The 72,089-nt window shown below is 38.1% G+C and overlaps 3 protein-coding genes across 3 annotated transcripts; 1 reads left to right on the top strand and 2 right to left on the bottom strand.

Moving 5' to 3' along the window:
* Window positions 1–2,458: 2,458 nt before the first annotated feature.
* Window positions 2,459–19,979, bottom strand: LOC143856435 (uncharacterized). Its single transcript, XM_077366649.1, has 2 exons — window positions 19,632–19,979; window positions 2,459–2,928 (listed from the first exon to the last, which is right to left on the bottom strand). Exons 1-2 carry the CDS (start codon window positions 19,809–19,811, stop codon window positions 2,755–2,757), a joined length of 354 nt encoding a protein of 117 aa, XP_077222764.1. The 5' UTR covers window positions 19,812–19,979; the 3' UTR covers window positions 2,459–2,754.
* Window positions 19,980–23,483: 3,504 nt separating this feature from the next.
* Window positions 23,484–24,569, top strand: LOC143855890 (uncharacterized). Its single transcript, XM_077365944.1, has 3 exons — window positions 23,484–23,656; window positions 23,780–23,855; window positions 23,946–24,569. The coding sequence occupies exons 1-3, from the start codon at window positions 23,484–23,486 to the stop codon at window positions 24,567–24,569; spliced, it is 873 nt and encodes a 290-aa protein (XP_077222059.1).
* Window positions 24,570–30,180: 5,611 nt separating this feature from the next.
* On the bottom strand, window positions 30,181–71,422 carry LOC143856219 (26S proteasome regulatory subunit RPN13-like). The gene is made up of 15 exons (XM_077366365.1): window positions 71,413–71,422; window positions 55,391–55,451; window positions 54,786–54,852; window positions 44,804–44,896; window positions 44,620–44,679; window positions 44,174–44,212; window positions 44,009–44,083; window positions 43,857–43,923; window positions 43,684–43,771; window positions 41,099–41,217; window positions 40,957–40,980; window positions 40,783–40,877; window positions 40,273–40,350; window positions 40,133–40,187; window positions 30,181–30,569 (listed from the first exon to the last, which is right to left on the bottom strand). Exons 3-15 carry the CDS (start codon window positions 54,828–54,830, stop codon window positions 30,418–30,420), a joined length of 990 nt encoding a protein of 329 aa, XP_077222480.1. The 5' UTR covers window positions 54,831–54,852; window positions 55,391–55,451; window positions 71,413–71,422; the 3' UTR covers window positions 30,181–30,417.
* Between the last annotated feature and the right edge of the window lie 667 nt (window positions 71,423–72,089).

The following is a 72,089-nucleotide window of genomic DNA, read 5'->3' as shown; positions in this document are numbered from 1 at the left end:
CTAATCTAATCTTTTGAGCTATTACTTGTATCGTACAACTACCAGATCAATATATCCGATAATCCCCCACATGCGTTATCTACAATCAAGATATGAACCTTGCTTTTGTTTTTTATTCTCTCCATTTTGTTAACTAAAAGAAGATGTAGAAAGCGTGAAAATAATTTCAGTAGGCTCAAGCCTAACCATAATCCATCTCATAAGCGGGCCCACTCAAGCCTTTATAAAACCTTACTCCAAGACTGTTTAAATAGCCCATCAACAAGCCCAGTTTTCCCTCTTTCACCCCTCCCCCCGCCCACCCCCACGCGCGAAATAAAAAAAAAAAAAAAAAAAATCTTCCCCTATCCTCCTCTCATTCCTCTTGTGGGCTAACATCAAATCTAGTGAGAGAAACTTTCTGAATGAGTTTCTGACGATTGTGAGAGTGCTCACCTATGAGTGCCTCTGGAAATTCGCACACCTCCAATGCGATTAATCCTCGGAAAATTTCAATGATGTTATGTAGTTAAAATCTCATATTAGCCAAAAAATAATAGCTCTTCAAGTTAATGTTCTTTTCGTTTATGTATCGCATTTATGTTCACAGCACATCAGGGACAAAAGGCGGTGAATTATCATCTCATAATCCCCAATTTTCTAATGCTTTACTGCTAATTTTAATAAAATGTTCGTCGTTGTCGATATTTCATCTCTAAGATAAAACAGGGGTGAATCTGTTGCCAAATTGTTGTCCATCACTCATGAGGGAAAAAATTAGAAAATTGAATATCAGCAGATAGAGATTCACTGATCTTTGTCTTCGATGTAGTGCAAACATGTGATAGATAAACGGAAAAAGAAAAAAAAAAACAATTGACTAGCAATATGAGAGTTTGACTACAAAGTCATTGAAATTTTCAACAAATTAATCACATCTGGAGAGTGAGAAGCACTCAACGGAGAGTCCCTTTGTGGTAATCGAAAAATTGATGAAAAAGCTTCTCTCGCCGGATTTGGTGGTAGCCCTTAGTAAGAAGGAAGAGGCGAGAGGAAAGGGGGAAAGGAAGAAATTTTGGTTTCTTTCTTTTTCTCTTGGGATAATAAAAGAGACTTGCCTGACATGAGAGGTGATGGTACGGGTGCAACTCGGGTTGGGTTGGATCGGGTTGAGGCCAACCCTAATCCACCCGTGATAGCATTTCCTCAACCCTAACCCAAAACAACCCGAGCCTCGGGTTGAGGATGGTCAACCCTAACCCAACCTGCCTCTAAATCTCTCAACCCTAACCCAACCCATCTAACCCGAAATCGGGTCGGGTTGAGTCGGGTTAGGTTCGGGTTCGGGTTCACCTTGGGCCAAACAGAAAAAAACAATAATCCAAAGAAAATTAAGATAAAATTAGAGGACGGATGTCAGATCAGGTTGCCAGGCCTCAACCCTAACCCAACACGAAATTAAACGGGTTGGCTTTTCCCAACCCAACCCGAGTAAATTCCAACCCAACCCGACCCAAAATCGGGTTGAGCCCAACCCAAGTTGCACCCCTAGGTGATGGTGTCTTTTTAAAGGCTCGAGGATAAGATGGTGGCAGGTTGTCACATCACAAGTGTAACAAGTAGGAGAGAGAGAGAGAGTGTGTGGGCTTGTAGACAGACTACTTAAACGAATTTGGAATGATCTTTTATATGAGGTGAGAACAGTAGAGAGCAGACTTGTTTAAGAGATGAGTCGTGATGAAGTGCAGACCCACTGAAATTACTTTTGCCCTTCGTACATAAATCCCTCTCCAAACTACATACTCCAAAAGATGCAGTCAAACACAAAGTACTAGGCAATAAAAACGAAGTAATATGGAAGAAAGGTAAGTGGTATGAAGGAAATGAAATCATTAAAAAAAAGTATGAAGGAAATGAAATAAGGTGGACGCATACCAAGCACAACAATGGAAACAGAACAGTAGAAAATCAAGGGAAATGGGAGAAAGGGGACGGTCGGGTGCAGTATCAAAATGGGAGGGGGTACTTGGAAGAAAATTAAGGGGTGCTGTTTCCAGCCCCTGTCTCTTTGATCTGAGACCACAAATTCGGTGGGTTAGGGAAATGGGCATTATAGAAATATATCAAGAGAGGGGTGTGAGGATCAATTTAGGAAGTATAAGATGGGCATTATTGGCATTATAGAAATATATCAAGAGAGGGGTGTGAGGATCAATTTAGGAAGTATAAGATGGGCATTATTGAAAGAAAGATATGGTTGCTTTCTGTTTCTTTTTTTCTTACTCTGGGTGGATAGAAAAGCTTGAAATGTACCTTCCCCAAAAAAAAAAAACAAAGGCTTGAAATGTGTGAGGTGTGAGAGAGTAAGATAGCATAGACTCAAATTGAGATTGGGCTGTGATTAAATGTGGGCCCACTGAAAAAGAACAAAGCAAAGTTGCTGAGTTCCCACAGATAGATCACATGAATGCCGCCTGGCTTTCAAATAAAAACCAATTAATTTAAGCAAAAAACATTCAAATACCACATTTATGCAAACCCTTCTGATCTGCACCATAAACCGATTTTGATCATGTAATATACATTAACATTTTTTAGGACAAGGAAAGAAGAAGAAAATGCAGCAAACAATTAACTGGGCAGATGAGAATTACCCGATCAATGAGCTTACTAACTTGTACATGCATTTTTCTTTGAACACGACTCGATTGATCCCTTGTCCCCCTAACAAGCAGTGTTTTGGAGCTGATATTCTCTTTCTTTGCTCAGCAGAACTCATTTTTTTGCCTTGGAAAATCTGAGGCATCGGTACTTCTCGCCACTGACAGTAATCTCGAGAGCACCATCTTGGTTGTCTTGATTTGATGCGGTGCCCATCAGAACACTTTTCTCCTTTTCAAGGTTTTCCTTCTCGATCTTCAGCCTCGCCTCTTGACGAGAGATCTCAGCCTGTGAAAAAAAAAAGTTTCTTGTTCATTCAAACATTTGGTTTCCATTAAAACAACATGAACATGGCTCAAACGATAATTTCTTTTTCTTTTTCTTTTTTCTTTTTTTGATACACTGACAAGTAAGCAAATTCCAATCTAATCCTATGGGATAAATATATGGATTCCTTTTTCATCAAAATGTTCACTGGTAATCTCAAAAGAAGATTCACAAAGGGCTCTGACTTCAAAATGTAATCCTCCATGGCAGCTTGACATTGAAATCACCAAAAATAAAACCACACATCTACATGGAAGTAAGAAATATTTAAAAAAGAAAAGAAACATTTTAGTTTAGGCAGCTGATGTCTTCACTCCCTTGTTTCGATATTGGCACCCCTATCTTTTTTTTAAACATTTATGATAAGGCTGTTGATCGAGAGAAGTACCAAATATCAAATCAAACGAGTGCGGATATCAGCTCCCTGTCAAATCAAAGGAATGCAGATATCAGCTCCCCTGTATTTTAAACCCCGTAACTATTTTTTCGAACAAGTAATATACTAAATAGAGAAATACAACAAAACGAGGCTAATGAAAGCACCCAACAATGAAGAAACAAAAACACGGAAAAAAAAGGATTAGAGATTGTGATACAACCAAATTTAAGCAAGAGTCCAAAATTGGCAAATAATATTCCTACTTCCTAGGTGTTTTCCTTCAGAATGAATGTGTGAGAATCAATACTCAATCTAGGATAAAATATCCCTCATTTTCCTTAAAATATATCCTAAACCACCAAAGGAGAGAGGAATCTCCCTTAAGCCAATGGATGGTGTTAAGGGAATTGCCTTCGATCCATATATTAGGCAGGTTGAATTTAGAAATGAGTTTACTGTCATTCCACACACTCATAACTTCTGCCACAGTTGGATCTACATCACCGCAAGAACCTACGTAAGATAAAAAAAGATTTCGCCTCCAGGGTCGGTGAGAACCCCTCAAAACACAACCGTCTGAACAGTAGCGTTGTTAATCGGATGAGAAACACTACTGCTACCGTGAAATTGTGTTTGATTCAGGTGGGCCAAATATAAGGACTGGTTTGGGAAGAATACTTGGCACTGATAGATATCTAATCTGTTACTACTTAAGCCTATCAGTGATTCATAATCTTACCATTATTTAACTGAGAAATTATATGATGAAGGGTCGTATAAACATGCACCTATCATCCCATCCTGATATTTGAACCAACAGCTCCTCACTTTTTGAGGAGCTGCTGTTGGGATAATTTCTCTAATCTGTTACTGCTTAAGGTGGTACTTCTGCTGTACCACCTTTACATGTTTACACGGCCTTTCATCATATAATTTCTCTTATTTAACCTATCAGTTTTTGCATCACTTAGGTGTTAGGACATAGAATGTGGAATACTTTTTTCCTAATAGCTAGAATGTGGTACTTAACCACTTTTTTCCTATACAGAAACCACTCCACAGATTCACTGTGCTTTTTTATTTTCCAGAGACTTGGGAAAATCTACATAATATACTTGTTAAAAATGCCTCTCTCTCTCTCTCTCTCTCTCTCTCTCTCTCTCTCTCTCTCTCTCTCTCTCTCTCTCAAGCAACATGGTATCAGAGCCTCAGGGTTCTTGATCCCTATTGCTGTCTTTTGCTTTTCACCTTTTCTCTCCTCTTCCTGTTTTTTTCTTGAGATCTACAATACACAAACACGAAAGAGAGGGAGATGCTCTTCTCTACATGGAAGTCAACCCTCCAACTATCGTCGTCCACCCGGGTCTCACTTGGGCTGATCTGCGGCATCTTTGGGTGCACTTCGGCACTATTGTGGTATTTCCATCAATGGTTTGAGGACTTGACCCGTATTGAATGGATCGTCCTCTGTTTTGGGTTTTTTTTTATAAGATTTGATTCCTCATCTTTTGTGCATATGGTGCAACTTGATTGTGTCTATGTAGAGATTATAACTATTGTGGTATAGCACATCTTCTTCTTTGTGATTGGTGATACATAAAGCTAGCTATTATGGGATCGACAACCATGTTTTGATTGGTTTTTTTTTTTTTTTTTTGAATGGTACCCATGTTTTGATTGTATTCAGAGTTGCTGTGGGGTGCTTGTTTTTTCTTTCTCTTTTGTGATATATACAAAAGATGATAGGATGATATATGGCTGAATCTAATGAGAACAAAGTGACCCAAACTGTGACAGTTACTAACGATGGAATTAATCTACAGGGAACTTCAATTAAACTAAATGAAAAAAATTACTTGTTGTGGAAACAAGCTATAAAAGTGTTCCTTGGTGCAAAAGGGAAGTTGATATATTTTTTGGCAGATCCTCCTCTTGAAACGAATCCGGACTAGATTGGTTGGGTACAAGAAAATCATGTAGTTATGTTGTGGTTGTGGAAGAGCGTGGAATCAAATGTTATAGGTAATTGCATGTTTATCTATGACTTAGCCGACACTTTGAATTTATTGCAGACACACATGTAGTGTCGTGTCCGATACGACATCCATGTCCACACGTGTCAACATTCCTTTAAACACTTTTAAGTGTACTGCTAAAAGTGTCAATAACTTTTAAAGTTTATATGTATGTACGTGCATCAGTGTGCCACTATTTTTAGATTTTTAGGGGTTTCCATGTCAGATACCCCGTATCTATGTCAAAACTCGACACATGTATCTGTGTCCACAAATCATGACTAAATGTACTTTCTATTTTAGCCGTGTCCCCGTTTCTAAATTTTGGAAGTCTGTCGTGTCCGACACTCCATGTCCGTGTCGACACGCGACACGTGACACTTGTGTCCGTGCCCACAAATCATAGATGTTTATGGAATCTACGTAGGGTGTTTGTGAAAGACTATAGAATTGGTACTCTAATGATTGACAGGAATATCTCCAGGATGTATGAATTGTATGAACTGGTCAGCCTTTTTTTTAAATGATAAGATGGTCGGCCCATAAGTGAGAAAGGTTTTAAATTTCGGTTTCAGTGTCGGTTTCGGCCACCACCGAAACCGAAACGTTTCGGTTTTGGGCCGAAATTTCGGCCAAAATCATGTAAAAATATGATTATGATTTCATTTATTTTTTTATTTTGACTGAAATGTCTAAAATTTCAATGTCAACTTCGGCTATTTTGGTGGAAATTTCATAAATTTCGGTGAAAATTATAACATTTCGGTGTACATTTTCAAAATTTCGGTGGAAATTTTGAAAAAAAGTCCAAAAATGAAATTTCAACCAACATTTTGGCGAAATTTTGGAATTTCAGTGAAATCTTGTAAAGAAACGACTTCATGTGAATTTCGTTTCGGTTTGTGCCGAAACCGAAATATTTCGGCCAAAATTAAAGGTTTCGGCCGAAATTTAAAACCATGTAAGTGAGTATTTTGCCTCCCTTACTACTACGTGGGAGGAATTGAATTTGTACTACCCGATTTCAACTGATGTCAAAGTATAGAAAAACATTGGGTAAAATTTCAGACAACTAAATTTCTTTCGAGTTTAGATCCCAACCTCCAAACTACTCGGAGTCAAACTTTGGCAAGAGATGGTGGTGTTCCTGATGTACACACAGTCTATTCAGGAGTTCAACACAAGCTTCTACTTTGCCCCTTGTTCCGTTCACTTCTGTGGTGACAGATAACTCGACCTTGCTGGATCTTGATAGGGGTCGTGATAGCCTCTCTCGTGGTCGTGGTGACCCCACTGGTACCTGAGGTAATTCGGTTGGGGGTAGGGTGTTACTCCGAGTGAGCATGGAAGAGCCAGAAGTCACAATCGAGATGGTTATGAAGGGAGGTGTATCCATTGTGGTCTTACTGGTCAAATTGCTGAGCATGGTTTTAAATTTCGGCCGAAACGTTTCGTTTCAGCCAAAATATTTCGGTTTCGGTGGAAAACGAAATAAAATTCACAGTGAGTCGGAAAAGTACCAAACTTCACCGAAACGTTTCGTTTCGGTAAAATTTCGGTGAAACGTATCGGAAATTTCGGTGAAACATTTTGATGAAGCACAAAATTTCACCCTAAATTTTGGAAATTTCGGTGAAACGTTTCGGAAATTTCCGAAATTTCACCGAAATTTTTACAAGATTTCGTCCGAAATTTCATACCGAAACCGAAACCGAAACCGAGATTTAAAACCTTGTTGCTGACTATTGTTATGATTTACATGGGAGACCACACACCTGAGGCACTCAAGCCAATTATAATGTGGATGAATCCATACGACATGTCATATTGTCTCATGCAGGGTCATGAGCTCCTTATAGGGGCAACTTTTGTACAGCTATCACTTGAGGAATATAATACTCTTCTTCAGAATTAGAGGACCCAACCATCCACAGCTCCTCCACTCTTCCAATGTATCTCCACAAGCTTTTTAGCATAACACTTTGGGAAAACCCCATTTTCAAAAGTAAAATATTTTATTTATTTTGAAAATATTTCCAACAAAAAGTCTTCTAGGGGATTGACAGAGGTACCAAGTTCCAGCATTTCCCCACAGAAGGTACTCCATCTGGTTGATTTCTCTTCTATTTTTTTTAATGGGATATCAGATTTTAGATCTCTCATGGGAATTAGCAAGGGAGTTTTCCCAAATGCTAGATTGTGTGACCAGTTTTTTTTTCCATTTTTTAATTCATGGATTTATTGTTCTTTTATTTCAGTTGAATTTTCATTTTCAAACACTGAAGGTGCTTATTCCTGCAGATTTCTTCCATTTAGGGACTTCCAATCTGATCTTCGATTTTGATGTATTTCCTCTTTTTTGTGGCTTTTTTTTATGATCTCTGCTGTTGAAAGAAGAAAAAGAAGGAATTCCTTTGTTTAGGATGGTTCCAGAAATATAGCGTGTAAGTAAGATCTTCCATTTGTTCTCCTTACGCATTTGCCTTTTCTTCACAGGTTTTCTTTTTCCTTCTCTTCTTTCTATTGTTCAGCTGACCATTTATTGTTGTGATTGCAGATGATTTTGCATTAGTAAAGCTTTGAGATGGTGGGAGAAATAATTGAAGAAACACTAAAATTCCAGGTTATCAGACAAGTTAGTTGTGTAACATGTGATTCGTTTATTTTATTTCATTCTAATTTCAATATCTTTTGCTCAATCACTGCCTGATTGCGATTCGTTTTTGCAGTATATATGTTTTTTATTATTTTCTGCACTGCCAAGTTCTAATTACCATTCTTCAGCTCAAAATTAAAATTTAAACAACATCCTGATTCTGACGTATGCATGTCCTCTCTTTGAGCAGAGTAATTGAAATTACAATATTATCTGAATCTCAGATGATCTGTGACACGTTTTTTGTTCCATTTTTCTTGAAGAAAGAAAGCTACATTCCATTTATGTTCTACAGAGGAAAAAAGTCATTGTATTCTAATACTTTTGCAGATTTATGTTCATTGTTTTTTAGGCTCTGATTTCTTTTCATTTCTTTCAAGACATAAATGAATAAGTAGAAAAGTGTATCAGCAAATCCAAAAGAAAGAAAAAAATAAAAGCAGAAGAATCTTTTTTTAGTGTTTCTACCAAAATCTGGCAGAAAATGTCAAGGATTCAATAAACTTTACCAACAAGATTTGTTTATGTATCAAGAAAATATTCACAAAAAACGAAATCATAATCATATTTGTACATGATTTCGGCCGAAATTTCGGCCCGAAACTGAAACGTTTCGGTTTCGGTGGTGACCGAAACCGACACCGAAACCAAAATTTAGAACCTTGTTGTGAAGTTGTGTTACTGTTTGGTGGATTGTATAGGCTGTTAATGTTTGTTTAGTATTGTATAGGCTGTTAATGTTTGTTTATATGAAAATAGATGTTTAGAAGTGGTGGACTTTCTAATATACTAAAGATATATTTTTCGTTCGCTTCATTTGATTCTTTCGTTTTCTTTGTTTTTCATTCCTAAGCAACGCACATCCCCGTGCAACGCACGGGTCTGCAACTAGCATAGAAGATTCTGGAATCTGAAGAATGAAATGCCATGGAGATTTCTGTCTTAACTAACTGCTGAGAATGTACCTTGGGTTGCCGAAATTAACGTTATGAGGCAGTACTGCCTGCACTGATCTACATGCGCATTCACCATGTAAAATCTCCTATTTTCAAGAGGCCAAAAAGGTTTTTCGGGTTATGAGCCATTAGGGGTAAAATCAGGGCAGGGTTGGGCAGCCTGAACCCAACCCGAAGAGCATTGCTTCAACCATAACCCTAGCCCCCGAGGAGGACTAACACAAACCCTAACCCAAAACCCAAAACCATCCCAACCCGGCACGAGCCCACCAGAGATGTCTAAACCTTGCACATGATGTCATACAAGATCAACACTCATGGTCACAAAATGTTTAGGCTGCTTATTTTGGCACTGCCATTTTTGCTAATTGCACTAACACAACTTGTCTTTTATTATTTAAACGCATATCAAAGGTTATTATAATTCTCAGAAAAGCTTTCTAAAGCCAAATAAAAAAAGCAAAGACAAGCTGAGTTTTTGCAATTATTTAAACATGGTAGTGCTGAGATTAGTAGCATTGCCATGCTTTGATAATTGCACTAACACATCTTGTCTTTTATTATTTAAAGTTTTAAACAGTTGTGAAGGTTATTACAGTTCCCAAAAAATAAGACAAGCTGACCATGTGCAATTATTAAAACATTGTAGTGCCAATATCAATAGCTAATGTTTATAATGAAAAGGGTACTGATATTGACACTGCTATGTTTTTATAATTGCACTGACTCCTCTCGTTTTTTTATTTTAAAAGCCGTCCAAGTTTATTACAGTTTCCAAAAAGTTCTCAGAAGCCAATTAAAATAGAAATGACAACCTCAGTTTGTCCAATTATTAAAACCTAGCAGTGCCAATATCACTAGCCAAAGAAAATCAAATGCACATTTATAATGATAAAACGAAAGAGTAACATCACTTGTCGGAGTCGCGGTAGCAGTAGCTCAACAGAGAAAAAGGCTATCCTTATCAACAATCATACCATAATTAGTTAGGTGGGCCCGCTTGTTTCTTTTGACTATTTGTACAATATGGCAGCACAACACTCGCCCCTAGGGCCCACTTCTAATGAGTACGATGTTATGCGTGACCTCGTGGTCGAATCCAAGATATAATGACCCAACGGTCTAGCCACATGAGCTTGGGACCCATTACCCCCAGCCAGGTGGCTCCAAAAACCTAAAGACCCTCCCCTCGCCTCACCTCGCCTCGCCTCCCCCCCCCCCCCTCCCCCCCCTCCCACAAACAGGGGATAACTACCCCTATGATGGGCCCTTTAAATAAAATTTCAGATCTCATTTTTCCAAACCCTCTCTTCATCTTCTCCTCTTCCCTCGAGCACCGGCGTCGGCCAACCGTCCACCGTCGTCCGCCGCCGGCTAAGGTAAGCTCTCGTTTACCTATCTCTCTCTCTCCTCTCTCTCTCTCTCTCCCTCTATCTCTTTCTCCGTTGATTAATCTTTTCTTTGTAGGGAGGGTTTCTTGTTTTCAGAAAAAAGGCAGAATCATTGACATGTGAGATCTCGTTTATCCTTTTCTTATGGATCTTGTATTCTTTTATCATTCTTTTGGATTGTCTTCCTCTCATTTTTTTTGATGAGTATGGATTGTGTTCTTCTCTTTATGAAAAAGTTTTACCCTTCTCTTATGGATCTTTTATTCTTTTATCATTTTTTTGGATTCTGTTCTTCTCATTTTTTGATGGGTATGGATTGTGCTCCTCTTTAAAAAAAGGTTTATCCTTATCTTGTGGATCTTGTATTTTTTTGTCATTTTTTTGGATTGTGTTCTTCTCATTTTGTTGATTTGTATGGATTGTGTTATTCTATTTATGAAAAGAGACATTAGGGTTGCAACCAAGGTGTTAAATTTCGACCGAAATCCGAAATTTTGAGTTTCGCTCGAGACCGAAACCGAAATCCGTAATACTCGAAAGGGTATTTTTCGGCCGAAATTTCGAAATTTTGTTTATCCCGAAATTTCATCCTAAAATTAAAGGATTTTGCCAAAAAAATTGAGATTTTTCATAACTATTTAATATTATCGCCAATTTCAGCCGAAATTACAGAAATTTCGGTGGAAATTCCATATGAGAAAAAGTAGCCGTAAATTTGATTTCGTGGGTTTCGCCCGAAATTTCAAAATCTCGGCTAAAATTTCGGTTTCGGTGAGGACTGAAACGCATTCTGAAACCAAAATTTAAAACCTTTGTTGCAACTCGGTAGGTTTTCTAAAACCCTACCCTACCTAAGAAACTGTTCGGGGTCGGATCGGGTTGGATTTGTTTTAGGAAAACCCCGGCCGAACCCGAGATGGTTTCTCGAGTCGGGTTTCTTCGTATTGTCGCACTAAGCTTTCATGTTTTCATGCAAACAAATGACAAGTTTATTTTAATGATTTCGTAGATTAGCTAATCAAATGGTAATTTTGGAGATGAGGTAATCAAATGGAAATTCTTCTATTTGCCAATGATCAGAGGGTTTTGTTTTTGTTTCACAGTTACAGTTCACACTGTTTTGTCATAGGTCTTGACTTGCAACCCTAATGTCCATGTTCATAAAGAGAAGAACACAATCCATACCCATCAACAACATGAGAAGAACACAATCCAAAAAATGACAAAAGAATACAGGATCTACAAGATAAGGATAAATCTTTTTCATAAAGAGAACACAATTCATACCCACCAAAAAATGAGAACATAATCCAAAAAAATAATAAAAGAATACAAGATCCACAAGAGAAGGATAAACCTTTTTCATAAAGAGAATAACACAATCCATACCCGTCAAAAAAAATGAGAAGAACGCAATCCAAAAAAATGACAAAAGAATACAAGATCCACAAGAGAAGGATAAACGAGATCTCATAGGTCGGTGATTCTGCCTTTTCCTGAAAAAAAGAAACCCTACCTACAAAGAAAATATTAATCAGCAGAGAAAGAGATGGAGGGAGAGAGGAAGTGGAGAGAGGAAGAGGAGAGAGATAAAGGTAAACGAGAGCTTACCTCAGCCGGCGGTGGACGGTTGGCCGACGCCAGTGCTCGAGAGAAGAGAAGATGAAGAGAGAGTTTTAATTTTGCGCTCAAGGTGTTTTGGGAAAATGAGATCTGAAATTTTATTTAAAGGGCCCATCATAGGGGTAGTTATCCCCTGTTTGTGTGAGAGGGAGGGGAGGGGAGAGTCTCTAGGTTTCTGGAGCCACCTGGCTGGGGGTAGTGGGTCCCAAGCTCATGTGGCTAGACCATTGGATCATTATATCTTGGATTCGACCACGAGGTCACGCGTAACATCCCCGGGGGTGAGTGCTGCCATAATGTACAAATGGTCAAAAGAAACAAGAGGGCACACCCAACTAATTATGGTATGATTGTTGATAAGGATAGCCTTTTTCTCTGTTGAGCTACTGCTACCGCGACTCCGGCAAGTGATGTCACTCTTTCGTTTTATCATTATAAACGTACGTTTGATTTTCTTTGGCTACTGATATTGGCAGTCTTGAGTATGGAGAGATGTGCTTGTTCCTTGGTCATGATTGTCAAGCTAGTCTTGTACTTGTGGTATTAACCTTTATCATTTTCCTATGGTTCAATAGAATAAAAAAGAACCTTGATAGTATCTTCATCATGCAATTCTTCTTTCTAATGCCCTGCAGTTTTGGTATGATGATCTGTAGATTTTGCAGGAGTATATATTTACCTATACTTCTATGTTTTATCTCTAGTTGATTACTCTTTCAAGAAGCACATTGATGAATCTTGTCAAGTTTCTAAGGATATCACTTTAATGTTTCTAGATATATAAAAAAACAGAAGAACGAAAGCACTAAATGGCTAAAAGTACCAAAACCGAAATGGAGTAACCTAAAGTCACCAAATGTCTCTGAGAAGGATAAAAGAACACAACTGACAAAAGAGATTTAAAATCAAAATTACAGAAATCATCTTGAATTCACATCCATCCCAGAAGCCAAGAATGCAAGAATCGGATCCAATCCAAACACTCTGTGATGCTACACACTAGACAGTAATAAAATTTCAAACTCAAAATGTTTAATTTCCAAACAGAGAGAAGAAGACATACAAGATATCTTCTTCAAGAGGGGAAAAATCAACATACCCCTTTGATGCACCAAGTAGGGAAGAGTTCCGATCGTCCGTCATGGTGTTCTGATCAAACCCGTGAAGATTGCAGTGACCGGCATGGGTTCAAAAATGAGAACCGGAGATTGAGGGGGGGGAGAGGTGGGAAACTGAAAAAGGCAAGGAGAGAGAGAGAGAGAGAGGTGGGAAAACTGAAAAACGGCAAGGAGAGAGAGAGAGGTGCGAAAACTGTAAAAGGCAAGAAAGGGGAAATCCGTAGGTTTTTATTTTACTAAAAAATTTGGGACCAAAAGTTATCCTTTCGGGAGAAATTATAAAAGGAGATAAACGGATCAAATTTCTCATCTTTTTTGGTATATGACAAAACTGAAGTGTGGTTTTTTCTTTTTTCTCTCCGCGCGCACAAGAGAGGTGCCCTCTTTCTTCTTAGTCTTCTTCTTATTTTTTGTAAGTGTTTCAATTTTGCATTCCTTGTAATAGAATATGTTTGTTGGATTTAAAATTGCATTTTTCTTTGGCAAGCAGCCGCACAAATGAGGTTGATCAATCTAATCTAAACCCTTGCGAATGGGTCATGCTTCGAAAAAAATCTTCCATACCTCCTAAGTGAGATAATCCTAATAATCTAATTTGGAGTTTTTATGTACGAGACGTCTACAAGAATTTATTATCTAAATCATTCATTCTTTGGGCCCCGCTGGTAGATAGCCCATGCCCAAAAAAATATGTAGGCCATAGGATGAGCCTAAACCCTTCGATTAATTGGAGGTTTTGTCACCTTGCAGCCCAAAAATGGAGGTCAAAAAATTAATAGTTAGGATCGTCTTTGATGCAAACGTAACTCAAGTCGGCTTTAGCAAGAATTTGTCCAAAAGGGCCCTAATGAGTGGTGAGTTTTTTAGAAAAGAAAAAGTGTTAGAGCCGGCCCGCGCTTTTTCAAAGAATCCTGCACCCACGGGCATACGGCCTGGCAGGCCTTCCCTCTTTGATGCTAACGTAACTCAAGACGGCTTTAGCTAGAAATTGTCCAAAAGGGCCCGATGAGTGGTGAGTTTTTTAGAAAAGAAAGCGTGTATGTCCAACTAAATAAGAAGTTTATTACATGTGCCCATGAAAAAAAAGGTTTATTACATGTGTGTGTGTGAGAGAGAGAGAGAGTTATTGGGTAACCGGATACCAGGCGAAAAACTAATTCTTTAGTTGGATAAGCGTCAAAGGGGGTGAATGCAGATTTCAAAGGGACGAATTAAGAAATAAGAATCGGTGTCTTATTCTGATTCCGTGTATTCCGGCGTTTGGTTCAACTTTTCCAACTGGAATGAAGCAGGCCAGCAAAAAAAATAGCGGAATATAGCGCGGTGTTGGTTACCCGCCTATCAGATCTCTCGACAATCCCTCTTTTCCATTTGTTTTTTATTTCTCCAAGGAAAACACTTTGAACACGGGATTTCGTTTGGAAAATAAAAATGGGGATAAAATTACCATTGACGTTTCGGCCGAAATATTTCGGTTTCGGCCGAAATATTTCGGTTTCGGCACAAACCGAAATGAAATTCACATGAAGTCGTTTCTTTACAAGATTTCGCTGAAATTTTACCGAAATTTCACCGACATTCCGAAATTTCGCCAAAATGTTGTCGAAATTTCAGCTAATTTTTGGACTTTTTACAAAATTTCCACCAAAATAGCCAAAATTTCAACCGGAATCGCCGAAATTGACATCGAAATTTTAGACATTTCGATCGAAATTTAAAAAATAAACGAAATCATAATCATATTTTTACATGATTTCGGCTGAAACTACAGCCCGAAACCGAAACCGAAACGGAAATTTAAAACCTTGCATAAAAGCATTAAATACACATTGAAAAGGGTCGAATCCAAGGTTTTAAATTTCAGTTTCGGTGTCGGTTTCAGCCACCACTGAAACCGAAATGTTTTGGTTTCGGGCCGAAATTTCGTCCGGACTCATGTAAAAATATTATTATGATTTCGTTTATTTTTTAAATTTCGACCGAAATGTCTAAAATTTCAGTGTCAATTTCGGCGATTTCGGTTGAAATTTCGGCTATTTCGGTGGAAATTTCATAAATTTCGGTAGATATTATAACATTTCGGTGTACATTTTTAAAATTTCAGTGGAAATTTTGTAAAAAAAGTCCAAAAATGAAATTTCAGCTGAAATTTCGGTAAAATTTCGGCGAAATCTTGTAAAGAAACGAGTTCATGTGAATTTCGTTTCAGTTTGTGCCGAAACCGAAATAATTTGGCTGAATTTTCGTTTCAGACGAAACTTAAAACCATGCTTTTATAAGGATTTGAGCTCCTCCATTTGTCTTTTAATGGACGTGGCTCTAATGATTGATGCCTGTTTTTTTCCCAAAACGGAATCCCGTTTTCCTAGCAGTGCCTCTTTCTCCAATGTTCTTCAACACACAAAATGCTCTATTGAAAACAAAGATTCAGCAGCTTTCATCTTTCTCTACAGCTCCTCAGCATCTTTTTGAGCATCTGCCAAATTTCATTCCATCGAAGTTTTTTTCCTCCATATAAAAGACATCTTTATGAACCTTTTCAAGAACTCTCATCTTTCTATGCATGTCTTAGGGTTTTCCTCCCATTGAATCTGCTTTAAAGATCTAGGGTTTCTTCTAACAGAGGAAGGACATGACCATGAACCATGAAGCTTTTCAAGAAGAAAACGTCCTGGGGTTTGCTTGCAGATGAATCTGCCTTTAAGGGTCTAGGGTTTCTTCTAATAGACGAAGGATAAGACCATGAACCATGGATATTTTCCAGAAGAAAACATCCTGGGGTTTGCTTGTCATTGAATTTGCCTTCCAAATTTGGGGTTTCTTCAACAAAGGAATGACAAGATCCTGAACCATGATCCTTTTCAAGAAGAAAACTTCCTAGGGCTTGCTTGATGTTGAATCTTCCTTCCAAGATCGGGAATTTCTTCTGATAGAGGAAGAAATTTGTTAATATTGTATGCTCAATAAGGTTCTATGCCTTTTTTGCTTCTTTGTAAATAGGAAGAAATTTGTTAATATTGTATGCTCAATAAGGTTCTATGCCTTTTTTGCTTCTTTGTAAATTTCTCAGGTTTCTGTCTTTTGGTTTATTTCGACACATGCAGCTTAAGATTCAAGTTGTGAAAGAAAAAAAAAAGGAAAATTCCTTTTGATAGTAGCAGCTGTATTTTGTCTAATTTGATTTTGGCTTCCATAACTCGATCCATTATTTTATTTTTCCTTTTATTTGTATGAGGCCGGGCATTGCTGATAACTTTAGTTTGTTGGCGGTATTAGGACTTACGGACTAGGGGAAGAGGGAGTTGAGAAGGTCTAGAAACTATGTTACCAAATCCTTCAAAACAAGCATGGTACCCATAATTAACACATTAATTGGAAGAGAGAAAGGTTCAAGAACAATGGTTCTAAGTAGTTTGGTGACTCCAACGGCTGAATGACAAGAACAAAACAAACATTACAGTAATACGTGGGCTAGATGATTCCGGTGCATGCCCTTCCCTAAATCATCTGATCCAAGCACTATTGCCCCTTAAGTTGACCAATAATTAGGGGTGCAACTTGGGTCAGGTCAGGTTGAGCTTTTGCTAAAATATGAATTGGAATCAACCCGAACCCAGCCCAATTTTATGGTAAAAGCTCAACCCAAATTTCCAAAAATACCCCTATCAATAATCAGTTCCTTTCAAATGTCCAATAGAAATCCACTAATCAAATAGTTAGAATCATCGAACCAATGTAATTCCTTATCAATGACTGATCTGTGGACAGACCCACTAGATGAAAAGCACAGTCATGTTAGTTGTTGACATTATCAATGATTCCAATCAATGGTTTGTCTTATTTTAGCTTTCCACTAAACTTTCTCAAATTATCATTCAACATTAATATCTAAAAGCAAAGTATCAAAATTCCCCTCTATGCCAAGAAAGGAAACAAGTATTCTTCCTTTCTCAGCTTCTTTAAATCAGAATTAGGAACAAAATAGTTAAAATAAATTATCTCAAGGAAAATTCCTATGATTTGTGGACACGGACACGGAGTGTGGGACACGGCAAACCCCCAAAATTTAGAAGAAAGCACTCATAATCATAATTTGTGGATGTGGATTCGTGTGTCTAGTTTTGACACAGATACGAGTTCTATGACGTGGCAACATCTAAAAATCTAGAAATGGTGACACGTATATACATATAAAATTACTAATTACTATCATAATTTGTAACAATATAAATATGGTATTCATTTAACAAACTAATAAATCTTAGAATTAATCAACTATAATCTAAAACAAACATGAGATAATCAAATAACAACGCATTCATCAATTTAATCCAATTCCCTTCCGTCTCCAATATACAGTGAGAAAGGGAGACCAATATGATATAATGAATATAGTATTGGAACAAAAATTTGTTTAGGGTTTTAGGTTTAGGGGAGGGGATATAACAACAAATATTAGTTAAAGAAGAGTTGATAATAAAATAAGAGTTAATTATAAAAGAGGTAAACGCAATATTCTTAAAATAAGATGTCACTACCGTGTCTACACGGACACATTAAGTCTAACAATTTTGTAGTACAATTAAAAAAGGGAAATGTTATCAGCACTACTATATTTTGATGATCACACTCCTCACTTTATTAGAAGTGCGGTATGGCCCGCACCATAGGATGATCCAAACCCTCCGTTAGATGGCCCACAGCCTAAACTCTACAGATCGGAGGGTTAGGATCAACCTATGGAAATGATTTTTGGGGCACAACCTATTTAGGTTGTGGGCCATCTAATGGACGGTTTGGGTCATCCTATGGTGCCATAACGCACTTTTAATAAAGTGAGGAGTGCGATCATCAAAATACAGTAGTGCTAATAACATTTCCCTTAAAAAATTAAAAGTGTCCAAAGGAGTGTCGACATGTGTGTACCATAGTTATCAAAACTCCGTTTTAAACGGCGTTTTTTTTTTTGAAATAAATGCATTTTATTGGTGTGCTGTTTAAAACTCCGTTTAAAACTTTTACAACGAATAAAACTATGTTTATTCGGGCAAACGTTTTCAACACGTTTTCTTGGCCAACTTTCAAATTTTACCCCCACCATATTTTGTAAATGACAAAATTCTAAACTCATTTTCTTGTGTTACCGTTTTTTAATACGTTTTTTTGAACCAATACCGTATTATAAACTCGAATTTTTGCCGTCCCCTTTTTTTTTGCCGAATCACATTTTGCTAACTATGGTGTGGACACGCGTTCAACAATAAATTCGAAGTGTCTGCTAACTCATAGGAAAATTCACAGCATAAGCAAATCACTTCTAGTTCTAACATAAAAACAAATAAATTCAATGTATAATCGAAGCAACATCTATACTTCGACTCCATAATTCTCCCTCCCTTCACCACAAATTGGAGACAAATATCAATGATGTTGGAGTATGAGAGATCTTACCCTTGGATCATCTTGGTAGTGGATTAGGAAAGTAGGTTAGATGAGGCAAGCTAAATCAATTAGGATGTTTGATTTGATTTGATTTGGTGGTAAATTGAGGTAGGTATAATTCTTAGGTAACTAGATTAGATTGAGATTATTTCTTTCCTTTCGGATCTTAAATCCTTTCTATGTTTATCCTCCGAGTGTTCTTCTATTTAAACACTCTTTAGGTCATTGTAAATCATCTACGATTAAAAGAAATTTCCGTTATTTATCAAATGATTTTAACAAATCTTGAAACTCAATAAGCAGGAATTGAGTAGAACATCTGTGATTATATTAAATTCAAATTCAATGTTGAGAAAATCCACCGGGGGAAAATCTAATCTCATCGTGCACAAATTAATAGAAAAGTAAAATAAACACAAACCACAAGATGAACACCGAGATTTATGTCGTTAGGCCAAGATGCCTACGTCCACAGGCGAGAATAACACAATCTTCCACTATGAGAAAAACAATATACAATGATTACAATGGATTAACTCAAACCCACAGACCCGCAACCCTTTCCTTGCCCTCTCAACCAAGACCATACTCGAGAGTTACCCAAGAGAATACCCAAGAGGACACAATCTTCCACTATGAGAAAAACAATATACAATGATTACAATGGATTAACTCAAACCCACAGACCAGCAACCCTTTCCTTGCCCTCTCAACCAAGACCATACTCGAGAGTTACCCAAGAGAATAACACAATCTCCCTCTCTCTCTCTCTCTCTCTCTCTCTCTCTCTCTCTCTCTCTCTCTCTCTCTCTCTCTCTCTCTCTCTCTCTCTCTCTCCAACATGAGAAAAAAATCCCTTTTAATAACTAGGTTTTCCAAAAACCCTAAAGAGGCTTCTTTCTAGTAGGAAAGAAACAAGGCAACTTTCCCAACAAAATTCCTAATAAAATAGCTATCAGGCAATGAGATAAGAAATTTTGGGCAAATAACCAAACGAATAAGAATAAAAACACAGAAGGGAATTCAAAAAAAAAACAAGGATGGAGCAAATCTAATTAGAATCTCAGTGTCTGAAATTTTTTACCTCGCGACGAGAAAGCTCCGCCTTCCAAGCAGCCTCTCTTTCGGCGACCTCTCTCTCCCTCTCTTCTATGTAACTCTGCATCTCTCTCTCCTTCATTATTCGATCTTGAATATCTGCATCTAGAGCTTCTTTTAACTCATTCACGAACTTATCCACCACGGATTTGATTCTCAGAGACATATTCTAAGCAGAATTTTAAGTTTTAATCACCGGATTTCACGATACAATGCTTAGATTCCGGCCATTTTCTGATCATCCGGTGAGATCTTTGATTTCTTTAAAGCTAGGGTTTTTTCTGCAAGTGAGAGTCGGGTGTAGAGAGAAAGAGAATGCGTGTCCATAGAGAGAGGAATCAGGATTTTGTTTTGGGCAGTGATAAATTCACCCCCTTCTATTACAATATTCACCCCAAGTTTTCAAAATGGACTGTACAGCCCCACCATAGGATGATCCAAACCGTCCATTTGATGGGCCACAATGTAAAAAGGTTGTGTCACAAAACTCAATTCTATAGGATGATCCTAGCCCTCCGATCTATAGAGGTTTGATTATACGGAGTTTCTCTATAGATCGGAGGGCTAGGATCATCCGATGGAAATGATTTTTGGGGCACAACCTATTTACATTGTGGCCCATCAAATGGACGGTTCGGATCATCCTATGGTGTAGGATGTAGAGTCCGTTTTGAAAATTTGGGGGGGTGAATATTGTAATAGAATGGGGTGAATTTATCACGGCCCTTTTGTTTTTATTTGGAAAAGAGGAAAAGGAGGGAATGAAGTATAAGAATGCCTTTTCATCATATAATTTCTCGCCCTTTGTGTTTCTGTAAATTACTGCAGACCCACTGATCCTCTGTTTGGATTGTGAGAAAAAATATTTCTGATGGAAAAATTTTCGTAGAAATTATTTTTCTATTCATGATTTAGAGAGAAATAAAATGATTGTGATTAATTTAGAAGGACATTATCATAAATTGAAATGGGTCGTTCAAGTTAGCTTTGTTTTTTGGGATAATTACATTTACACCCCCTCTAGTTTCTGACACATCCACTTCCACCCCTATAGTTTAAAACGTGACAAATGCACTCGTTTAGTTTCAATTTGTTTAAGGTTTGCCCCCTCAGCTGAAGGTTCGTCCATAGATTGAAGGGTTAGGATGATCCGATGGAGCTGATCTTTTGGGCACACCCTATCTATGTCAGGACCCATCAAATGAACACTTTGGATCATCCAAACAATTTGGGCCCACATTATTTGGATGATTTTTTGTTTGGATTCGGGTATGGGCCCACATTATTTGGATGATCCAAAGCGTCCATTTGATGGGTCCTGACATAGATAGGGTGTGCCCAAAAAATCAGCTCCATTGGATCATCCTAACCCTTCAATCTATGGGCGAACCTTCAGCTGAGGGGGCAAACCTTAAACAAATTGAAACTACAGGGGTGTATTTGTCAAGTTTTAAACTATAGGGGTGGAAGTGGATGTGTCAGAAACTAGAGGGGGTGTAAATGTAATTATCCCTTGTTTTTTTTTTGTGTGTCAAACAAGTAAGAAATTTTTAAAGAGGGAAATGTTATCAGCACAACCATTTTTTGATATTTTGGCTAACCAATTAAAGTAGAAAAGATAGATTGGTTTGTGCAAATATCAAAATATGGCTGTGCTGCGAAAATTTCCCTTTTAAAAATATTTTTCCTTTCTAAACTTTTCCACAAAATTCTTGAAATCCAAATAGGGCCTTGCGCCCTTTTTACTTGGGACAGCCCCCTCTAGTGTAAAAGAGTACTCATAAATACACTGGAGGGGGCTGTCCAGAGTAAGAAAACAGGCGGATATATATCACTTCCCGCCAGTTTAGATTTCAGGAATTTTTTAGAAAAGCTTGTAGAGGAAAACTATTTCCAAAATTACCAACTCATGAAAAAGGATAATTAGAACCAATCCTATTCAATTTTTAGCCAGGAAGCTTCAATTTATGAAAAACTTTCCCTAACCTGGAAAACTCATCTTTCAATAAAAAAAAGTTATCCAGGATAAATTTTCAATGGTGCAACACATTGCCCTTAGTTATCTCAAGAAATTACAGGTTTTTTCCTTTTTTCAAAGCTTCCTAATAAGGCCTCCTTGTAATGCCTTACCCAAGAAGCCATTAATGATCATTTCTTATTACAAAAAAAACCTCTTGAAAAACATGTTGGCTTGGTTTTCGGTCAGAAACGCAGGTGTGAATGTGAATGTAAGTGGGCGTGCCAGCCTCTCTCGAGACAAGAAATCGGAATCTCAATTCGAGGAAGGTCGAAAACCGAAACCTTTCCATCCCTTGTGATTGGATTTCAGGCGATTGAGAAGAAGAGGGGAACGGCACTACTTGCTTGGGCTCCTCTGCCTTCGCACAAATGGAAGGACTTTTTAGATGCAGAGCGCAACGCCAAACATAAGGGGTGTCGACACGCGCGCGGAGCGTGAGCGACATTCAGGGTTGATAGACCGTCCGACTCAAGCTACACGACAAAACAACACAAACCAGACGCCAATGCAGAAGATAGACGAATTAAATAGATAGACTCACCTAAGAAAATGAATTCTTTGCTTCATTAATCCGGGTACAACTACAAAAATGGAAATTAAAGGGTACAAGTGCTGGTAAAAGTAAAGATAAAATGCTATTACATGTTTGGATTTTGTTCTAGGACCTTTTCCTTGGAGACAGACGCCTCGTTATATAGCCTTATTCGAGTAACCATTCCTCATTACCCCACATTCTTTTTTGGAGAGAAACATTTTGGTAACTACCCACAAAAGGCTTCCTTATTCTCGCATCTTCCATAGTCTAGGTGGTTATCATCCACCTTCCCACGATTGGCAACATTTGTGCGACATCCTTGAATCATTCCAAACAGTTAGTATCTTGATAATCTGGCCCCATTCGACCGATTGTCTCTATTTTTTAAAATTAACGTGCTCTAGTAAGATCTTCAATAACTGTCCATTCCTTTAGGTTCTACTGTATGCATGTTCTCTTGCACGTCCATTAGGTGCCAGCATAGCGTATAACTTAGTTGACTTATTCCAAGCGGTAATTGGGTCATCTACACCGATTAAACCCCAAAATGGATGTAAGCATGCCCTTATTTTATATACCGTTTGGACCTTGACACAAGTGTTTCTCCATATGATATTTTTCTTTTTTTGGTTTTATTAAGGTCTGCTAATTTGTGAGAGTTCTTAAGGAGTTTTTTGGATCTAAGGCAAAATGATAAAAAAGGTGTAGGCCATGTTTTGCAACCATTAAAAATTATTCCATAAAATAATGTGGGGCCCAATAGTGAAAAAAAGGTTGAGAGGGAGAGAAATCCCTTAAAAAAGTGAAAAAATACCCTATGACCATGTTTGGCAGTCCATAAATATTTTCATGATAAATCAATGTCTCCAAGTGGTGAGAGGGGTACGACAGTTAGAGGAGAGAGATTTGAGAGGGCACGATTGAGATGACCCCGTTTGGGAGTGTTTGGGTGCGCAACCACCGTTTGAAATGCCGTTTGAAACACCGTTTTGAGGATCCCTAAAAACTGCGTTTGCAAATGGAGGGGGGGGTCCAAAACAAACAGGGTCTTATTTGCATGAAATAAAGATTGTTCAACGAAGTGTTAATTTTCTCAGTAAACAAACAGGGTCTTATTTGGGGGTCATTTTGTGAGGAATCCACGATTGAGTTTCTCTTTGCAAATTTCTGATGTTACCATTGCATGATTAACCATTGCATGAGTTTCTCTTTAGTTCTAATTTTGTGAGGACCCCTTGTAGAGTTTTCTAGAGAATTTCTTGCTTACGCTTTGAATTTTTTAGATGGAAAGTGATCAAGCAAAAAAATCTTCCCAGACTACAAAAGAGAAGGCAAATGAAAAAGAGATTATTAAGAAAACTCAATGGGACCCTGATAGCTATTATGCTTGGATTGACATATGTAAGGACTTAGTTAGGAGGGGATTTAGACCTGGTTCACACTTGAGTAAGGAAGGGTGGGCGCTAGCAACTGATGGTTTTAATGAGAAGACGAGCAAGGGATTCACAAAGGAACAAATGAAAAATCATTGAGACTCGACTAAAAAGGAGTGGCAGTTGTGGCGTTCTTTGTTTACCAGTGCAACTGGTTTGGGTTTTAATCATGCGAAGCATTGCATAGATGCATCAGACGATTGGTGGGATACTCAAATTAAGGTAATCAATAAACTTAAACTTAATTTATTTTTATTATAAGTTTTTTTCATTTCAGTAAAATGATAATGTTTCTTTTTTTGTTTTGTGTAGAGAAATAAAAAGTATGCGTGCTTTAGGAGTCGAGCCTTGGAAAGGTGCTGGGATCTTGATGAGCTGTTCTTAAATGTTTCTACAACTGGAAGACTTGCATTTTCTCCTTCTACAAGTCAAGTTGAGATACAACATAGCAAACCATCTACCCCATTTGATATAGAAGAAGAAGGAGACGAAGATGTAGGCACACCAGTATCTTCAAATGAGCCTGTTTATGGTGAAGATGAGACGGAACCAATTGTAGTAGCAAGGAAGAGAGAGCCTAATGTAAAAGAAAGGGTTGCAAAAAGAAGATCGGTTACAAATCATATTTCCAAAAACTTAGAGCGTCTCGCGACTGCAGTGAAAAGCAGGAGCATGACTGTATCTGTCCGTATGGAGAAGTTTGATGCTAACGTGACTGAAATCGTGAGGCAAGTAGCCTTATTGCCAGGTTATGAGAGGGGGTCACTAAATTTTTATGCCGCTTGCAAATTGTGCAAGGTGAAAGAGAATCGTGTTTTGTGGGTGGCTATGGGAGATGACAAAACAAAGATTGGCTGGCTACATTATGAGTTGGGAGTCCCATTGCAACCGTCATTCGATGATGATGATGTTTACTATCCCCAGCCCATTGATTAGTTTCTATCTGTTGGTTGTGAACTTATGTTACTTGGATGTAGCCAAGTGAAGTTATTTTTTTATCTTGTGATCGATGGTTGTGAACTTCTGATAGTGTTTTTGCTATTACGACTTGTTGGTTGTTACTTTTATTTTGAACTGGTTGGTTTTTATATGTTAGTTGAACAAGCTCAAGACAATGTATAACTTTTTCATTCGTAGACAACTTATTTTGAACTGTTTTTACACTATATAACGTCATTCGCCATAAAAAGTGGCACAATGATATTTAAATTACTCATTGTGCCACTTTTTAAATTTATTTTTTGTGAACAATAATATAACTATTTATGGCGATGACGTTTAATTTTAATTGTGTTTGAATGAGATCCTAATGACTTTTTAACATTGGGCCTAATGAGATAGTAGTTGAGTTACAGTGAGGCCAACCAAACAATGCCCTTTTTGGTCATTTTGCCACTAAAACTCCGTTTTGGGGCATTTGCAACCAAACACACAATACCTCCGTTTGCTGTTTAAAATGCTATTTTGATCTGGCTAACCAAACATGAAAATTCTGTTTGGCAAAACACCGTTTTGCAAAACGGCGTTTCAAACGCTATTTCTAACGGTACTCCAAACACGAGTTGAGTTGAGTTGAGAAGACACTTGATAAACAGATTAGCACGAAGAAGAAAGTGAATCAGAATTCTTTATCTTTAACATATATAAATCAGAGGATTAGAGAGAAATTATCCTTCCGTGTAAAAATGGAGAATAAATTTTGTCTACTGATATTGCCACTACCATGTTTTGATATTTGCACAAACTCAGTTTGCCTTTTCTATTTTAATTTCCTTTCGAGTACTTTTTGGGAACTGTAATAACCTTCTGTTTAAACAAGAAAGGACAAGCTGAGTTTGTGCAATTATTAAAATATGATAGTGCTTTACCTTTGACAGCTATTTAAACAAGAAAAGACAAGATGAGTTTGTGCAATTATTAAAGTATGGTAGTGCTACATCAGGAGCCTAAATTTTTTTGTATTTTCAATATCAGAAAAGATTTAGGGAAAATTACATATACACCCCCCCTGTGGTTTGGCCATTTTCCGCTTTAAACCCTGTGGTTTGGAAGTTACCAACGACACCCCCTCAACTTTCTAACATTTTTAAGTAGACCCCCTCCGTAGACGGTCGTTTAGTTTAACCTGATGAAATGACTAAAACTAACCATGATTAATATTTTGAGGACAAAATACCCTTTATCACTGGTTTTAAGCCATTTGCAAAGGGATTAGGGTTACGCCATTTTCTTACCGCCGCCACCGCCACGTCCAGCCACTGCCGCCGTCGCCATCTCCGGCCATCGCCACCGTCGCCACCCCCGACCGTCCCCTCCACCACAGATAGGGGTGTAAACGGATCGAATTCGGAGCGGATATGGCTATATCCGAATTCGATTATAGTATACACTATCCGAATTCGGATTCGGATTCGACGGATATTTAATATCTATTACCGAATTCGTATTCGTCGGATATTGTTCGAATTCGGATATTATCCGTATCTGTTTATCCGGTAAATTCGAACATTTTATTGCAGCACTTTATCTTTTTTCTCCTACTTACTCGAATGAATTTTCCAAACCCTAAAACTAGACCTCTACATTCTCTTCACAAAATTAACTATCAAACCCTAAAATATATGAGATCATCTTCTTTCTTTTAAAACAAAGGCAGAGAGAGAGAGAGAGAGAGAGAGGGAGGCGATGGGGATGGATGATAGTGTTGGTAGTGGTCTTTGGGTTTTTCCTTTTTTTTTTTGTATATGATGGAATGGGTTTGGGTTATTTTGATGGAATGAGTTTGGGCTATTTTTGTTTTTATTTTATTTTTTCTAAAAAGAATATTCACTTTTCTTATAGAAACAAAAGATAGTTTGTCATTACTAAAAATAAATATTAATAATATTATTAATAATAAATAAAACGGATTTATTTCTCGGATTCGGATGTTAAACGGATCGGATATACCATTTACCAGATTCGCATCCGCTAAGAGCCGGTTATCTCATAAACGGATTCGGATAATATCCGCTTGAAACGGATTTAGATAATATTCGCTTTAAACAGATTCGGATGCGGACGGTAATCGAATTTCCGAATATCCATTTACACCCCTAACCCCAGACGATGAAACCCCACCCCATGGCTACATCAAACCCACATTTCAAGAAGAAAAAACATTGATAAAAACAAACAAAAATCCCTAAAATATTAGGATTTATGTGCAAATCATGATAATGATGTGAATGAAGACAAATAAAACTCCTAAATCGAGGGTTTATGTTGATAAATAAACAAGAGCTACAAGGCACAATGAGAATAGAAACAACTGTAAGAAATGTAAATATGCAAAGGAAAAGAATTGCATGTCTCATAACAGCGTGGTGTCAAGCGACTAGGAAGAGCAATGGCAAGTGAACAAGGGTATTCTTTAAGATAATTTGGAGGGTTATGGTAACAAATAGGTCCACTAGGAGCAATAGTGAAGTGGCGCGATTGGCAGTGATGGCAACGGTGAAATGGAGACATCAAAAATGGCAATAGGATTACTAGTATCATTCACCAACAGAGTGGGAGAAATTGGAGTAAACAGGTAGTGATGTTTAATCTTCGACAAGTAACGGGATAACATGTTGATCTGGCGTTCCTAAGGATGATAAGTAAATAGATGGTCATGAAAGACGACATCCTGACTAGTTAAAACAGTCTTGGATTCAATATCATAGATGTGATAGCCTTTGGGGCAAATTGGTACTAGATCGTTGATCATATTTTGTGTGAATGTTGATCGTTTTATAGGCATAACATAAATAGCCACCTATCAAAAACATAACATTAATAGCTGAAGACACACGTTGCTGTAGGGAGGACGTTCGACAAGCAAAGCCTCACAAGGTAAATTTTCAAATAAAGTAGGAGTAAGTGTTTTATTAATGAGATAGATGGCCGAAAGAACACACACTCTAAAACAAAGAGGGAGATGTATAAAGTACAACAAACTTCGAGGAGGTGTTGGTCTGTGAGATATATAAAGTACAAGCAACTTCGAGGAGGTGTTGGTCTGTGCATTCAACCACACCATTTTGTTGGGGTGTGCCAACACAAGTACGTTGGTGAATAACATCTTAGTCAGAAAAGAAATTTTGTAAGCTCTTTTCGAAAAATTCTTTTCCATTGTCGGAATGAATTTGTTGCATCAGACAATGGTATCGAGTCTAGATTGTGGTATAGAACCTTTTAAGGGGAACTTAGCTTCAGATTTAAAATTCAGTAAGTAAAGCCAACTAGCCAAGAGCAATGAGAGTGAAATCATCCACAATGTGCACCCGACAATAAAGTAGTATTATATCCACCCCAAATGCCACAATGAATTAAAGCAAAGGGCACAATAGTAGAAATAATACTAAAAGGAAAAGGTAAACAAGATTGCTTCATCAAAGGACAAAGATGACAATAAAATTTACTAGAGGATTAAATAATAGAATCAGACTTTGTCAAGGCATCAAACCGTGAGCTAGAAGGGTGACCAAGGTGCCATCGCCATATGTAAAAAATAGCATTGAAAGATGGTGCACAAAGAGCGCTTTCTAAGTGTAGATGTGGTGAGAATGAAGTGGAGTCGGTGTAAGTAATGGGTTTGAATCACTATTGGATAATTGGATAAGTGGAAGATCAGATGTTGAAAGAATATGACGTGGAAGAATGTGAGTTAAGATTGAAGAAGAGAATATCATACGGTTGGTGGCTCCTATGTCAATGATCCAAGAGTTAGATGGTGAAAGTTGGGTTGAGTAGCATAGAGGATTACCTGCCAAGTGATCTATAGGTTGTGAACTACCTTTAATAAGCAAGAATAAGATGTGACATACTGATCTTGTGTAATTGGAGAGGTGCCAGTTGCATGAGTGGAAAATGAACATCGTCGGATGAGGATTGATAGAAGAACTGTGCAACATGTTGAGACATGGCAGAAATGGCGGCCCCTTTGAGTGGGTAGCCATCAAGTTTGTAACACTTGTAGATGGTATGTCCCTCTCTTTACTGAAATGATGGCATTTAGGGTACCATTTGGATCAACAAGGATCATATGTAAGCAATTATTATTAATATGCTTGTTGGAAGAAAGAAGAGCAGAGACATGACGCATTGGTGGCGGCCGATGTAGGCGTGATATGAATTTTACACTGATTTTCTTCCTCAAGTATGAGAGATTCAGCATTGTTGACTGTAAAGAACGGGGTCATGAGGAGAATTTGGCTCCAGATAGTATTGTAGGACTCATTCAAGCCAACCATTTCCCTTTGTTGAAACTCATTGACGGATTTGAATGACGTGAACATGAAGGAAATGATGTATATGACAACTCCTCCCAAAAAACTTTCAGTTTGGTGAAATAAGCGGCAACTAGAGTGTTCTCTTGCAGATAAATGCAATGGATCGTTTAAGCTGGTATACGAGGGTGCATTGTGTTGAGATAATCATTCATGAAGATCAAGCTAACCATCATGGGATGTCTCCACACAGATGACATTTTGGCAAGCTCCAGAGAAATATAGTTAAGGGTCCATGATAGGACTAAGTGATTGCAATGATCCTGTTGAGAGACAAAAGCGAAAGACGGTTCCGGCTTGGGAAGGAGGCCACCAACAATTACAAACTATTTTTTTGGCACTGGGAGCCATCTGCATCATCCGAGACCAAGTGGCATAGTTGTCACCTGTGAGCACTTGAGAGACCAGTGTTGTTCCCAGATTATCCAAGTGATGGAGAAAGAAAAGGATTGACAATGTTGTCCATTTTGGGGGGATCAATTCGAGAGTCCAGTCGTGTAGTGGCTGAAGAAACATTGTTGTTAGCCACGGAGAATAACTCGGGTGAAAGAAAGGTGATGTTGTTGATGTCCAGGCAGAAGTGAAGGTGCTGCTATTGACAACTGGGCGAAGAAAAGGTGTTGCTGTTGAAGACCAGGTAGAAGAGAAAAAGAGGCTATGTTCCATGTGAACAAGACGGAGCAGAAGAGAGGACTTTGTTACGATACACACAATGATCAAGAACCAATATTCTTCAGACGACGAGGCAAAAAAAAAAAAACAGCAACAAAACCTTAATCTGTAGCTCTGATACCATGAGAAAATGGAGAATAAATTTTTCTGTATCTTCTTTATCAGAAAAGAGGCACATATAGCCAATTACGACAAGTCGACAACCCAACCCTGCAACTGAAGATTATTATACAAGCAATATTATAAATACAGCCCAATAGTTATATACAGTTAATTGGGCATGGGAGGGGATTTGGTCAAATCTGAGAATCAACCCCCCTCCCCGCCCACACACATGACGCGCCCCCCCCCCCCCCCCCCCCCCCCCCCCCAACACCACCACCACAAACCAAAACCAAAAAAAAGAAAAAAAATTGCAAAATAAGTGAGTAATCAAGCAATCCAACAAATAAATTGTTTGAATCATGTATATGATTAAATTAAAACAGACATATTTAAAAATAAGGGCCAATTTTGGTGGCATCCAAAGAGGTCATTAAACTACACTAGGAAGATTTTGGGCAAACTCAGTAAGTTGAGGGCATATATATTTAAAAGGAAAAAAATACATAATACGGTAAAATTTATTGATCAATGTGCACCAAATATTTATGATAAAAAATAAACTTCACATTCTTCTTTCTTTTCTTTTCTTTTTTTTATAAAGATATCAAAAAACAGATGAGATGAGTATGAACTCTACCTCCCCAACTTTGTTTTCCCCTTAAAGGGGGAAATGATAAAGGTTCAAGACCATGGTACTATTGGCCTTCATCCATCGCATCATTCCCTCTACATCTTCCAGATTGGATGTCCTTGCTCTCATCTTGCCTTGATTCCACATCGCTAGATGCTGATGATTTTGCGACGGAGTCTTCTAGTGCCTCGAGGAATGAGAGAACAGTGAAGTTGTCTGCATATAGATAGGAAAAGAACTCTCTCAACTCACTTTTCAGACATAAGTTTAAACAAGACATCAAGTCAAACTTGGCCAAGGAGCAATTCAGCTAAATTGTTGGCAAACATTAACTTGAAAAACAAAATCAAGAACTCATGACAGCTGAAAATCTGGGAAAAATAACTTTCTTGCAAGTGCCCAAAATCACAAAACTCTGAATTGATTCATCTTGTGACCGAACCCTATACAAGTTCAGTTTCTAAAACTTCAATTCAGAAACTCCTAGTGTGTCAAGATTCACTCAGAAGCTTGCTCTAAATCTCAATACTCTCAAACAAGTTGAAAGATTCCAGCCGGATACTGTAGAAATTGTAAATTCCCAGGGAGAATTTTTCCAGGCAACTTTTTTGACACAGACCGAAAATACACTGTCGAGGCAACCAGAAGCTGATGCGCTCTACTTGTCAAACTAAGCCGTTTGAACTCACCATGACAATTAACCAAACGCTCATAAAAGGCAAAGAACTGTCAAATATCCAAAACCCAAAAAAAAGCAATACGCCCAGTTCTTCTTTTTTTTATTTTAATGGTTGCAATTTCATTAAAAGAAAGGAACAAGACCGAGAAAGTTAACCCCAAAGATACAAAGAAAAAGACAAATTACAAATCACGGGGGAAAGGAGTCAAACATTTCTATCCCCGGCCTACCTACACCATCTCTAGCTAAGCTATCCGCCACATCGTTCGCCGATCATCTGACGTGATTGAAAAAGATTGAGGATTGTCTTGCTCGATATTGGATCTCATAAAAAAAGTAGGCAAACCTCCAAGGTGGTACTTCCGACCCTGTAAGCTATCTAATGACATTCTTGGAATCTCCTTCCACAATCGTCGCATCCATTAGATCTCTATCCAAGCATTTTAAACCATGACGAACGGGTCTAACTTCCCCTTCATTAGCATCCGCCATCCCAATAGGGCCTGAAAAAGCCCAAATAACCTCTCCCATGGAGTCCCTCAAAACTCCTCCGATTCCCGATGGGCCCGGGTTCCCCAAGCTAGAGCCATCAAAATTCATCTTGAAAAGCCCAGAAGGGGGGCTTCCCAATTTTGAACAATTGAAGCCCTCCTCGCATTGCTTGAGCACACCACCAACCATCCTTCCCACGAATCCGGAACATTGGGAGAATTCTCACCCAGGCAATGACTAAAGCAAACACTTTAATGAAGATGAAATATGGGGATGTTGAAATGCCGCCAAAAACTCTAGCATTCCTCTCCTTCCATAACAACCATATGACTACTAATAAGCAAGTGTCCCATAACACTGCCTTTTTTTCTCCACGGAGCCGCTTCCCATTCTTGTATTAGCTCAGCTAACATGGATGGGAAAACCTAGGCGATGTAAAACCTAGATAGTATGCCAGACCAAACCTTTCTCGCCACCTTGCAGTGAATGAACAAGTGATCTATTGATTCCCGCCCTCAATGCACAAAGGACAATTGTCCATCAAACACATTGCCCTCCGTCGCAAGAAATCTATCATCTGAATCCGACCTCTTACCGCCGCCCATCCAAAGAAGCATACCCTAGGGGGAGCCTAGATTTTCCACACTTTTGCTTCAATGGAGGGAACGGAGAGAGGCAATAGATGATTATAAAAAGATTTGACTGATAAAGTCCCAATAGAGTCCCAGATCCATATCCTTTTGTCCACCCTTTTCTGTTTTATGTAGCACCTTTCCAGTATTACCAAAAGCTTAGCAACTGAAGCCAACTCCCTTTCAAAGAAATTTCTTCTGAAATTCGGTATCCAACTGACACTATCCCCATTCCTTTCAAAACATTCACTTACTAGAGCGTTCTTTTGGCCTGCCACTTCAAACAACGAAGGGAACGTATCATTTTTTAACGGGACATGAGAACACCAAACATCACCCCAAAAGCTAATGTGATTCCCTGAATATACTCTGAATCTTGTGCCCTAATTGAACCGGCGTTGAATTTTTAAAATGTCACGCCAAACTGTAACCACCTGTTTACCAAAGATGTTATCTGATTCCCAATGGACAGGCTTTGCACCATATTTTCCTTTTATGACTTTGGCCCACAACTGAGAGGGTTCCACTCCAAACCTCCACAACCATTTACCCATAAGAGCGAGATTGGTTTGTTTGATTCTTCTAATTCCCAAGCCACCATTTTTAATGGGTCTGCATACATCCTCCCACTTAACCAGGGGATGCCCCTTTTATCTTCTGCCCCCCCCCCCCCCCCCCCCAACCCATAGAAATCGTCGTTGAATCTGCTCAATGCGATTGACAATGCTTGTAGGGAATTTAAACAGAGATAATTGATATACGGGTATGTTTGCCAAGATTGCCTCAACAAGAGTTAGTCTACCTCCCTTCGAAACTAATCTTCTTTTCCATGTGTCTAGCCTTTTAGCAATTCTTTCAACTACAGGATCCCAAGCTGGTTTTCATAGTCTTCCCTTCCCCAGAGGCAGACCATGATAAGTGGTTGGAAATTGGTCAACCTGACATCCCATGATCCCAGCCAAACCCGCTACCTCCTGTTGATCTATGTTAATTGCGAAAAATCTTGATTTGAAAAAGTTGGATCTTTGGCCCATGATCACCTCATAGCACCTAAGGATAGTCTTCAAATTTAGAACCTGTGACGGTTGGGGGGGACAAAACAAAATGGTCATCGGCAAACTAGAGATGAGATACATCCGTGTCAGAGGGGCCAATCTTGAATCCTTATATCAAACTTGCACTTCTCCCTTTTTCCATAAGACGGCTCAAAGTTTCCGCTACAATCACAAATAAAAAGGGAGACCGGGGATCTGCTTGCCAAAGACCTCTTGATGATTTGAAAAAACCCCTTTGGGGAGCCATTTATGAGAATGGAAAACCATGTTGATGGCAGGCATCTTTTGATCCACCCCCTCCACAAATCCGATTCTTTTATCGGAACGGGCGATAGGAAAGCAAGAATGCGAAAGAAGAAAATCGAAACCCATTCTCGCCATTAACTAATCAAGACAATCCCATTCCACCCTGTCATACGCTTTTTCCATGTTTAACTTACACATAATTCCACTCCTTCCCGTTTGTATGCGAGGTCCACAATTTCATTTGCAATAAGAGAGCAATCCAAGATCTGTCTTCGACTTACAAAGGCGCTTTGGTTTTCAGATATGATTTGAGGAAGAACCCGTTTGAGGCGATCCGCTAAAACCTGAGCAAGGACTTTGTACATGCAGCCGACGAGACTGATAGGGCAGAAATCCGATACTTTTGAAGCACTTTTAATCTTGGGAATCAGCGAGATAAAGGAAGCACCAGTTCCTCGGTCCAAATCCATTCCTTTATGGAATCTTCCAAAAAATTCGGAATGTCAGCTTTGACATAAGGCCAGCAGCTTTGGAAGAAAGTAAGGCAAAAACCATCCCGGCCTGGGCCTTATCCCGAGCCATAGAGAACACCCCTCTCAATCTCCTCATTAAATGGTTTTTCCATGTCCTCTCTGTTTCTGACTTCCATAACACTAAATTCCACCTCTGCAAGCTCAGGGCAAAGGCACCACTCTGAAGAGTAAAGAGACGAGAAGAAGCCTACAATCTCTAGAATGATTTGTTCTTTATATGAGGAAGTGGTCCCATTAATCTCCAAAAAATCAATTCGGTTTCTTCTTCTACGAGAACTGGCAAGAGCGTGAAAATAAGCAGTGTTCTTATCCCCTTCTCTTAACCACCTAGCCCTTGTTTTCTGCTTCCAAGAAATTTCCTCCTGAAATAAAATACTTGTGTGCTCTTCTTTCACTCTTACCTAGTTCCTCCCTTTCCTCCAAGATTGCTCTGTCATTTTCTTCAGCCCAGGTGATCTCCATTATACACGAGGACAAAAGACAAGTGATGACTGAAACTTGAATTATGATATAAATTAACAAATGGACTTATCGTAGTGTGAAAATTCTCGATTTATACGGATTACATGTATTTTACTGATTAAGTAATTTATTATGATCTTTCTTTAGAAGTTTCACTAACTCATCGTGTCTTTTTATTTGAAAGGCCATCAAACGGATACAATGATTCCCAACAGCTACTTACTTGTTCATGGTCAAGGAAAAGATTAGATGGCCTTTCATTATAAAAGAAAAGACAACCAAATTTCTTTGTGCAAATATCAAAACAAGAAAAGACAAATTGATTTTGTGCATTTATCAAAACGGGAAAAGACAAACTAATTTTGTGTGCAGTTATCAAAATCTTGAAGTAAAATTTTTTAACAGCTTTTAATGTTGTATTTTAGTGGTTAATATATCTGCGCCCCATTTATTACTAGGCCGCCCCCCTTTAGTGTGAAAGAAGAGTCCTAATTACACTAAAGGGGATGGCCCAGGGTAAGAAATAGGGTGAATATATATATATATATATATATATATATAGAGAGAGAGAGAGAGAGAAAACGGTTCCTACACATATGTGTAGATAAGTTATCTACACACTAGCTTAAAATACAGTGGGGGCCACATTATTTGGGTGATCCAAACCATTCATTTTTAAGGCCCTCACATAGATAGGGTGTCCATAAAAAATCAGATCCATAGGATCATCCTAACCATTCGAACTGTGGAGGCAAAAAATGGACTAATTTGTGAAGGTTTAAAGACATCCATTTTACATCCACAAATCGTAGGGTTGGGATGATCCTATGGATCTGATTTTTTGTAGACACCCTATCTATGTGAGGGCCTTTAAAATGGATGGCTTGGATCACCCAAACAATGTGGGCCCCCACTGTATTTTAAGCTAGTGTGTAGAGAACTCTCTACACATGTGTAGGAACCGTTTTCTCATATATATATATATATATATATATATATATAACTTCACTATTTATATAAACTTAAGCCCTCTTCTTCTGTCTTTACTAATATATATATATATATATATATATATATATATATATATATATATATGAGAATAGTGTTCCTGCCCAGCTGCTCAGATAGCTTATCTGAGCAGCTGCTTCAAAAACTCATGTGGACCACATTTTTGGGGTGATCCAAAGCATTCATTTGAAAGGCCCTTCCATGGTTAGGGTGTGTACCAAAAATCAGCCCTATAGGATTATCCTAACCTAATCAAAGGTGGAGGGTAAAATGGACCGACATTGTTTATGACCATTTTTTCCATCCACAAATGGCAGGGTTAGGATGATCCTAAAGGGCTTATTTTTTGGTACACACCCTATCCATGGAAGGGCCTTCCAAATAAATGCTTTGGATCATCCCAAAAATGTGGGGCCACATGAGTTTTTGAAGCAGCTGCTCAGATAAGCTATCTGAGCAGCATGCGCAGGAACACTTATATATATATATATATATGAGGAAAGTGTTGGTGAGCTTAAGCTCACCAAACGTATGGTGAGCTTAAGCGCCACAATCACATGGGTCCCACATTTTCTGTGGTGATCCAAACCATTCATTTGCAAGGCCCTATCATAGATAGGGTGTGTACCAAAAATCAGCTCCATAGGATCATCCTAACCCCTCCATTTGTGGAGGACAAAATGGGCAGATTTATGGACAAATAATGTCTGTCCATTTTGACCTCCACAAATGGATGGGTTAGGATGATCCTATGAAGCTGATTTTTGGTACACACCCCATCCATGTAAGGGCCTTTGAAATGAATGCTTTGGATCATCCTAACAAAGTAGGCCCCAATGTGATTGGGCGCTTAAGCTCACCATAAGTTTGGTGAGCTTAAGCGCCCAATCACATTGGGGCCAACTTTGTTAGGATGATCCAAAGCATTCATTTCAAAGGCCCTATCATAGATAGGGTGTGTACCAAAAATCAGCTCCATAGGATCATCCTAACCCATCCATTTGTGGAGGTCAAAATGGACAGACATTATTTGTCCACAAATCTGCCCATTTTTTCCTCCACAAATGGAGGGGTTAGGATATCCTATGGAGCTGATTTTTGGTACACACCCTATCTATGATAGGGCCTTGCAAATGAATGGTTTGGATCACCACAGAAAATGTGGGACCCATGTGATTGGGGCGCTTAAGCTCACCATAAGTTTGGTGAGCTTAAGCTGACCAACACTTTCCTCCCCCTCTCTCTCTCTCTCTCTCTCTCTCTCTCTCTCTCTCTCTCTCTATATATATATATATATATATATATTTCTTGTTTTTTTAGCAAAAACCCTAATTTTCCCTTTGATTTGATGGGCAAAGTGACAATAGCATACATGCCCCAAGTTTAAACCCTGTTTATAGCCCAATTTAAAACCATGTTCAAGACAAAAACCTCAAACTTACACAGATCTTTTCTAAATTTTATCCCAACAGCAGCCATACAATAATATGAAACCCACCTTAAATAACTTTTCAAATAAACCCTGTTTACATCTGTTTCTTGGAAGTCAATCAAATCCCTAGACCATAGCTTGAAACCCTTGTCAATTTAATGGAAGTTTTCTTCAATTCAAACTTCGATTTAACCCTAAACCAAAATTCTTAGATGCCACTTCAACTTGTTACAGATAACATCAAAATTCCATATGATGGCTTAGGAAACCGTTTGACACACAAAAGAAATTCCATATGATGGCTTTGAGAATTTAAATACTAGCATAACCGTTTGACACACACACAAAAATATACATCTTATCTTTTGCTTGACCATGAACAAGTAGCTGTTGAGAATCATTGAAACCGTTCGATGGCCTTTCAAACAAAAAGACAATATGAGTTAGTGAAACTTACAAAGAAAGATCATAATAAATTACTTAATCACTAAAATACATGTAATCCGTATAAATCGAAAATTTTCACACTATGATAAGATATAAATTAACAAATAGACTTAGGATGATGAACAGGGTAGCAGAATAAAATTTTCACACTCCTACTATGAAATTTGTACAGGGCACCTTTCTGCTAACCCGTAGAGATCTATTTGAATCGCCTTATACACGAAGACAAAAGGCAAGTGATAACAAAAACTTGTAATCCTAGCTATAACTATGAATCTATGATATTGTTTTGAGGATTTTATTTCTTATGATTGTTTCACATATCATCTCTATTGCTTAGGCGTATGCTTATTTCACTAAGACTATTGAATTCAATGATTATTTCCGTAAAAAAAAATTCTTGTGGTAGGACTTTTTATTTTAGGCCATAATCTATAAACACGATGTTTTGTATTGGCCTCGTACTAAAAGTGTGAGAAGGTCGTAGAACTACGTGTGGTCATTTACCGACGGGTACTTGAGGATTCCCATCGTGTATATAATTATGAGGAGCTAGTGGACCCATATGATTTACTGAGATGATATGATTACTAGTGTACTTCTAGATCCCTGAATAGCTTATATTTTGTTGAGACATATGCTTTATTGAACTCCACTTCATGTTATCGTATCTATAATTTGGCATCTTCATACGTTGTTATTCTTTCTATTATTTTCTCGTCATTAAGTGGAAGTCATGAGAAATTTATATTTCAATTGTAATTATTTGTGTTGTACTTTTATTACACTTTCCGGTCAAATGACCTTGCTGCTAACTTAGTTTCCTCAATCAGATTTCATAGGTGATGATATGGTAGAGGAGGAACCTGATAGCGCCTTCGCAGAAGAACAAATTTCGGCAACATTCGGGATGGGAGAGCATTCATAGTGATTTTGGGGAATGACAATATAGTCAAGTTCTCTAGTTGATTATTTCTGCTTTAGTAGTTTAGATGTTTCAGTTGTTTTTAGTAGTTGTGGATCTTCTTGTTATTGTTATTTAGCTCAGTTCAATTCAAGTGTAATGGACAATTAATATTTGGAATAAGAATGCTTCTCCTTTAGTTTCTTTAATCAGACTATTGTTTAAAAAAAAAATTGTCATTTTTGTCTTTCCTGATTCTTTTGCTGATAGCAACCTTGGTTATAGAAACCGGGTTACAGTTGTGGTATAAGAGCCGTACCTCCTCTAGTACGGTGTGCCAGCGAGGACGCTGAGCCCTTTAAGGGGGTGGATTGTAATAGTCCCATATCGGAAGCGGAGAGAGAAAGTTCTTGGGCTATATGTGTAGACCCCCTTCCCTGTGTAGATGCGTTTTCTGCGGAAAAACAAAACTGGGGAGAGCTACGGCCTAGAACCGGACAATATCTACATGGATGGTCAGGACGTTACAAAAAACTAAAGTTTCGAAAAGATCAAGAGCCCCAGAACTGACCAATAATGATAAGCAAGCAAGCTTCCATGGTTACAATGAAGAAAAGATAACCAAACAAAAGGTGACCTGCATCCTAAGAACCCAATTAAATCAAATAACCTAATTCAAAAACCCTGGGTCTTAACCCTCCAGGCCCATTCTAGAACCCAATTATGGTCACTAGATGTATGGGGTACTCCAGTCAAAGGAGGTGTTTGTTCTTAATTGATTGGAGAAGAGAAACCACAATCCTCTTATCATGAATACTTTTTTAGCACGACAAGGCCCGTACATGGAACATGATTTCAAACTGGAACAATCATGTGCATGGATGGTATAAGAGCTTAGAAGCAGGAATCATGCCTCATGGGTGCTGCTCCCGCTACCGAACCGCGACACTCCTTCCTGAGGAGTAACCAAGGAGCTTTTCAAAACCTATTGATGTTGCCATTCTCTCTAAACCACCTGCTCTTGTTACTCCATGAGTCTCACCATCACCAAATTCCTTACATCAAACTCCCTCCAACTCTTCCTAATACTTCATTGGAGTAAGAACAAATGCATCTTCAGAAGGTACGGGAAAAGAGGACACGAAAATGAAGATGATAAGTTATTACTACTTTTTGATGTACTTAAATTTTGAAAGATATGTGAAGATAGTTTGAAATTACTATTTTTTGTACTTGAATTTTGAAAGACATATAAATAAAATATTACATAAACACTCCCCCCCCCCCCCCCCCCCCCCCCCGCCCGTCTCTCCCGTGCTTCTAAGGGTAAGAGCGAGCGAGCAGCAGTACTTTAGACTATGGCTTCTTAAACTGTGATGTTGCATATTTGAAATAAAAACGAACCGATTTTCGAGCACTGCACATCAGTCTTTGGTAAAATTAAAAAATGCCTACAAAAGACCAAGGAGTTATAACCCACACAAGGTGTTACAATCCCTAAATTCTAATCGGTTGTGTTTGTGCTCAAGGAGGGTATCCATAATCTATCCAATCCAAAACCATCTTCTATAGGAAACCTGCTACAAATATGAAGAGCACTGCCAAGCTTAATGGATCCCACTCTAGGCTTAACCAGTGAGACAAAAAAAAATCAGAGGACCAATGGTCAAGCTGGTACACACACTCATGCACACACACGCGCACACTACAGCTTTAAAAATTAAAACACTCATAGATCCATAGATAGACATGCAGATATATACACATTTATATACACACTTAGAGAGCGAGACAGAAAGAGAGAATAACAGTTAAACCATACGTAAGTACTTAAGTTCTACCCTGTTCGTAGGTACAGCAACATGTTTATAAGATTGCTGGTTACTTACATTTACTTGGGTCAATTCCAAACTGAGTCAAATCTATCTGTCCCGATCGAAGCACCTATAAAACAAACGGCATCATGATTGAAAACAGGTAAAGAGCTTCAGAAGGAAGTCTTTTTGCAACAAAAGAATAATCTTCATACATAAGTAAATGCTTCTACTTGCTGGCGAAATGGTGGGCTCTGCAGCAACTCCATAAAATCATGAGTTGTCCATGGACCCTGAAACCACAAAAAAAAATCAGCAAATTGCAGCCATGTAGTATCATTAGATTCAGACAAGACTATGGCTCTAAATTTCGGCCAGAATACCGAAATTTCGGATTTCAGTTGGTAGTTGGGACCGACACCGAAAGTACATAAATCCGAAATTTCGGATTTCGGTTTGGACCGACACCGAATGTACATAAATCTGAAATTTTGACCAAATCCAAGATTTAGGCCGAAATTTTGGAAATTTTGGCTGAATTTTCGGAAAACTGTAATTTATAAAAAAAAAAATTGGAATTTGCTTTTTTCCAAAATTTCGGTAATTTTGGCACAATAATGAAATTTTTTTTTTTTTTTTACCGAATTTCAGCCAAAATTTCGATATTTCGGTTTCAGCTATGTCAGAAACCGAAATTTTAAACCTTGGACAAGACAGACAGATACCTCAGGTAAGTACGATGTTAACCGTTGTTCCAATGGCAAAGTTTCAATCAGTGGCAAGACCAAATCAGGTTTCAAAATATCTCCTAATTCCAACCCTAGTGAAAAGATTTTGAAGAGAAGTTTAACGCCAGTCCATTCAATCACGCCAAATGTTACAGTCAAACATAGTTTTACCTCCATCTGGATCACCGGAAGCATCTACAAGACCAATCAGATGGCAATTGCATGAGTCAGTGGCTTAAAACCATGGACAAGTGAAGAGGCCACTCAGCAAATAAGGGCTTTTCCACAAAGGAGATAGCACGCTAAATGATACCTGCAGGGCCAATGCTACTCAATATTCTTTGTAAATCAGCCAATTGTACAGGCCCAGATGAAGAGGTGACATCACTCGCTAACTCTGCAGCCAGGTTCGGGCCAACCAAGTTTCCAGATCTGGATAGCAGGAAGGGAAAAGCTCAGATTAATAATTCCAAGCAGATGCCATACAGTATTATAATAATAATAATTATTATTATTATTATTATTCGGGATTTGCTCGGGATCATCGCAGAAGGTATTTCGTGGGCCGGCTGTTGCACGAGAGAGCAGCCACAGGCTCACTTTTCAACAGATTTTGTCTTATTCATTTCAATCTAAGGTGGCCGCACTCTCATGCAAGAGCCGGCCCGCGAAATGCCTTCTGCGATGGTCCCTAGCAAATCACTAATAATTATTATCTCTAGAAGAAGTATTCCACTGCTTGTTTAGGAAAAACATGACCCAAGGGGAATACAAGACACCTTGAACCCTGAACATTAAATCCCAAACTCTAAACCAACGTGGTCCATGTGAAAGTTCCTGGACCAACCCCCCCCCCCTCCTCCTTAAAAAACAACAGAAAAAAATTGTGGCATTGGCATGTGTGCATGCCGAGTGGAACAGTTGCACCACTCACAATCCAACTACATAGTAAGATCACTCTCAAACTGAACCTAGATATGGTCCTTTCGATCAAGGCTTGCGAATTTCAATGATCCAAGTTTAGGGGAGAACACCTCAAAAAAGTATCTTTTGAGCATGAGACTAGGATCATACAGTCAGGAAACTTCAACTGTCTATGTGGTGGTGGCGCATAAGATCAGTGGCCCAGATCATATGCACATGTTCCATGTATAAGATAGGTGGAAAGCAACAAAAAATGGAAGGATATTATTATCAAATTTGAAAAAAAAATTATATGTGTGTGTGTGTGTGTGTCTATATATATATATATATATATATATATATATATATATATAGAGAGAGAGAGAGAGAGAGGAAAAGGATTGTGAGCTTGAAGCTCATATAGCTTATATGAGCTTGAGGACCCAAACACATGTGGGCCCACATTGTTAGGATGATCCAAAGCATTCATTTGAAAGGCCCTTACAAAGATAGGGTGTGTACAAAAAATCAGCTCCATAGGATCCTCCTAACCCATCCAAAAGTAGAGGGCAAAATGGACAGACACCGTTTGCCACAAATCTGCCCATTTTTTCCCTCCTCTTTTAAAGGGGTTAGGATGATCCAATGGAGCTGATTTTTGGAACACACCCTATCTATGATGGGGCCTTGCAAATGAATGGTTTGGATCACCACAAAAAATGTGGGACCCATGTGTTTGGGCCCTCAAGCTCATATAAGCTATATGAGCTTCAAGCTCACAATCCTTTTCCTCATATATATATATATATATATATATATAATACGAGAATAGTGTTCCTGCGCAACTGCTCAGATAGCTTATCTGAGCAGCTGCTTCAAAAACTCATGTGGCCCACATTTTTTGGGTGATCCAAAGCATTCATTTGAAAGGCCCTTTCATGGATAGGGTGTACCAAAAATCAGCCCTATAGGATCATCCTAACCCAATCAAAGGTGGAGGAGAAAATGGACAGACACTGTTTCTGGCCATTTTTTCCCTCCACAAATGGTAGGGTTAGGATGATCCTAAAGGGCTCATTTTTTGGTACACACCCTATCCATGGAAGGGCCTTCCAAATGAATGCTTTTGATCACCCCAAAAATGTGGGGCCACATGAGTTTTTGAAGCAGCTGCTCAGATAAGCTATCTGAGCAGCTACGCAGGAACACTTCTCTGCTATATATATATATATATATATATATATATATATATATATATATATATATATAAGAAAAGGAGAGAATTATTTGAATTTCTCCCAAAATTATAACAGAATTACACATCACTTTTTTTGACTTTTTTTAACAAAGGCACCCATTCAAGCCACATACTTTCAATCCTACCCCCTCCTTTATGCTTTTTAACAAAGGCACCTATTAAAGCCACATAATTTCAATCCTACGCCTCTCCTTTATGCTTTGTTAATAAAAAAAGTGAACAAAGTCAACATAGTGACGTTTTTTCTTTGCAAAATTACGGATTGGGTACATATGTTACATAATACTACGGATTTTTGTGAACATATTACATAATACTACAGATTCAGGATGCCTTTCAAAATATTGACGAACCCGTGCATCTTAAGAGGAACAACAATTATGGAAACCTCTATAGATTGGAGGGCAAGGATCAGCCTATGGAAATGATTTTACGGGTACAACCTATTGATGTTGTGTTCCACCACATGGACGGTTTGGATCAACCTATGATGTGGTCCGTACAGTTCTTTGTGGGCCCGTGCATCGCACGGGGTGTGTGTGTGTGTGTGATTAACCAAGAATACAAATACTTTATTGTATCCACATATTCTCCTTATCTTAAAACAACTATGAACTGATTCTCATTTCCTATTTGACGTCGATAAGAGACAAAGACCAATGTTTAAGATAGAACTGACCCATCTGAGAACAGGTCAATTTTCTACGCTTCTGATAAAATTAGAACTGGTGCCATACCTGGGTGAGATATCATCCTCAGCCATTTCTTCTGACATTTCGAACATCTGCAGAGGGACTGAAGCTGCCTCTTCTTCGCCCACTAGCTCTGTTAAAGTGAAGGATATCCATGTCTCAGAGCACAATGGAGCACTACTTGCTGCAAATTGACACCCAAAAAGAAAATCCTATACCTAGAGGCCGATTGATGTGGTAGTTGACTGAACTGCATATTTCTGAGTCGCCATCAGATCTTGGCTCCTGAATACCATTCATCAGAAAAGAAAGGTAAGAAAAAAAATCATAAAAGGATCCAAAATGGAAACAAATGATCAACTCAGATAACCTGCATCCAAAAGAAAAACTTCCTACTGTCAGTGTTGAATTTCAGAAGATATACTCTTCCACTTGATTGATTGACCTGAATGAGCCAACCCCAGAGCAAGAAAATGTAATGGGTGAGTATTCGCATATCTTAAAACAGGAGTTCAACAATTTAACACGAAGATACCTTCTCAAAAACTGCCTCATCAGGAAAGACAATCTGATCCTGTGATACCATGTCAAGGACAATCATGATTCCACATTTCTGGCAGAAAAATTAATCCCAAACGAAGAGCTAAAAATATAATGACGAAAGAGCAGAACGAAAAAGGGTAAGAGAATAAATAATTACAATAGAAAATTGAATGATAAATCACAGTTTTTGTTTTCCTTTAAAACCAAAACAAAAAAAATCATAGAATACATGTTTAATGTCATAAAAGACAGACCAAAATTTCTCAAAAAGTAACTCCTTAAAAAATAAATCACAGTTTTATGCAGCTATGGTTGTACCAGAATTATTGTATCTAAATAATGAGCGTAGGAAGACATTAAAACAATGGAAACTGATTGCATAAGTATCTAACATTGCACTATATTAAATAATATCTTCCACTGGCAGACAAAGGATACATCTTCGACCACATTTTGACTCCGATCAAGCCACTGAATGTGGACCAATCCCTCTTCACCCTAATAAATGCAAGTTTCAAGAGGGCAAAGAAAATAATTTAACTTTGGATAGTAAATGAAGATAAAGAACAACAATCTTGAAGCTAAGCTTAAACATGCTATAGCTTGCAAATAGGTCTCATACCCTTCCTATTCGAATGAGTCCTTTCCGGGTATCTGGAATCACCCGTGTTCCCTCAGTGAACATCTTACCAGCACAGAATTCCAGCAAAATTTCCTGTAGAAATAACCATAAGATAAGAATGAAGGTAAAGTAGTCCAAAACATTGAAAAAGACAAGACAGATATAATGATATTCAAATGATAGAAAAAATCGAGAATAAAATATCCACATTTGTTTTTGTGAAACAACCAGTTACTCCAAAAGCTTAAGCTGTTGGAGAAGGCATAATTTAAGGGAAGTGATATATCCGCCCCTTTTGATCACCAGGAACACCCCCTTGTCAATGTTTGTGGCAATCAGCGGCATTGAATTATTCTGACAAAAGTACAACAGCCCCTCTTTAGTCATTGATACACTGACAGGGGGTGTTCCTGGTGATCAAAAGGGGCGGATATATCATTTCCCTAATTTAATCTTTTATACTTTAACACTCCCCCTCAAGTGTGGCACCTCTTTTTAGGGTTTGGCCTACACGTGGCACATGTGGCCCCCTCTTCTTTTAGATTGGCCATCGCATGTGAAATTTTAATATCAAGGAGGTTTGAACTCAGGATCTTCACCCTGATACCATGTGAAATGACCAGTTACTCAACCCCAAAGATTTGGGACCAAAAGCGGTTAGCAGTGACCATCGAATACGTCTCTTCAGCTTGAGTTGGGTTAAAAGCACGGAATGTATTTGCACCATCACCATCTTCAAATAACGTTTTTAGTAGGTAAATTAACACCTCAGACAGCAAAAGAATCATCGTATGCCCCAGAAGATAGATTATTATGAGCCACTGCAAAGGAAACTTGTCTAAAATTACCGCTCTGATACCATGTAGAGAAGTGGATAAGGTAGAGAAGGAGAAGATGAGGGATTCTCCACTAAGAAGATCCCCATGTAATATGATGTATATATGTGCCCAAAGTAGAGCAACATGGTACAAAGACTACAATACCCTCCAACATACATAGAATGACCAACATACGTATGGGGCATATTACTATCTAGATTTGGGACAGAGTGGGTGTTTCCGGCTAAGTTCTTACAGTTGTTGGAAATTTGGGCAATGGCGCCACGGAAAAGTAAAGGAAAAATACTCTAGAATGTCTCCTTCCTGACCACCGTATGGGTTCTTTGGAAAGAACGAAATGCAAGAATATTATGGGATTCTCTAAAGGAGCCCAGTTCCTTTTCAATAAGGTAATCGTCTTAACAATTTCATGGGTAAAAACTTTAGAAATCTTCAGGTTTGTATCGGCATATAACTTATGCAATGGATGGAAGGAGATATGTGGTGCCTCCTATGTTGCACGGATTCTTCTCCTTACTGTGCCGAATCACGTGTCGACACGGACTCAAACTCGGATACACGTTGGATTCGGCAAGATGCGTGTCGAAACGTCTCTCCACGGTCAACTTTGAATTTAATGCGAATCCGACACGTCTGCCAGCTTTTATGAATACGAATCCCTAGATATTATATGTTTTGTGATTGTTTCCCCAAGATATACACCAAAAAGGATTCAGATCCGTATTGAATGCAAATTAGACAGCGCTGGCAGACCCACAATATTTTATATCTTTGACTATTCTTTTTTCTCAAGACAGGTCTGGCAGCTTCAACCTCGTCCTTTTTTTTTTTTACCTTGGACAGCCCACTATAGTATAAAAGACTAGTCTTAAATACACGAGAGGGGGCTGTCCGAAGTTTTTTTAAAAAAAGGACAAATACAATTTATATGGTGTGTGGCTGTCCAGTATTTATCAAAAAGTATTGGGGCCCACTTTAAGATGATCCAAACGGTTCATTTGTTGGGCCACTACATAAAAAGGTTGTAGCTTGAAAATCATTTTCATGTGATGATCCTATCCCTTCGGTCCGTAGAGGATCCATACATTGTGGAAACCTCAATAGATCGGAGTTATGTTCTGGCCCAACAAAGGAGCAGTTTGGATCATCCTATTAAGTGGACCCACTGTTCTTTTTGAGAGATATAACCTAGTTACGTTGTAGCCCAATAAATTAGCAATTTGGATCATCCCATGCAGTGGGCCCACTGTACTTCTTGACAGACATGGGCTTTACGGCCACAAATTCCACAGAATATTCTCATTTACTAGTGGGTAGGATTTTGATAATTCCACCATGAGAGAGAGGTAGGTTTTCATATGCTTCATATTCTGGTAGAATTACCAAAATCTGGTACTTTTTTCATGTGTCATTTTTAAATATTTATTTTTATTTTTTAATTAATTTAATAAAAATGCCGAATCCGGATCCTTGATTTTTAGGTTAGCCAAATACGACACCTCAAATCCGTGTCGGATTCCGACACCCGAATCCGAATCCATGCAACATAGGGTGCCTCTTGTATCGAGCCCAAAATTATTCAAGTTCGAATACCGACGGCACATGGAATCTTAAAACTAAATTTCGATGGCTCTAGCTTGGGTAACCCAGGGCCTTCTGGAGTTGGAGGTTTGTTGCGGAATGAAGGAGTAGTATTATGGGCATTAGGAGGTTCGATTGGGGTCGCAAATGCAAACAAAGTGGAAGTCCGGGCTATTTATCAAGGAATTAAGATGCTACACAATGTGGATTTGAACAAGGTAGAGATTGAAGGGGACTTTCTTAACGTAATCAAGTGGCTTAGAGGTCCACATGTGGCTCCTTAGAGATTTGCAGCCTTATTTGATGAGATTCGGGATAGATTGGGTTCAGCATCGATCTCTTTCCACCATGTGAGACGGTCCGCCAATGGGGAGGCGGACAGATTGGCAAGAGTGGATGTTTCCATAGTTAACGGTTCGGGAAACGGAAACGAGAAACGGTACGTAAAACGGAAACGTGAAACGCGTGAAAAAAAAATCAGAGGGGAAACGAGAAACGGGAAACGATGGAGAAACGCATGTGAAACTGAAATACAAGTAGGGCAACTCAAGAGGGGGGGTGAATTGGTCAATTTAAAATTTTTGCCTTAATTAGAAAGGGTGTGTGAGATTAATCCTAGATTATTCCAACCCTTGTTCAAATATGCTTATAAGAAAATGAAGAAGAGAAATTATCAATCTAAGCAATTTATATCTAACCCTTGTTAATTAAGCAAGACAATAGAATTAAGGTTTAGATATTACCAATCACCAAATGTAGAGGGTAAGTAAGAGAAGAAGAGGCACACCAAGATTTATAGTGGTTTGGTCTATCAACAAGACCTACTCCACTCTTCCAAGTTTGTCTCCTTGGGTACTCCACTAATGGTGAGATTCTATACGCCGAATCTCCGAGCTTTAACAAACACCTTCTCCGCCTCCGAGGGAACAAACCCTCTTGCTCCAGATTCACCTTTTTTCACAGGCCGAATCGGAGACCCTCTTACAACTTCAAGATTCTCCTTTCTTAACGGGCCGAATCGAAGACCCTCAATACAACAACGAGATTCACCTTTCTTATCGGGCCGAATCGGAGACCCTCGAGTAAAATGAAGAACAAATAAAAGAAAAACTCTCTTTGCCTCTTGATTAGGCTTGATACAAAGATAATAGCTCTCAAAACTCTCCAAAAGATAAAACAAATGAAAGCCCCATGGAGATCCTCTTGATGAATGTAAATGCACAAGTTAAAGCATGGAAGAGGAAAACTAAAAACCTTAGATTTGAAGGTGTAAGCTCAAAGAGATTTGAAAATGATCTTCCAAAAGATTGTTTAGTTGGTCATGGATAGCGTATAAATAGCCATACAAAGATATGACCTTTTGGGGGTAAAACTGTAATAAACTGGCTTAGAAAAATCTAGCTGTTTGAGCCCCAACGGATACTTTTCGATACCGGCACGGTCAACCGAGGTGTCGCGGTCGTCGCCCTATTGGGCGCTCTCTTTTTTATTTTGAAATTTCTTACCGTCGCGGTCATCCTAGCCTATCGCGGTCGCCTACCGAGAGCAACCTGGACCTTTTATTTTTGTCCAGATCCCTATCCGCGGTCGGCCCAGCCCTATGGCGGTCGACCGGCCCAACCATGCTGGATTGTTTCTAGATTTCTAGAAACACATCCGCGGTTGCCCAGGAGGCCTCGATCGACCAGCCCGCTAAGTTTCGGTAGGTGCTGGATTTCCAGCCACCTTACCGCGGTCGCCCGGGATACCCCGGTCTACCGGCCCTGTTTGAAAATTCAATTTTAAATATAAAAATTTCAGGGACTTGGGCCATGGTCTTTGGGCTTTTGTCCAAGGTTTTCAAATACATTTTGGGGCGTGTGGATGGTTTCTAAAGATATTCAATTTGTTTTAAGAAACCATTTTAAAAACCTTTGAAAATGCAAATACATTTACAACAAGAGGACTCCAATACAATCTAAAAAATGAATAACCCTAGGTCTTCTTGGATTGCTTGGCTCCTCAGCACTTTCTCGGACATCTCTGGCTTGTGAGTGAACTCTTCAACTTTCTTTGGGTCGTGTGACTTCCTTCATTCTTTGAATATCTTCAATGGTAAATGAGGTGGTCACCAATGCCGGTTCATCTCCAAGCTTCTACTGGCACTTGCAAGGCATGCTTGTGGGATCTTTGACTTAACATCTTCCAATGGTGATGTCTCCAATGTATGTGCAAGCTCTTTGGTTCCTTTGTGCATGTTGATCCGCAAGCCATGTATTGAGTTGTGTTGTGTAATGACGATATGACATGTAAAGTTCCAGTCTAAGGCACAACACTACAAAGCAACACATTAGTTCATTAAGACTAATCAATTTGGGTTTGCTAGCATCAAAACAAGAAGATAAAGGTGAATAGTTGAACCCATGGGAACCCTTGAGCTAACAGAAACGCATTGGGAATCGTCTTGGGAAACGCAAGGGAAACGTTTCGAAAACCTTTATTAAGGCCTTGTTAAGGGAAACCTCGCAATAAAAATGAAAAGTATTAATGAATCCTTTATTAAGGCCCTTTTTTTATTAAGACCCAAATTTTGCACTGATTATTGGACTCAAAATTACGTAAATTTGAGTCCAATACACTTTGGGACTCACAATCCAAAACAGACAGGGCCTAAAGTGCAAAATTTAAGGTTTGGGACCCTGGGCACAAGTTAAAAAAAAAGGACTGCGTAAAAGTTAAAAAAATTTGGAGAAATATTACAGTACTAGATGGAAGGTCTGGGTGCAAGTTAAAAAAAAGGTTAAAACTTAAAACAGTAAAATAAGCGTAAAATTGTCATTTTGAAAATGATAACTAAGACAATTAATAAAAGTAAATTTTAGGGATGATTTAGAAATCAGGTTTTTAAGGGGAATGATATTTCCTCCCTCTCTAACGGATAAAATCCCCCCTCCCCATAGGCCCTGTTCATTTGAGATTATGTGAGCCCCCAGCCTATTATTGGAGTCAAAATTACATTAATTTTGAGTCAAATAATCAGCTAGGGCTGGGGGCATACAATCAGTTGTCACAGTCTCAAACGAACAGGGCTTTAAAGGGGTGAATTTATCCTCAAGCAGTGAACCATTCTCACAAAAACAGTTCAGGAGAGGGGATATCCTTCTCACAGAAACAGTTCGGGAGGCGTGGTGGAATATCACTGCCCAAAAGAAAAAGAAAAAAAAAAAGGAAATGAAGAAGAGGAAGAGGAAGAAGGAGGAGAGAGGGAGAGGTACCGATTGACGGACTCCGGAGAGAGGCTCGCCGCTGCGATGAGAGAGAGAGAGAGAGAGAGACGAGAGGGCTGTGAGATGAGAAAGAGGGAGTATCGGGACTTAGGGTTTCTTTAGGCCCTTTTGTTGCTAATATATCTGCCCCATATCTTTATAAGGACAGCCCTCTTTAGTGTATTTATGACTCTCCTCTTTATAGTAGATGGGGTTGTCCACAGTAAACTAAAGGGGGTTTAAATATACCCTTTAAAAGTCTTAAAATTCCAAGAAACGTGTTTCCATGGAAATAAAACGTGTTTCCCATTTCTTGGAAACGCGTTTCCAAGAAGTGGGAAACGCATTTCACAAACATTTCACATACGTTTCACATATGATTTTAAGGCGTTTCACCATTTTCCAAAAAGCGTTTCGTACCCGTTTCGGAAACGCGTTTCCCACCTACGCTAGGTGTTTCCTGCATCTATGGTTGTTTCTAGGGAGAGTTTAGAGCTTTCTGATTTTCTCCCTCCATAATTTCTGATTTCGGCCGGTGTATGTTTTTCCATTTTTTTTCTTCTCTGTAAGCATGTTTTTCGTTGTATCTTGGGGACCCTCTCGGTCTCGTTTTCACTAATGAAATCCTTTCACCATGAAAGAAAATGACCAAGATACCCTTCAACACTCCTCAAGCTGGAGTGTATATACCATACAACTCCACACTCCAGTTTGTTACAAAGAAAACTACAATAAACAACTAAAATACCCATACAACAAAAAAATATAATCCCATACACATAGCCAGTTTGGTACAACACTCCCCCTCAAGCTGGAGTGGTGATACATAGCGAAGAACATAACAAAAAGGGACAATGGCCACAGAGAGTACAACGGCGTGATCAACGGCCATAAGAACAACAACTCCCCCTGAGTAAGCACAGAGCCTCCCCTGAAACAGAGCATGACTAACTAAGCTACATACCAACAATGATCGAACAGAAGCGCCTCAACACAACAGAGAAACAACAACGCGTCATGAATAAAATAAGCACACCAAAGACGCACACACGAGCAATGGTGAAGTACTCCGAGCAAAGACATCAGCCTAACAGCACAACGCCAATAGAAGAAGAATTCCCACCACTGGAAAGGTGAGAGGAACCAACCAACGACTGCAGACAGCACGTCGCCTGAAAAAACAACCAATCAACGACGGCGGACACCACGTCGCCTAGAGAGACAACCAACCAATGATGACGGACAGCACGTCACCTAGAGAGATAACCAACCAACGATGGGGGACACCACGTCGCATGGAGAGACAATCAACCAACGACGGAGGACACCACATCACTTGGAAAGACAACCAACCAACGACGGCGGACAACACATCGCTTGGAGAAATAACCAACCAACGACGGGGGACACCACGTCGCTTGTAGGGGTGCAACTTGGGTCGGGTTCAACTCGAGCCCGACGGGTTGAACCCGAAAAAGGTCGGGTTGGGTCGGGTCAGTTTGAGTTCAGGTCTGGGTTTGGGTTGAAGGTTTGGCAACCAGACCCGAGTGAAACCCGACATTTTTTATGATTTTTTATTTTTTTAAGCTTAAAAACTCGGGTCGGGTTGGCCTCAACCCGACCCAAGTTGCACGCCTAGTCGCTTGGAGAGACAATCAACCAACGACGGGGGACACCACATCGCCTGGAGAGACAACCAAGCAATGGTGGCAGACAACACATCGCCTGGAGAGATAACCAACGATGGGGGCACCACGTTGCCCGGAGAGACAACAAGCCAACGACAGGGGCACCAAGTTGCCTGGAGAGACAACCAACCAACGAACCACCAAAGACTGGTGAACAACATCAACTAGAAAAGACAACAAGACAAAAGAGGAAGAACAACCATCAACAAGAACCACCGACAAGGAACTTCATGTGGAACAACCACCAACAAAACTACCAACAAAGAATGGTGAAATAACATCGACTGAGTCACGAACAACACACTACTCCATCCTAGGAACTACATTAGGCCAAATGCCTTTAACTTGCATAGGAAAGAAGAATGTCAAGGCACGACATGTCTCCCATACATTTTATCAAACACTTGGTATGCACCTTTGAGATCAAGACAAATGCCATAGAATACAATGAATATAGAGAAGAGTGACAAATGTTAGGATGGAGTTGATGGGGGGGTGATGCTCAAAGAAGAAAGAAATGGAGGATTTAAACTATAAAGAAGGGGATATGAAACGGGAAAGAACTCAACAATGGACTAAGATGTAGAAAATAAAGGAATTTATGGATTTTAAACAAAAAAAAGAACAAGAAAGAAAGGTATGGGTGGAGAAAATAAGGAAAATAATGGATCTTTTTTGTGTGTTTTTTTTTTTTGGATGGATGGATATACAATGGGTGTTTACAAAAGGGGTTGGGGTTTAGGGACTCACAAGAATGGGTTAAGGTTTCGGGATTTAGGGTTTGGGACTAAGGATTTGGGATTTTGGATGGAGATTTAGGGTTTCTTCCTCTAATGGGATTGTGATGAGAAAGTATGGATTTGGGAATGGAGATTTGGGGTTGGATGGAGGAAGCGGGGAATATGGAGGAATAGGTGGGGGAGAAATCCAAAATGGGTTCTAGATCTAAGAAGAATAGGGGTATAGGGTTTACGGCAAGGGTGGAGTGGAGAATGAGGGTTGGCGAGAAAAGAGAGGCAGAGAGAGAGGGTGAGGGTTGTAGCACAGACGAGAGAATGAGAGATGGGTGACAGAGGGACTCTTCTTCCTCTTCTTTCTATTCTTTTTCTTTTTCTTTTGATTTTCAATGGATCAGATCCATTGGCTCTGATACCATGTTAAACAACCAGTTACTCCAAAAATTTAAGCTGTTGGAGAAGGCGCTATTTAATCTTTTATACTTTAACAGTTTTGATAATACAAAACTCTATCATTCAAAACCCATAATGCAGAACCATCTAATACCCAGCACTACGATCAGAAAAGTGGAGAATTCAACTATCTGAGTTGTCAATCTATTGGCCAAGATCAATTAGTGTAGTGAGTCCATGAATTGAGTATGTACGACAAAAATAGAAATGACTTTAAAAACAGCATGGAATAATCAATGTAAAACCGCGTCATTCTCATGTATGTGACATTGTGACTATAAGATGATGTTCAATTATTTTGCCTGTGTTGTACTAGTTTTGTGTCTTTTCTCCACTTCAGTGCATATCTGACTTTGACACACAACAATGATAATGATGACAATAGCAATAACAATGACAGTATTGAAAAGAACAACAAGCCGACTCATTGCATAAATTCTTGATCCTTCTGAAGGATCAGAGGATGATATAACTGAGATTAAGGGGATGATAATTTAACTGACAGGGGAACCAAGGTTCCCTGATTCTGTATGTGAGACACAAGCCCATCTCAAGGGCTCACATTACCAGTCTTTGTACCACATTAATTTGCAATAAATTTCCAGCTTATCAATGAGTGAGAAAAGAGGTAGAATAGGACCAGAAATTATGAGAATAATGGGTATCAAGCACGTAGATCCAAGCTTTACACAGTGAATCATTGTGTGTGTAAAACCAGAAATGATGAGAAAATGCGTATCAAGCACATAGGTGCAAGCTTTAAACTCTCTAGTGTCACTTTAGCATGGTTTTAAATTTCGACCGAAATCCAAACCGACACCGAAATTAATAAAACCCGAAATGGTATTTTATTTCGTCCGAAATTTCGGAATTTCATTCGAAATTTTAGAATTTCGGTCGAAATTTCATTTTTTCCCGAAATTTCACCCAAAAACGTGTTTTTAATTATTTTAATATTTTACCGAAATTTCTATAATTTCTGCCAGCCGAAATTTGGTATCAAATAAAATAGGCTTTTTATTGTTTCGCCGGATTTCAGCCGAAATTTTGATTTCGGTGGGGTCCGAAACCGGTACCGAAACCAAAATTTAAAACCATGCACTTCAGTGCCCACAGTGAATCATTGTGTGTAGAGTTCATCCAATACATGCCAACTGAGGGGGGAATAAGAAAAGAAATTCTCCGATCAGATTCAGAAAATGAAAATAAACCATGTAAATATTCTGATTTTTAATTGCAAATATAGAGGATACAAATGATTCTTAAATGAAATATACAGAAAAGGGAGAGTTGCCCGCATAAAAAAAAAAAAAAAACTGTTTTTTTTCAACTTGCAAGAGCTCAAAGCATGAGATTCAACAGACTGCACTTTAAAATGACAAAATCTACGAAAAACGGCATTCTCAAATGAAAGTATACAGATCAACTTAACAGAATACCTGCATTGACATTGGAGGAAAGGATTCTGTTACCGACGATCCCATAGCTCCTGACTTGGTCTTATGACTATAAAAAAAAAAAATGGAATTCCCATTGATACCAATAGAAATATACAATCATGATATTTCAAACCAGATAAACGCAATAGAATTTCTAGTTATCCGACTGACCATGTTTAAAACTAAGCGAACATAAACGTATATTAATAAGATACATACAAATATTTCAAAAAAGAAAAAGAAAAAGTCCAGTTCTACATTTACAGAATTACCCAAAGATCAGTGACGAAAACACAAGAGGCCATTTAAATTAGTGATCCTAAAAAACCCTAAAAAGGGAAACAATTATTACGCAGATTTTTAAAATGCATAAAAGCTTTAAAAAAATCTTTAGTTTTGCTGTCATCTGCGTTCTTTGAGTATCCCTAATAATTAAAAAATAAGAATTTATTTAAAAGTAAAGAAACATTTAATCGTAGAAAACAAGCAGGCATGAACCTTATAGGGGCAAACGAAATCAACAGACAAAACCCTAAGTTTTTAGTGGTCGATAAAGCACTCTATGATCAAGAAAGCGATTAAATTCCCTAACTAATTATTAATACCTTCTCCGGAGACTGAGAGACGGAAAAATCTGCTATCAGAGAGAGAGAGAGAGAGAGAGAGAGAGAGAGTTTAAGTTTGAAACCCTTGGACCGTTTCAGGTGTGAGCAGAAAAGGAAGCTTGGAGGGTATTTTGATGATCGCACTCCTCACTTTACTAAAAGTACGGTATGGCCCACACCATAGGTTGATCCAAACCGTCCGTTATATGGGCCATAGCCTAAATAGGTTGTGCCCCAAAAATCATTTCCATTGGTTGATCCTAACCCTCAGATCTGAATGTTAGAGGGTTGATCCTATCCCTCTATAGATCGGAGGGTTATGATAAACCTGTGGAAATAATTTTCGGGGCACAACCTATTTAGGCTGTCGCTCATCTAATGACGGTTTGAATCATCCTATGGTGCGGGCCATACCGTACTTTTAGTAAAGTGAGGAGTGCGATTAGCAAAATACAGTAGTGCTGATAACATTTCTCTTATGAAAATATCTTCCATGTTTAAGATAATGTTACAGAGAAAAGTCATGAAAAAAAAACTTGAAAATGCCGCTTATAAAGAAAAGGGAAAATGATAAAAAAAAAATGGAACTTTTAATTGAAAATATGGAAAAAGGGTTGTGTTGGCGAAATTATGAGAAATGGGTGAAACGCATCCCAAGGCATGTTTTAAGACAAGAATGTCCTTTACTTGCTTTTTCTCCTACCTTTTTTAGAAACGGATCCCAATGCATTTCACAAACCCTATTCACCTTTTTTAGCTTCTTCCTCACGCCAAGTGTTGAAAGTCCATTGCCTTTGGTAAAACTCCATTGTACAGCCCCCTTCTATGACAAATTCAGCCCATATTTTTTAAAATGGACTATACAGCCCATACTACAGGATGATCCAAACCGCCCAATTGATAGGCCACAGCTGTGCCCCAAAAATCATTTCCATAGGATGATTCTAACCATCCGATCTAAAGGACTCAGATTATGGAAACTTCTATAGATTGGACGGTTGGGATCATCTATGGAAATCATTTTTTGGGGCATAACCTATTTATGTTGTGGCCCATCAATTGGGAAGTTTGGATCATCCTATGGTGTGGGTTGTACAATCCATTTTGAAAAATACGGGGTGAATTTATCACTGCCCTTTTAGAAATTGTGTTCAATTACATAAATACGCTTGGCTTTTGACTTGGTGATAGGTAAGACCTATTTTTTCTTCATGAGAAAGAGTTTTTATATGGTGTAAACCCATATACTCCAGCATTTTTCAAGAAGTACTGTACGGGTCACACCATAGGATGATCCAAACCGTCCATTAGATGGGCCACAATGCAAATAAGTTGTGCCCAAAAAATCATTTTCATAGGATGATCCTAGCCCTCCAACTTCAAATAACTTTTCATGTTCTGTATTTTTGTTTGGATAAAAATTGTCCATCCTCTCGAGTTTATTTCCACTTTCTCTTGATCCCTAACTCTAAGCGCTAATTACGTACAATATAAGTAGGACGTACGACACTTTGATGGATGGTCCCACTCGACTCAAAATAGCATGTGACCCGGACTCAGAAACTAAGATTAGAAAAGCACTCCAAAAAGGATAATGGATCTAATGAAATACTAATAGAATGTATGAACAACAATTTATACCTTGGAACCACTATTTATATCTCGGAACCACTACATACCAGTGAATAGTGGTTCTGAGGTATAAATAATGGTTTTCACTATATAATTAGTGGTTCTGAGTGTTTAAACCACTATGTATACACTCATTCTCACTTTTTATAATGGTTTTGACTGTAATTGTGGTTTCCAGTTAGTGCTTGGAAAGATTTAATTGTTGTTCATTTCATTTTAATGTGATTCTGAGTGTTTAAACCATTGTTTATAAATTCATGACAACTTTGAAACCCAATGAATACTATTAGAATGTATGAACCAATATTTATACCCCGGAACTACTATTTATACCTCAGAACCACTACATAGTTGTAAATAGTGGTTCCTATGTATAATTAGTGGTTCTGAGTTGTATGCCCAAGGGTTCCCATGGATTCAATCATTCACCTTACCTTCTTGTTTTGATGCTAGCCAACACAAATTGATTAGCATTGTCAGACTAATGTGTTGCTTTTGAGATGTTGTGCTCTACACAGGAATTTGATATGTTATATCGCCATTACACAACTCAACACAACACATGACTTGTGGATCCACACTCACATTGATCAAGAGCATACACCTACAATTGAGACATCCTCATTTGAAGATGTTCAAGTCATGAAGCTCATCATGAAGATCCTACAAGTTCTCAACAAGTGTCAAAAAGAAGCTTGGAGTTGAACAAGTCATTGGTGACTCCTCATGCACCTCTCATCATTCATTTAAGATTGGAAGAAGTCACAAGAGCTAAGACAACGTTCAAGAAGTTCACTCTCAAGATGAAGAAGTCCAAAGAAGTGCAAAGGAACCAAGACATTCTAAGAAGACTTAATGGTATATACTATTAGAATGTATTTGGAGTCCTCTTGATTTTATGTTTAAATTCACTCTCAAAAGGTTTTCAAAATGGTTTTCTTACTTTAACATTTTACATCTTTGAAAACTATCAACACACACCTAGAAATGTGTTTGAAAACCTTGGACTTAAGCCCAAAGACCATAGCCCAAAAGCCCCTGGTTTTTAAAGTTAAAAATGGAATTTTACTCAGGGCCGATCAACCGGGCTATGTCGGGCGATCGCGGGATGCTAACTGGAATTCCAAGGCATCTCGAAATTTATCGGGCCGGTCGACCAGGGTAAGCTTGGCGACCGCGGATACGTTTCTGTTTTAGATGTACAGAAACAATCCAGTATGGTGTGGGCGGTCGACCTCCATGGGTCCGGTCGACCGCGATAGTGTTTTGAGCCGAAATTTTATTTCAAACAGTTATCCATCGCCGGACGATCGCCCTAGGGCGGTATGCATTTTGAATTTTAAAATAAAGCCCAATAAGGGCGGGCGACCGCTGTGCCTCGGTCGACCGTCGTTCCCTTTACTTATGTTTATGCTTGATTGATTAAGGGTTAGATCTGTTAAGGCTTAGATTTGTTAAGGCTTAATTAATAAATTGATTTTAATAATCCACCTAATTAAGTCCTAAATTTTTAATTGGCCAATTCACCCCCCCCTCTTGGGTTGTCACCTTGTATTTCATTTGGGATCAGAGCATAGGCTCTTAAAGATATTCTTAAATTCAAAATCTACAAGAGATAAAGATCCGTGACAATCCAAGGATTTTGAGCTAGGCCAATCCGCTATAATTCCTCCATTTTTTTATGGAACGAATTTTAGAGGTTGGAGAATAAAAATACTTGCCTATCTCAAATCCATAGACTTTGACTTCGTAGATGTCATTGAAAGGGGATTTTCTATTCCAAGGAAATGCATAAAAAATGATGCAAAATTATTTTCATTAAATTCAAAAGCTATTATTATAATATGTTGTGGATTATGTCCTAATGCTTTTGATAAAATATCATCATGTACAAATGTAAAAGATATTTGGACTACTCTTGAAAAATTTTATGAGAAAAATGATGGTCTCTCCTCAAAAGATAAAAATGTTATTTTTGAACAAAAAGAGACTCTACAAAAATCTTTTGCAAAGGAAAATTCTTTCAAACATTTAATTTTCGATTTGGAAAAACAAATTGAAAATTTGAAATCGGAATGTTTAGAAAGAAATGAGAAATTAAGTCATTTAAGCAAAATCTTAATAAAAAAAAATGAAGACTTAATTAAAAAGTGCATTAGTCTTGAAAAAGGAAAGGAAAGCCTTGATAACACAAACAAAGATTTAAATGAAAAATATAAACTAGTTTGTGAGAATGAAGAAAAATTAAAAGCTAATTTATCTTAACAAATAAATTGCTTTGAAAATCAATTGAATGAGATTAAATAGTTAATAAAGAACTCTTTATAAAGAACCAAAGATTACAAAAAGATAAAGAAAAACATATGTGGTCACATATGTATTCTTGTGGTTCTAGTTGCTCCTCATCTACCCACACTTATTCATGTTCATATTGTGGTAGATTAGGACATCACAAATCTAGGTATATGCTTAGATTTGTGAAAACAAGCAAGTTTTTGTTGATAAGAAAAGATATACTCCCACACACAAACTTGGTTGGAACCAAATTGATTTGGGTTCCAAAATCTCCCACTCAACTCATTGTTTAAAAATTATTGATATATGGGGTCTGCTTCAATTGCTATATCATTTGAATTCTATCTAGATATTATTTAATAGTGCATTCTTTGTATCTAGATCACTTGTGCTTTAATGACATATCATTTCATAATTAAGTATAGATACATATCATCAGTCCTGCTGTTAATAGAATGTATCCTTACTTATTGAGTTTCATGATCACATCATATATCTCTTATAGTTAATAAAGAAAACAAGAAATTACCTCTGTAGAGCTTTATTAAGTATCCTTTTGAAAAATCCGTGTAAGTGCAAGAACACACACATATGCACTTAGTATCCACAACTAGATGAACCAATATGTCAAATATTGCTAGACATTGATCAAACATATATATTTTGATATATAGCAAAATTCATCAAATACACATCCACAAAAAACTTCATTAAAAACATATGTCCAATCATCCATTTGAGCTTAAATGTTAGAAAAATAGAAATGAATTTTTTAGATGTCCTTAGAAAGCCTAGGGATCAACTTTACATGTTCATTAGAATCTCATAAATGCGAGAGAAATAAAAAAAAATTGATTTGCTCACAAAATCACATGAAAAATATCAAGAAATTGAAAATAGGGGTGTGGCGGTCGACCGAGCCTTTGCGGGCTACCGCGATAGGCAAATAAGAGAAACGATAGGCAAATAAGAGAAAAATAAATTAAAACAGGTTAGTTGCGGCGGACTACCGCTTGAACCCGGTCGACCGCGAATGGTCGAAATGGTAAAAATAAAAAAGAGTCAGTCGTGTCACGGAGGGCGACCGCGATAGCAGGTCGACCGCGACGATCGAAAACTGCTTTTAAAAGGCTTCCGCCATTTCATTTTTCACTTCCACCATTTGCTTTTCTCTTAGGGTTTGTGCTCCTCTTCGTCTCTAAATCAATTTTAAGTGTCATAGCTTCAAGATTAAAGGGTTCTAGTGAGATTTGATCCATCCCCTTCCTCTATTTCTCATTTTCTTTCCTTCTTCTTCGTTTCTCTCCATTAAATCTCTCCATTATTCATCTTCTTCATCTCTCTCGCCATATCTCTCCCTAATCAACTAATTTCTCTATTCATTCATCATCTTCATCCTTTTTCATCATCCTTTACCTAATCTCTCATCCTTCAACTCATTTTCTCTCAAAATCCTAGAATCTAAAATGTCAAGAAAAATCATCGCACATAAGGGCAAGCGAGCGAGAACCGAACCCGAAGAAAAAGTGTTCCCCACAGAGCGCTTCTTCAATAAAAGAGCAATGGACCGCTACGAAGAATATTCAAAGCATGTTCTCATTTCTGGAAAAATGGTGATGTTTAAGGGCTTCGACAAATTCCAACTTAGGCTGCTCTTCGCTCATCAAGGTTGGCAATTCTTTCTTGAATATCGTGCTATAATCTATCCCGAATTGATCAAATACTTCTATGCTAATCTTGATATTTCTCAAAACGGTGTTGTGATGAACACATATCTTAAAATGGCGGTTGGGCTAAATATAACTGAACTCTGTAGAATTATTGAGGTACCGAATGATGGTCAAAGAATTTTCTTCTGGAATAAGAATGAGATTGACAATCACTTCAACATGACAGATGTATATAGAACCTTAGGAACTGTACCTCCTCATGGTGAAAAGATAAATATAGTTGCCAGCTCCAAGAAGGATATTGCTATATTGATTCACAAAATAGTAGCCTATAATATCACACTAAGGGCCGAAAATTTTAATGGCGTGAAGCCCTTTGAAGCCTTAGTAATCCACTGCATTATGCAGAAAATTAAACTGAATTTGGGATATATTATTTTTGGATACATGGATGAGGCGGTTAAGAGAGAACACGGAGGACTACCTTTAGGGATGCTCATTACTAAGCTGGTAAGACATTGGAAAATTAATATATCAAATGAGCCCTACAAAAACCCTGATCCCATGCTCAACCAAATCACCATTACGCTTATGAGGATCCCTATACATGGTCAAGAAAGTCCTAGTGCAGTTACACCAGATGAGATTAATGAGGCTGCAAATGAAGCTGAACGAGTGGCCAGGTGCAGCAGCAGAGGAGAGCACATGAGCGATCACAGACTCAACAGCATCAGGCTCCTGCCGCTGGCTCATATGAGGATGTCGCCAGAGATATCACATCCTTGAGGTCTGGCTTAGATACCGTCACGACTAGACTGGAGACTCTCACGACCGGGTTTGATACCCTATCTACTGCCTTTACGACTGCAGAGAGCCTCTGATCATGAGAGACTTATGCAGCTTATGGTGAGGCAGCATAAGGAGATGATGCATGCTTATCAGAGGAGTCAGTCCACCAGATACTACACCTCCCGGTCTCCATCTCGTGAGCATCAGCCTCCTCATTCTCAGGATTGACAGATGACCAGAACCTTCTCGGCAGCAGTTGTAGTTGATCACATCCTTTAGCTGCTTAATCATCTTTTTGATTCCCTCTTCTCGCCCAGTTTGGGCTTTTGGATTATGTTTCATTTTCTTCATGGATGATGTTTATGCCCGGTGTGGGCTTTTATTTTGGTCTGTATATGCTCACTATGGGCTCTTATGACTATGTGGATGTTGCCGTAGATGGGCTTGTGGATATTATGGTTAGATGCCCAGCATGGGCTTTATGATATGTGGATGAATATGCCTTGTGTGGCATGATTATGGATGTATAGGATATCTGCCCAGTAAGGGGCTTTTTTATGCTTTTATTTTGGTTCATGACTCAGAGATTGTATGACAGTATCTATTCATGCATCTCTGATTATGTTTTGACATGATGTGAAGAGGGTGTGTCTCTTATATCGTTCATTCATGTATATGGGATTTCTTCTTGTCTCATCTTTGTATGAGTTCTTTTGGTTGCCATGGATGTGTATTCCTTTGATCGTTTATTATTTTTGTATCCATGTATTTTATTAGACTATATTTGTTTCAACTTTATAATCCTATGTCAAATAATCATCCATTCAAAGTGTTTCTCTCATTTGAATGGAGCAAAAATTGAAATGGGTAAGGTGATTAAAATCATGGGCCTATGTGCTAGAGACAATTACATTTAGATTAATCGCACATAGTCAGGGGGAGCTGTCACTTGCAAATGTATAATCATCTAGGGTCAAACAACTCAAACTCAAAAGTTATTTTACAATTCTGAGCATGTTCATGATCAGGAAGAGACTTCTCTGCCCTATGATAAGAAAACCCCCATATGAAGCAATTTGTGAATCTAAATGCTTATATCATAAATCTAAGCATATTCTTGCTTAGGTAAAAATTCAATTGCTTTCATAGTTGGAAATGTAACCCAAGTGTTGAAATCATTCACCATTTCCATCATATCACCTTATATTTCACTCTGTCATGCCCTTTATCATAAGTTTCACCTAGGGCCAATGACAAATTCATAGGGGGAGCGGTCAAGGGTTATATATTCATGATTATATAGACCAATATGATATGCTCATATGGTTTATTACCCATATTATTGTGCTTAACTTGCCAATCATTTGATCAATTTTTTTTAAAACAAAAAAAACAAAGTAAATCGGGGCTTATCATGCATTTCACTTTTGTTTTCTCTTTGATAAGCAACCTTAGAACTTTGTATATCATATACAAGGCACATAGCTTAGATAAGCTATTATTAATCTTAACACTCCACTTGCACGTTCCCTTGTAAATCTCTACCTTTTTTGCCGTTACCAAAATGGGAAGAATTTTGAAAATTGATTAGGTAGTCCAATTGTATATGCACCATATGTTTTACAGTCATTAATTATATTTTTGCATATAGTGAGGGGAGCTATGCTCTATTGTGTATATCATATCATACTTATTCATCTATTGGTTGATATCTCCTTCCTCCCTAATCAATTTGTTTGTCATCAACAAAACGGGGGAAAATGTAAGCCCAAGGGTTCCCATGGGTTCAATCATTCACCTTACCTTCTGGTTTTGATGCTAGCAAACACAAATTGATTAGCATTGTCGGACTAATGTGTTTCTTTGAGATGTTGTGCTTTACACAGGAATTTGATATGTTATATCGCCATTACTCAACTCAACACAACACATGGCTTGTGGATCCACACTCACATTGATCAAGAACTTACACCTACAATTGAGACATCCTCATTTGAAGATGTTCAAGTCATGAAGCTCATCATGAAGATCCTACAAGTTCCCAACAAGTGTCAAGAAGAAGCTTGGAGTTGAACAAGTCATTGGTGACTCCTCACGCACCTCTCATCATTCATTGAAGATTGGAGGAAGTCACAAGAGCTAAGACAACATTCAAGAAGTTCACTCTCAAGATAAAGAAGTCCAAAGAAGTGCAAAGAGCGAAGACATTCCAAGAAGACTCAATGGTATACACTATTAGAATGTATTTGGAGTCCTCTTGATTTTATGTTTAAATGCCCTCTGAAAAGGTTTTCAAAATGGTTTTCATACTTAACATTTTACATCTTTGAAAACCATCAACACACACCCAGAAATGTGTTTGAAAACCTTAGACTTAAGCCCAAAGACCATAGCCCAAAAGCCCCTGGTTTTTAAAGTTAAAAATGGAATTTTACTCAGGGCCGGTCGACCGGGCTATGCCGGGTAACCGCGGGATGCTAACTGGAATTCTAGGGCATCTCGAAATTTATCGGTCCGGTCGACCGGGGTAAGCCGGGCGATCACGGATGCGTTTCTGTTTTAGACAGAAACAATCCAGTATGGTGTGGGCGGTCGACCTCCATGGGTCTGGTCGACCGGGATAGTGTTTTGAGCCAAAAATTTATTTCAAACAGTTAGCCATCGCCGGGCGACCGCCCTAGAGTCGGTCGACCTCGACGGTATGCATTTTGAATTTCAAAATAAAGCCCGATAAGGGCGGGCGACCGCCGTGCCTCGGTCGACCGCCGCGACTGGGAAATAGATCTGTTAGGGCTTTCGCAGGTTGACTTTTTCAACCCTGTAATTTAAAGTTTTACCCCCAAATGGTCATATTTTCTTGTGGGCTATATTACACTATCTAAACCTTTCTGAACAACCTTTTGCAGGATCAAATCACATCTTCTTGAACCTAAACTTTTACATGAAAGGTTAAACCTCTTTGAACTTGGATTTTTATATTCTATCAAGAGGATCTCCATAGGCTTTACATTTGTATCTATGCCTTGGAGATTTGGTGAGCTAAAAAAGTTTGTAATCAGCCTATCAAGAAGCATTGAGAGTTCTTTCTTTTTATTTATTCATTCTATAATTGAGGGTCTCCGATTTGGCCCGAAAATAAAGGTAAATCATTTGTAAGAGGAAGGCGTCCTCAGAAAGGCTTCGTGCGAAAGGGTGTGATCCCTTTGAAGTTGAAGGAGTTGGTGTACGGCTTTAAGATTCGCCCGTTGAAGAATCTTATTGGTTAGTGAAGAATCCCAATGAGAAAAACTTGGAAGGGTGGAGTAGGTCAAGTCGTGACCGAACCAATATAAATCTTGTGCCTTGTGGATGCTTTCTCTTCTCCTTCTCTTTGCACTTGGGTGTTTGGTAATCGTTCCCTTTACTTATGTTTATGCTTGATTGATTAAAAGTTAGATTTGTTAAGGCTTAGATTTGTTAAGGCTTAATTAATAAATTGATTTTAATAATCCACCTAATTATGCCCCAAATTTTTAATTGGCCAATTCACCCCCCCTCTTGGGTTGTCACCTTATATTTCATGAGTGTTTAAATCCATATAAATACAAACATTCTCACTTTTTATAGTGGTTTTGACTGTATAATCTTTTTATTCTCACAATTTATACTCTCGGAACAAGTATTAGGCCTTCTAAACTATGAACCACATAAGATCTGAGTATTTGGACAAATATTTAAACCACTGTTCATAAATTCATGGCAACTTTGACACCCAATGAAATACTATTATAATGTGTGAACCAATATTTATACCTTGGAATCACAACATGGTGGTAAATAGTGGTTCCTAGGTATAATTACTGGTTCTGAGTGTTTAAACCCCTATTTATACACTGATTATCACTTCTTATAGTGGTTTTGACTGCATAACCTTTTATTCTCACTATTTATACTCTCGAAACCACTATGTAGTGGTTCAGAGCTCTACATAGTGGTTAGGACGGTATAAATAGATTATCTAAGTTGTTAAATAGTGGTTCTGATCTTCTACATAGGATCCTTAGTGTATTTCCACATTCAGAACCACTATTCATACCATTGGAACCACTACTTAGTGGTTGGGTTGAGAGGACTAAATACTGGTTTCCACATATCAACAGTGATTCCGAGAACTAAATATTGCTTCTACACTTTTAAATAGTGGTTTTGATTGTATAGACATGAGTTTCATCCGAGTTTACTATAAACAGTAACATAGAGGGCGATAGAGAGATAGAGAGACGATGACAATACACCATAGCATTGTAAAGAGGTTGATGACAATAACAAATGCCTAACTAAACCATAACAAATCCCTAACAAATAAAGAGGATGATGACAATACATCATAGCATTGTAAAGAACATGTTAAACCTAAGCAAATGTATGACAATGGACCTACCAGAGTACCTTAGGTTTCATTGCCAAAGAAGATAAAGAGAGCCAATAATATGTACATGTTCTCAAGCGGAGTTCCACCGGCCTTCAATGGAATTTTAATGGAGTTTTACAAAAAGCAATGGAGTAGTTGGTGAAAGCATTGGGATCCGTTTCTTACCTTGTTGGAGGGAAAAGCAAGTAAAGGGCATTCTTGTCTTAACACATGCATTACAATGCGTTTCACCCCTTTCTCAGAATTTAGCCAACACAACCCTTTTTTCATATTTTCAATTAAAAGTCCCATTTTTTTTATCATTTTCCCTAAAAAAATAACTTGAAAAAAAATCTTATAAATGTTATTTTATAAAAAAAATTAAAATTTAGGACAAAAGTCCCCCTCAAGTTACTTTTTTACTTTTTCAATTTACCTTTCTTGCAGGAAACAAAAAGGCCCTAAAACCATAAGTTGCTTCTATGTCCCACGAGTTGGTTCTCTAAGGCAGTGTGTCCCCTCAATCTCCTGCGAGTTGGTTCTCTCCCTTTTACGTTTTTACTCTATCGTTTTATCCATTTTCGTCGGTTTGGAGTTCTACACAAAAGCAAATAGTCCCACATCGGATAAGTGAAACGGATGGGGATGGGTTATAAGGGAATGGGCACCCTACCTTTAACAGCTAGCTTTTAAGGGGGAGTTCTACCCGGATAAATTCCCTACAAATGGTATCAGAGCTCAGGGCGTGGTAACTCCAGTTTGCCTTTGAGGGAAGGAATGTCCCTTGGGGAAGATCTCGAAAACCCCGTGGTAGTATCTCATGGTTCCCACGTTGCCGCCGTTGGGAGGGGTGAGGTTGTCCACGTTGGTTCCGCGTGGAGGGGGAGATTGTTGGGGTTCCATGCAAAAGCAAAGAGTCCACATCGGATGAGTGACATCGATGGGGATGGGTTTATAAGGAAATGGGCACCCTCCCTCAATGGCTAGCTTTTAGGGGTGAGTTTGTTAGAGTTGGTGTCCTACAACCCAGTATATTTCGCATGTTAATCAATAAAACTTTGTTTTTCATAACATTTATGGGTACGACACCCCCATTTTTCCACGCTTTAAAAAGCAAAGGGTTTGATTGGTCTACTAAATCCCAAGTCTGTCTTCTGCATTAGGTTAAGCATTCTCGCATTTTAATTTCATCTCATTTTAGGTGTTTTGGTGTTGATTCGCGATCCCGAAGGTCTCCAGGAGGTTTCACTGTTCTCCGGAAGATGATATTTCATGTTTCTAATCAAGTGTGAAAACTTGCTATTTTTAGGGTTTCGCAGGGTTTTTCCCAGTTTTATCATTTTCTGTCTCTTAGGGGCATTTTAGTCATTTTTAGAATGTCTCATTTGATCCCCAGAGTATGTCAAAGAAATCACGAATCATTTCATATATTTTGGGAAACCTGCTAAATTTAGAATTTCTCAGGGGTTTTGCTTTTTCTTGGAAATGTTTTGTTCTATGGGGCATTTTGGGAATTTTTAGGGAGTTCCAAGTGATACTGTTTGAGATCATCCACCAAAAGAAGTGAACTTTCATACTTTTCATTTTTGAAGATTTCTCTCATAAGACTTTCTATTATTAACTTTCCCCCTTTAAGGGCAATCCGGTTTGAGTGCATTTTGGTCATTTTTGGCTGTATATTGATCAAATAGGGGCATTTTGGTTCGAGGAATAATTTTTCCCAAAGGGGGGTGGTTCGGCCATGTGTCAGGGGTCCACCAAGGATGCCATATGGGCTGGGCTCATTTATAAGAATTCGTATTTTATTGATTTGTATTGGATTTTAGTTGGAAAAAGTTTAAAACTCGTTTAAAAGCCCATAATTGAAATGGCCCATGGACCAAGGTCCATGTGGGAACCACATGTGTGCTTCGGCCAACATGTGGTCCCCACATGTTGGGCGTCCCCCATAGGGTTGGAATTTGTGTATAAAAATAAAAATCTTAAAAAGATCTCATGAAAAGATTATTTCTTTCTAGAAAGTGCTAATATGGTCAGGTTACTAAAAGGACAATAACGTTTTACATATTTGTCCAAAAAAATTACAATTGTACTTGTTGGAAAGATCTACAATTTTCTAGTTTACCAATTTTCCTGATTCTTCCCCTAAATAGGTGAAAATTAGCTTCAACGTTGGGCAATCCTTTTTAGACGTGAATCTTTTATAATATGTTGTTTCCAATGTGTGTGAGCTTCTAGAAAGATCTCCCTTGTGAGAATTAGTATGGCTTAGCTTGTAAGAAACACTACTAAGAAATAAATTCAAATTGGAAACAATAGAGAAGGAAAGTCAATGGAACAATTAGGAAACAAGCTAAAAGAGAGAGAGAGCTTACATTGGAAACTTCCAATTCTCACTCAACCCCAACTTTTTCTATAAAAATCAACTCAACACCTCCTTTTCTCTTTCTTGGAAATTCGTCCAACCCTTGCTCTCTCCAAGAAAATTCGTCCACTTCTTCTTTGGGGAGGAATTTACATTATTTCTCAAAATTCAAGTAATACAAATCCTTCTCTTTCATCTTCTTAATTGTTATTCGAAGCGGCTCTTCTCTTCGGCGATCTTTGGGTTTTCTTTTGTGCATATACAAGGTGTGCCAAACTATATATCTTGGATTTACGCACCTTAGAGACGAGGAAAGCGATCAAAGGTTAGTATCTTAAACTCTTTTTGGTTGAAAACTAGTACCATGTTTAGGAGTACTCTTTTCTTGTTCTTCCATGTTTTCTTGGTAGAAAATTCATTGAATTTTGTTCTTGAATGAATATATTATAATTTATGATGGGCTGATTCATGCTATGATTGATTTTAGTGAAAGAAAAACTGCTTTATGTGTAGGAAAAAGTTGTTCTACGAATTAGGGTTTCAAATGGGTTTGAGTCGATTTTCAAAGCAAGTAACCAGAGGTTTTTCTCGAGGTTATATTTTTTTAGTGTTAATTAAGTTAATATAACATTGAAAATCCAAAATTAGTGGAAGAAAAGCCGTTTTATGTGTAGAAAAACGCATGTTCTACGAATTAGGGTTTCAATGTTATTTTAACTTAATCAATCCGCAGCAAACATTACAATTAGAAAAAAAGAGTTCTTGGAACTCCGAGATTTCTTCTCGGAATTCCGAGAACTGTTCCAGGCGCGTTTAAAGCCCTAGAACATGTGATTTGTTTTCAATTGCCCCTTCTATTTTTCATTCTCTCTCAAACCCTTTTCAAACCCTAACTCCATTAACCATTTTCCCTCAAAATTCCTCAAAATCTAACCCTAATCCTAATCCATCATCTTCTTTCTCCAAAACTCTCTGTTTTACCCAAAACCATTGGTAATCCTAAATAAACAACTTATAAACACTCTAAACCACCGCTAAGCCTATATAAACTACTTACAAACACTCTAAATCACTATTTACGCTATATAAACCACTTGTAAATACTCGAAACCACTGCTTACCCCTATATAAACCACTTACAAACACTATAAACCACTGCTTACACTGTATAAACAACTTATAAACACTCTAAACCACTGCTAAGACTACATAAACCACTTACAAACCCTCTAAACCACTGTTTAGCTTATATAAATCACTTGTAAATACTCTAAACCACTGCTTGCACCTATATAAACCACTTACAAACACTATAAACCACTGCTTATACTGTGTCAACAACTTATAAACATTCTAAACCACTGCTAAGCCTATATAAACCACTTTAAACACTCTAAACCACCGCTAGTTTTATATAAACCACTTATAAACAGTCTAAATTATTCTTTACAATATATTATACACTTATAAACCCTCTAAACCACTGCTACGATTATATAAACCACTTATAAACACTCTAAACCATTGTTTACCCTATATAAACCACTTGTAAACACTCTAAACCACTGCTTACCCTATATAAACCACTTATAAACATATAAACTACTGCTTACCCTGTATAAACCACTTATAAAGACTCTAAACCACTGGTAAGCATATATAAACCAATTATAAATACTCTAAACCATTGTTAGGCTTATAGAAACCACTGTTTACCCTATATAAATTCCTTGTAAAAACTCTAAACCACTGCTTACCCTTATATAAACCACTTACAAACACTATAAACCCCTGCTTACACTGTATAAACAACTTATAAATACTCTAAACCACTGTTTACCCTATATAAACCACTTGTAAATACTCTAAACCACTGCTTACCCCTATATAAACCACTTACAAACACTATAAATCACTGCTTACACTGTATAAACGACTTATAAACATTCTAAACCACTGTTAAGCCTATATAAACCAGTTATAAACAATCTAAACCACTATTAGGCTTATAGAAACAACTTATAAACACTCTAAACAATTGTTTAAACTATTATTTATCATATATTATATACTTATAAACCCTCTAAACCACTGCTAGGCTTATATAAAACACTTATGAACACTTTAAACCACTATTTACCCTAAATAAATCACTTATAAACATACAAACTACTGTTTATCTTGTATAAACACTCTAAACCACTTGTAAGCCTATATAAACCACTTATAAACACTCAAAACTACTGCTAAGCTTTTATAAACCCCTGTTTACTCTATATAAACCACTTGTAAACACTCTAAACCACTGCTTATCCTATATAAATCACTTATAAACACTATAAACTACTTCATATCCTGTATAAACCGTGTATAAACACTCCAAACCACTGATAAGCCTATATAAACCACTTATAAATACTCTAAACCACTGATAGGTTTAGATAAACCATTGTTTACCCTATATAAACCAGTTGTAAACACTCTAAACCACTGCTTACCCTATATAAACTACTTATAAACACTATAAACTACTGCTTACCCTGTATAAATCACTTGCAAACACTTTAAACCATTATTAAGACATATAAACTATTTATAAACACTCTAAACCACTGGTAAGCCTAAATAAACCATTACTTAGGATTAGAAACCACTACTGAGGATTCTTAACCAAAGAATGTATATAAACTACTTATAAACACCCACTTAGTGGCCTTCAGTAGTGGTTTATCGTAGTGAAATAGTGGTTTAAGTTAAGAAATTAGTGGTTTACAGTAAAATAATAATGATTATAAAGTGTTTAAAGTAATTTAAATGTGATTAAATAGTGATTGAAGGCTTTGTGCAATTGAAGACAATAGTTTAACGTGGAGAACTTTCATTTAAGTTTGTAAACATGCCTTATAATGGCAAAAAAAGGGGGAGTGCTAGAAATACACACATTTCCATCGAATGGAGGCTTTGAGCAATGGAATGGTGGTTTTTTCGGAAGCTTTTTGCGATTTTGAAATCCACTAACATTTTTTTTACAATAGTTGTTGCAAATGGAGGCATTGTGCAATGCAAGGAAGGGTTTGGCATCTAAAAATGAGGTTTTGTGCAATAGAATGGAGCTTTTGGCATCTAACAATGGGGGTTTTTGGGTTTTTCAGACGTACATTTTTATGGGTAGGTGGGAGGAAGAAGAAGAAGAGGGAAAAAAGTGAGTTTTGGGATTTGTATTGTAAAGGTAATCATCGCAAGAAAGGTGATTTGATAGGGAGAGAGAATCAAGGGAGAGAGAGAGAGAGAATCAAGGGCATTTTAGTCATATGCACTCTTGATTGGTGATTAAAAAACACCCCTCTTGACAAGTCATAGTCAGTAGAAAGTCCATTTTTTTGTCATTTTTCCTTTTAAAATTCGTTGAAAAAAATACCTAGAAAAAAGATATTTGATGAATAAAAATTCGCTTGCATTTCAAAATAGTTCAAAATTAGACGAAATTTTGCTCTCAGTAGCTTTTAAATTTTTAATCATAGGGAAATTTTGAAAGGATTTCATGTTTATTTGTTATTT

This window comes from Tasmannia lanceolata, unplaced genomic scaffold (genome assembly GCF_043159265.1).
Source record: "Tasmannia lanceolata isolate RefF3 unplaced genomic scaffold, GAP_Taslan_0.1 ptg000023l, whole genome shotgun sequence".
Lineage (NCBI taxonomy): Eukaryota > Viridiplantae > Streptophyta > Magnoliopsida > Canellales > Winteraceae > Tasmannia > Tasmannia lanceolata.
Note: the sequence above shows the minus strand (reverse complement) of the source record. Positions and strands in the feature narration are given on the sequence as shown.

Bases quoted from the DNA above. Each gene is read 5' to 3' on its own strand.
- LOC143856219 (XM_077366365.1), bottom strand. From the start codon at position 54,830: ATGGGATCGTCGGTAACAGAATCCTTTCCTCCAATGTCAATGCAG. The intron at 40,351-40,782 runs GTATCTGTCTGT...TTGTGGTTTCAG, and splicing joins TAACATCGTACTTACCTGAG to GGTCCATGGACAACTCATGA. The intron at 40,188-40,272 runs GTATGAAGATTA...TTTGTTTTATAG, and splicing joins AAGTAGAAGCATTTACTTAT to GTGCTTCGATCGGGACAGAT.
- LOC143856435 (XM_077366649.1), bottom strand. From the start codon at position 19,811: ATGTCTCTGAGAATCAAATCCGTGGTGGATAAGTTCGTGAATGAGTTA. The intron at 2,929-19,631 runs GTAAAAAATTTC...TTTTTTTCACAG, and splicing joins CGGAGCTTTCTCGTCGCGAG to GCTGAGATCTCTCGTCAAGA.
- LOC143855890 (XM_077365944.1), top strand. From the start codon at position 23,484: ATGGAAAGTGATCAAGCAAAAAAATCTTCCCAGACTACAAAAGAGAAG. The intron at 23,657-23,779 runs GTGGGCGCTAGC...TTTGTTTACCAG, and splicing joins TCACACTTGAGTAAGGAAGG to TGCAACTGGTTTGGGTTTTA. The intron at 23,856-23,945 runs GTAATCAATAAA...TGTTTTGTGTAG, and splicing joins GGTGGGATACTCAAATTAAG to AGAAATAAAAAGTATGCGTG.